General features: G+C 33.9%; 1 long non-coding RNA gene across 2 annotated transcripts; it reads left to right on the top strand.

Annotated features, from left to right (window-relative positions):
• Positions 1-37,239: 37,239 nt before the first annotated feature.
• Positions 37,240-41,182, top strand: LOC128222685 (uncharacterized). Of its 2 annotated transcripts, none has more exons than XR_008259205.1 (5): positions 37,240-37,308; positions 38,402-38,478; positions 38,812-38,893; positions 39,767-39,897; positions 40,975-41,182. It is a non-coding gene; the product is annotated as an uncharacterized LOC128222685 (long non-coding RNA). The 2 variants fall into 2 exon arrangements; XR_008259204.1 differs by having other exon boundaries at positions 37,243-37,315.
• The last annotated feature ends 30,907 nt before the right edge of the window (positions 41,183-72,089 follow it).

The following is a 72,089-nucleotide window of genomic DNA, read 5'->3' as shown; positions in this document are numbered from 1 at the left end:
GGGTCACTTATAGAAGGCTTAAACTAGGCCTTTAAGGTTAAGGTTTTGTTCAAGTTTGAGTAATGCAATTAATTAATAGTTATACCATCAACTCATTCCAATATCTGCATATCGGAAGAAAGAATTTAAAAACTACTTTTTCTAGCTTCCGTACTGATGCAAATCGAATACATGAACACTATCGACGCTATACTTCAAAATGAGTTAAATGTCTAAGGTGGACAGGACATACTTTCTTTTTGCTTCAATGAATTTTAACTGAATTTAAAAGAAATGTATGGTTGTCGTTTACGTGAAACGCTAGAAATGACATTTTTTTCTGGCTTAAAATTACGTTTTACAATTTTTAACTAATAAAGGCAAATAATTAGTATAGTATTACATTTAATAACGCAACTTGATCCGGATCCATCATGTCATCGTCTATATAATTTGTGTTGTGACCATAATTTGTTCGTGTATTGTGCAAACCTATACACAGCTAGAACACACCAACGGCAAACGACATATACAATAACTAACACAAAATATATACAACTTTAATTGATATGGGAATTTCAATAACCAAGTTTTTGGGGATAGGGCGGGGCTGAAAGTTTTGGTTTATGCAAATATATGCATTTATCAGAATATTAACACAAATGTAACATTGTTGGCAAATCCTTAAAGCAAAATGTATTGTGTGTATAAAATTAATGGTAAGGAAAATGAGAATAGTGTCCCATTATTGTACATAAATGACGTCTGTAATGGAGTTACGCATCGTCTTGGAAATAGATACAGCTTCTCTGAAGAGGGTTTCCTTTACCAGAGTTAACATTGAGCCCACAACGAAACGTTAATGTCTCGTTTTAGCTTCTTGATTTAAGTGTTGTGTCAAAATTTAAGGGTAAGAATTTTTTATAATCAACGATCGATGAAACAACATGTATTTACATGTAGGTTTTCCTTATAAAATTGAAGTGCTACGAAATATTGCAACACGGACACCATCATGTATGATGCAAAGCCACATTTTGGCTGTTTTTCACGCGTTGGAATATAAATCATCAGCAATGCACGTAACATATTTTACGTGCCAGCAAAGCTAAATACCCATTAAGGTTATAATAAGGAGCAGATTGGTATCATCACATTTTACGAAAAATGAATAAAACATGAATAAACTCGATATACATGCGAAACATACGCATGTAAATACTATTCAAAACGGCATTTAACAACTACAACACTCTTACCGGTTAGTCCAAACACTAGTAGAAATACGTCAACACATACACACATATAGTCGGCTAAAAACGCCGTTACACGCACAATTTCGGTAACTACATTTGGTTTCAAAATTAGAACCAAAACGGAAATTGATCAGAAGTTGCGATGCCTCTGTTGAAGACTATCATGAACCTGCCGAAAATGGCCGAATTTTATCTTAATCACTTCAGTGTTGGTTATATCAAATATATCTCTCCTAACTATGTGCAGCTGCAAACAAAACCCCAGGCTTCCAGGCGTACACCTCATTCATTCCAACAATATTACCTTAAGGTTTCATGACAAATAGTTTTTGAGTTTTGAATCTTACAAGTTCAAAAATGCAAATGATTGGTAATTGAAAGGCCATAACTGTCCACTAACTATTTGCACCTGCAAACAAAACCCCAGGTGAAAAACTTCATCATCTCAACAACATCTCCCTAAGGTTAAATGACTCTAGGTTAACTTGTTTTGGAGTTCGCATATTCATACGGACGGATTCAAGGACACACGGGCGGCGGACAGACGGACAAGGGCAAATCTATATTCTGGGTAGGCACACAAAAATGGACACAATAAATGGGAAGTTAACAAAAGGAAATGAAAATGAATCATCATGTTCAACCACAAACTATTAGAAGATTGGAAACGACATCGATACATTAAGACGAACTGCATTCTTAACATTCTTTTCCTCTGTGCGCCGTAGAGTTCCTTTTCAAATTTCCCTGTCGCGATGAGTTTATAGTTTATTAACCGACACCCAGTCCCAATAGACCCTCGCCTAAAATAAGCCGAACTATCCTTGTCAGTGCCACATATAATTGACGTCGAACGAATTGTGTGAAACGTCTCTAAACGTATAGACATAAATATATACTGTTATTTCCTTAATGGTAATAAAATACACAATAACAAAAAAATACATATTATTACGTGATCTGTTGCTGTTGTTGCTATTATGGAAGTACAAAACAGGTTGTGTTTGGCCAGTGGTATCATCTTTAAGGAAGTGCAGTTTAAAAAAGTTTAGTAATATTTAGTTATTATTAGTATATTTTCTAAGATATTTATTTCTTGGGCGATGGGATCATTTTTTCCATATAGGTGTATGACCCTCACAGTAGTATTCTCGTGGCGGTCACTATTCTATGTATAAGGTGGTCCTTTTTCTATGTATGTTGTTTTGTATTCTGGTTAAGGGGGCGTCAATTTCCTATATCAAATTACGCTTATTCATTATTGTATGGGGTCATTATATTTCATAACACCGGTCCATTGAATTGTTCATTTTTTAGTGTTGGCTAATTGTATTAGGAGTAGAAATACTTCGTTCTTTATGCATCATATATTTTTAGAATCACTACATCTTTGCCAAGTAGTGTAAATTTAATTGCTGAAATAGACACCCGTTTTAAATGAAATATTAAGATAAAACACGGTCAATGATGAATACAGATACCATTTTTTATGTATTTTGCGAACAATAAGTGAGATGATCGGATGTTAAGCGTTTTCGGCAGGTTGACATGTCTTAGCCAGCTGTTTCTAGCTCACAACACCAGTAAACATTAATACCAGACCAAGTTCTATTACAGGATTTCCGTCTGTTAATTATCATTTGCCAAAACTGATACGAAAATATTTCAGCCGATCTTTCAATATCATCATACAAACCTTCCGTATATTATATTTATATTATACATAATGAATTAGAATTTGTAGATTGGAAACTAATAAAAAAAGAAGCAATTAAGTACGCTTCATATCGGTATAAAATGAAATACAGTTAAATTATTGGATGATTTGCATAAATTGCCTAGAACCTCATCATCTTATGTTGCCATCCCTTGAAAACGGAAAGTCAACAATCAGGAAAATGACAGTTACGGTGATATTTATTTGAATAAGATGTTCAATCACAGGCTTTGATATCAGAAATTTGTTGGAAAACGTCACAGAGAAGTGATATTTGGCTGAATATGATTGATTTATGTTGCATAAATTGACAATTCCTTTAATCAGAATTCGGGAGAGACCAATTCTCCACAGAAAAATGGAAATTTGATCGAAAATGTTATTCTTTGCAATCGATACATTTTGCAAACATTTTTCAATCTGAAAATTATTCGCTTACGTTAATACGTTTCCGGGCTGAGAATCTCCACACAAGAATTTTCAGTTCTCATTTGTTTTTAAGATTTAAGCTTTGTGATATTTGCAGTTTTCAATTTGTAAACTTATTCGCTTAACTTATTAACTTGTAAAATAAATTCCAGGGGACCGTTTCTATAAAGGATTTTAGACGTAACATAATTATCTTAAGTCTGTTTCAAGGACACACATGGCAATACATCGATTCTTTTCTTTAACTTCGTTTTAAATGCTGGCTTAAGTTCAATTCACTGAATTATGTACCAATATGATTAAACTATGACATTAAGATTATTTCATTTACGATTGAAATCGAAATCTTTATGCACTATTCAATTGTAACCATGGACCTCCAGGCGAGTGAAATAGGCCATGTTTTTATCTTCATGGTGGCCCCGCAGTGCCGAGTGAATGCGCTGGTTTTATTTTCGTACCGACAAAAGCGGGGAATTAGCCTTACCTAGGGTGACCCCGGAGTACGCGGGCATTTGGCGGGAATTTAACAAGCATTTGTTTTCTACCTTGGATTGCCTGGACCTCAAGACAAAGTCCCCTCTATTTTTTTCGGACCTGGGGTCGTGGTTACAATTGACTATTGTATTATTGAAACCTCCTCGAGGTTTTGGGTGCAAATAGTTTTCGCCTTACAAATGCATGCATATACACTATACACAACATGTTTTAGACCATTCGAGAAACGATGGCTCCAATTGTTTAGATTTTCTTAATAGACACAGTTGTTTTTGTCTTTAAAGATATATAAAACCTGTGATTAAAGTTCATTAGAAAAAAGCAATGGATTTCTTCCTAAAAGATATACGAGGAGGAATAAAAATACTTGGACCTCCGTTACACAACTTTGAAATTATTTATGTTATGTATTCTTAATTGACACGAAACATTTCAAACTGTGTTTGTTATCAAATAAGACATACATGTGTTAAAAAGATATTGCATTTTTTTGTTGTTGTCGGATGCTTTCGGTTTTATTTTCTTCACAGCATTCTCTTTGCCTCTACATCAAGCTTAGGTTTCCCCACATTGCTGCTGAGCACTTGAACATCGATCATTTAGCAGCTTTAATTTAAGAAGTATCACAGACATGATAGGCAATTACTGAAAATGTACAAACGTCTAGGAAAAATATAAACTTTCCTTTTCTTTAGATATCGGCCAGTTTTTTCAGACGTCTGTTGCAAAGAATACATGTACGAAACGCCTACAGCAACCAATCTAACGAATGCATGGCCCTCAAGGGAAATTGTAATAGGAACTAAAGTAAATGTCACATATATACTTTAACAAATAGAAGTCAATAAGAGATTCCAGACCGACTATTTACTACTTCCTTCTATTTGGAAGGCAGTGGCGTAGCTATATATAGGCATTGCAGACCTGGGTCTACATCTTTTGAAAAATGATAAAAATCAAATAACCAAAAAACAATGAAAATGCAATAAAAACTAATAACTACCCAAACACTTTGAATAAAAGTTTGTTTAATTTTAACCCTGGCAGTTTTGTATTACTTGGTTTTATTGTAATCATTGCAAGTTTAATTGAGTGTGTGTAATGTGCATATAAAAGTCCCAAAAATCACATAGAATCATCGGGCCTACACGTTTTTTAGGCCCTAGCTACGCCCCTGGAAGGCTATGCATTTGTAATGCAATGTCCCTTTTTGTAATGGAGACATAATCTAAACTCAAAAAACACCGACACCAAATTATTCACTAAATATCATATGTCTATGTAATATAATACAGACGGCATGATTTCCGAAACGTATCTTGTGTGGTATAATAGGTTGAAGGTTATTCCAGATTAGTTGAAAGTTTACAAGATTAGGGGTGATTAACGTATTGTTTTAGGATGAAATATCAGGAAATTGCAGATAATTACAATATGTGTATAATAGTTTAATAAAAATACACATTGAGAATTGTTATATTATTCAAACAATGCATTTAATTGTAACTGGCTATATAGGTTGATGATACCACGGCAACAGCGTTTGGAACACGATATGTTTATCATGATAGAAAATTGATGTTTGTGAAATTCACAACATCAATATAGCTTCTAGAAGATGCAAATACGAACAACCTCCATATATAATAATGTTAACGGGATGTCTTAGATCAGTAGTTTTACCATTTTTTTGTTGATACCAAACACCAAATGAGTTTTTTGCGATTTGGAAAGCTGTTTTGCTCGAAATAACAAATGTACAGTTTGGCCAAGTTTCTGCATGTCGTCATCATTTCTGAATTTCTTCTTAACAATGATAAGGCAGATACAATGATAACGCAGATAGTCGTATGGCTGTTTAACATAAATGGTGTTTCAGTACACGTGCTGAATCACTGTTATTTTAAGTGAACTAGATTTCGAATGGAACGAACCGACGAAACTGCCTCCAGAGGCCTGAGGGGGTTTCGATAGTTTCAAAAACCAGTTTCGGTTTTCTTAAAACAAATGATAAAACTAGTTTGAAACTGTTATAACAAATACACAGTTCGTGAAACCGATATTTAACCCAATTTAGTTTAAAACCAACGAAATAGGCCCTAAATGGTATTTTCTGTGGTTATAAATTTTAACAAATCTATGCTTTAGATTTGAATATTTTATCAAAATAAAACTACTTGGAAACAGGTCCGGTAAAAAAAGGAAGTTTATACATAATTCGAAGAACATATCAAATGTTAAATAGTCAATGTAGTTTGTGAACAATTATGTGTAAAATTTTATTGAAAACCATGAAAGGTAGACAAAATGTTCAAAAGATGTATGTTTTCTCATTAAGGTTTAAACAATCTAATCTGTGTATTTGTGTGCAAGAAATAACCGCAATCATCGTGTGATAATGTCATTACGTACGACAAAATGTTCAAAAGCTGTATGTTTTCTGATGTAGGTTTAAACAATCTAATCTGTGTATTTATGTGCAAGAAATAACCGCAATCATCGTGTGATAATGTGATTACGCACGATATATCGTGCGAACTAAATGGACCTGTCAGACAGATAAACGTGTTTAAATTATTTTAGAAGACACGTTGCAAATGACCCATTTACATTTCAACTTAACTCTATTAGTCCTTTTTATAAATAAACAAAATATGGGTAACCGTTGTTAATTAGGCTGGAAAGAATAATAAAAATGTACAAAAATGTAAGTGTATAGTATAATAGGAAAGCTATGTGACAAGAGGTAAGCAATTCCATATAATAATTTTACCATTGGTTTAATGCCATTTTTGCTATTGGTGCTTCACACGTTTCACATAAACGTACAATCTCATTATGTGAATTCCTACCATATCAGCTGCATTAATGATCGTTATTACTACTAATTACTGAAGAAATTACCCAATAAATAAACCATTGAAGTTGCCAGTACATCAACATACAGCTGATTAACAACAAGTTTTAGACTTACTACCACACAAAGACAATACAACCGTTCATTGTATTTTTAAAACCAAATATTCTTGATCCTCTTAAAACAATATTTGCTCTCACATTACGTGCCAATTATACTAACAGAATCATGACGCCTCCCAAAAATAAAAACCTACCAAAGGTGGTGCAATTAATTTGTATAAGACAATTAACTTACTACTCACTATAGCAACTGGAATTTTACAATTAACTTTTATTATAAGGCAATAACACTACACTATTATACACGAAAACTTTCCAATTCCCTGTTATTTCGATCCAAACATAACTGTTGAATTGCATAGTGTTCCCGCTGGGATTCTTAACATAAGACATGTTTTGTACTATCCATGTCGACGGGTGAATGCGAAAAGGTTCTAAGTGACATTAAATAAAGAAGCAGATAGAACCTTTTCGCTTTCACCGCTCGATGTGAGGATTGATGTTTCGTTGAGACGTTTTGTAAATGTATATTGGGTGACCCAATATGTTAGGTTAATATCGAGTCGGCATTTGAATGCGTTGTCTGACTAGCCACTTGGCCGGTACCCTGCCAAGTTCCACAGGAGTATCACAGGCACTGGACAGAATATCGGGACAGTGCGTGCCGGACACCGGACGATAAACGGGTAAGTATTCGATATTATTTACAGAAATGTCGGCCGATCCCCGGCGGCGACACCGGGCCTCGTCATGGCAGTGTGCGGAGCATTTTAAATTGTGAGTTTTACCGCCCTATACAACAACAACCGCATACTTTTGTTAAAATACCTGTTCCAATAAAGCGATTTCAATATTTACAAAGTATAGCTCCAAGTCATCGTATCTAGGTCAGGCAACGCGTTTTGCAAGACCTGTAAGCGGTCATTCTCGGGTATATATTTTATAAATTTACTAGTAAATTATACTTGATGAATTCCTTACCAAGCGTTTCGTCCGAAAATATATACAAAGACAAGCTTGAGTATTCTTCCACTTGCATACAATATAGCAATATATGTTAATAACATTGATCCATCTCCTACATTGAGATGACACGATAATCATTGTTTTCCATTGTTTTTGTTATTTAATGTTCTATTTCACTCAACTCTTGTTATAACCATCTAACAGTATTCCCAAAGCAGTTGCAGGGGCCCATAGCGATTATAAATTATAATTTGGCAATGTTATGTTTTATTTTATTTTGCTATATATCTGTGTTAATTAAACCTAAGCCAGTATACCACATGAACACAAAGTTGAAGAAATAGAGCCTAATCAATGTGTTGCCATTTGTGATGTTGAAACAGATTTCAGTTTCTTGAGGTTACGACTAAAATCCTCTAAGAAACGGGTCCCGGGGGCATTGTAGGAGACGCTTCCCTAAAACAAGTTCGTACTTAATTGATTATCATTGCGTATATTGTAGATATGATTATAAAAGAAATAAAACAGAATATGACTCACAGATATATCTTAAGTGTGTGCGCAGATGAAAAGTGCTTGTTTGATATTCCCTTCCACTGATATGTTTCAAACAATTTGCTAATTAGATCTTGAATTGAGCGTGTTGCTTTGGGCGTGTTGACTTTGATTTAATTTCTTTTTCTGGAAAGCAGGTTCTGATCATATATACTTTCATTTGATTAAGATGAATCATTGTTTGAGCCGTGTCCTGGCAGTGATATGCCAATTCTTTAATTATTCTAGTCGTCTGCTTGTTTCATAATGTAATGGAAACTACAGAGACCAGCATTGCAACCAGAAACTTATTGTTACATGATGTAATGGATACCTGTTGATATCAGTATTAGATAGTATTTTATATCACGAGAGCGACAAAAAAAAAACTTATTTTTGAAAATACAGTTCTTTTATGATTACTAGTGAAATTAAGTACGATCTTCCCTTTTCAAGAGATTTTTATGCTTAATTTTGGACTTTACTGGTATTTTAATATATTTATTTAATACCCCCTTCTTTAAAAGAGTGCTTTCAACGCAACTACCTATAGGACGCCCCCTAAGTAAAGTTTTGACGGCTGATGACGAAAGTGTGAATTTTATTTCCACCCGCGGATAAATCGTTATCGAGTATATTTTTTTTCAAGTTAATTATTTACTATTGTTTCAGTGCAAACCTTTTATGACCCTTCATCAATGAACATTTATGAATGCATCTATGTTCCAAATGCTAACAGCTAATACAACGTAAGTATTTTTAAATTGAACAGGGCATGATTTCATGACAAAAATAAGACTGGTCATCATTTACTGAATGAAAACTCGGAAACGTCGAACGTGTAAATAAAACAAATGTGAATACACATTTGACTTTAAAAAGCATTCCAAGTTGTTGAGTTTGCTCTATGATACACGGGTATTCAGTCATAACTCACTGTCAGAGATGAGCATGATTTGCCTGAAGACGGTTCGTTTCCCCAGATAAAGAGTGAAGACCACGTCTGGTTGTTGACAAGCTTTTAGGCGGGTAAGGTTTAGAAAAATTCTCAAATAATTTTCGGGAGGTGCGTTCTACAAAAACAGACGGTTTATAACGATATATGATAGATGATATTACATCGAACTTATGTTCGAGCAGTTGTTTTCCTCGGTAATATGTTTCGTACGGAAGCAAATGTTCGAACATTCAGCTTCAAGTTCAAGAAAACGTTTAAAAAACGGAATAAGACCTCACCAAATTCATATCTTTTTTATCGGATTTCCCGCACCTATTTCTTCAGAAAGACAATTTTTAATTTTTTGTATCACTTGCGCCCGCACCATCTTAAACGAGCGCCCATTTGTTTAGTGGAATGTAGCCTTCTCCCTTACACGTTTCGGCGCCGCTGGAAACTCCAGTCGACAGCGTACGAGGTAGAGCGCCATAGGCGACGGCAGTCGACATTTTACGCTCTCTAACCTAAACCGTGTTTTTCGATTGTAAAAAATATCTAAAACACCGGCTTCATGAAAACAGATTTCAAAACGAGGCTCTTACCATTATTTTGGCAAAACCTGAATGATATCACAAATAACAACAAAGCACACCAATTTAGTATTCCAAATAAACTTTTAATAAATGAAAAAGATATTGAGGGTACAGTGGAAATATTGGAAGCCTTAAATTCTCACTTCACCAATATATCTAATATAATTAAGAGAAAACCATTTGCTAAGGAACATTTTTCTACTCTGCAGAAATATCTGGATGAAAAATTGCGACATCATCAATTTAATGTGGAAAATATTACAGCCCTTGATGTAAAGCACATCATTGATAAACTTGACATTTCAAAGTCCACTGGTCCTGATGGAATAGGACCAAACATTTTACGCTATTGTGGCGATTACATAACATCTACAATAGCTTCCATCATCAATAACAGTATAGAAAGCGGTATATTTCCTGACAAATTGAAAGAAGCTTCTGTTGTCCCGATACACAAATCAGGAAATAAATACGAACCGGGAAACTATCGCCCTATATCCATTCTCAATACTTTATCAAAGATATTTGAACGACATATTGCGTCTCAGTTGCAAATGTTTTTTAAGAGAACGGATATTATACACAAAAATCAGTGGGGTTTCCGTCCAAATCACTCATGTCAGACTGCATTAACCCATCTTATAGATACTTGGTTGAAGGGTATAGACAGTGGTGATTGTGTAGGGGCCATTTATCTCGATCTCCGAAAAGCATTTGACTTAGTCGACCATGAAATACCCTTACACAAACTTAAACTTTATCATTTCACAGAAAGGTCTATGAAGTTATTTAGGTCCTATCTGACTAACAGGATGCAATTTGTGAAAGGGAACAACATAAATTCAGAGAAAATGAAAACTATGTCGGGTGTCCCTCAAGGATCAATACTCGGTCCCTTACTTTTTCTAATATACATCAATAATATGCCTTTAATTTCTTCCAATTCATGTATTGACTTATATGCAGATGATTCCACGTTATACAAAATAGGTCCAAGTATATTGAGCATTCAGTCAGATCTACAAAAAAGTCTTAATAGTGTGAGCTGTTGGTGTGAGACAAATAATATGTCAATCCATCCATCAAAAACCAAATGTATGATTCTATGTACTAATTATAAGGCAAAACATGCATTGCAACTTGAACTATCAATAGATGGATTGTCAGTAGAAAACGTGAAATGTCAAAAGGTCCTCGGGGTGCATGTTGATCAGACATTGTCATGGCATACACATGTTAAGACTGTAGTGAATAAGCTTAATTCAAAATTGGCACTTTTAAGAAGAATAGCATATTATTTAACAGACGAGATGAAATCATTGTATTATAATGCATATATCATGTCAAACATGGAGTACTGTTGTAGTGTCTGGGGACTTACACATTCCTCAGATACCACAAAAATCACTAACATTCAGAAAAGAGCGATTAAGCTAATAATGAAGTCGGGAACTAGCCACTGTGGAAACATGTGCAAACAGTCTGGGTTGCTATCTTTTGAAGACAGGTGCTATTATCATCTCTCATTACTTGTTTTCAAAAGCATGAATTGTTTGACTCCTTCGTACTTCACAGAATTGTTAACATTTGCCAAAAATGAGCACTATAACTTGCGTTCTTCAGAAAATAAGGATCTTTTTGTTGTAAAACCTAGAACAAACTATATCAAAAATACATTTGCCTATAAAGCAATGAAAATTTGGAATAATCTTCCTACATACATTAAATGTCAAGATAAGCTACCAGCCTTTAAACATGCATTAAAAGGCTACTTATTGGCAAAATAATTTTATCACATGAACAAAAAATCTTGACACTTTATTTAAATCACATTATAATAAATAGTTCATTGTTTACATGAATTGTGTTAATGTACGTATATGACATTCTTGCAACAACTTGTAATGGATACTACCAAATATGTAAATATATTGATTGAATGTGGTTTTACTGAATATATCTACATTATTTACAGTATGAAATTATTGTAATTTATAATCATCATATTAAACTGAGTTGTGTTTGTCGAAGAAATGTATGATAGTGATAGTGTGATTGTATGTTTTGTATGTTGCTTAATATGTATAGTACATGTGTTTTTGTAATACTTTTTGTGTGAAGGCCATGCTGGAAATAAGTAGTATGTCTGTAATGATTGTACACTTAGTATGTAACCTTCGTTAAATAAAGTTGTTGTTATTATTATTATTATTATTATTATTTCACTAAAGTCTTCCTGATTCTTGAAAATACGTGAACAAATGACATATCTCCCGCCATTTTAAGGTTGCTAAAATTTTGGAGGATCGTGTTTGTTTAAATATGACTTTCGCTAAAAGGAAACGTATATATGCTTGGCAGTGCGGAATGTTATCGTATATGACAGTAAAAGCGATGAATTCAATTCGGACAGGTCTAAAGGGAATACGGATGACAGTTACATCATTATTTAACGCAACAAATTCTCTAAAATAGAGTAAAGGAAATTAATAGTATTTGCATAATTTCTCCTGCTTTAAATGAACGGATTTGTCGACAGAGAATGATTATTTTTTACTCGTAACAGAATGATCGGTTTAAGTTTTACTCAACATTTAGTTTGCAAAAGTTGATGCAAATTGCAATATTATCACTGGGGAATAGAACATATATTCCTGAATATAAAAATATAATCTCTATACAATTTGTTTTGTTTAAAAAAATGTAATTCGTTTTGTAGGATATAAGATAGAGAACGTCCGACTCAAACAATACAAAAATAGCTATGTGTGTTTAATGTGTTGACAACTCATCGCTTGAATCCCCTATTACTGCATACACATGCATATAGAAAACGATAAATAGCCATCTGAGTTAATGTTTCAAGCGTTAATGGTGAAGATGCCTGATTTGTCTTATATAATCAGGAAAAGAAATAAAATAGTATTGGTCTGAAAGCTTATTTCAATTTTCTCTCCCCCAATTCCATTTACGTCACCATTAATGTAAAAGCTGACACTGAAACATTTGCCTGAATGACACATATTCAGAAGTGGGCTGGTAAGAGATCAAACAGGTTTTGGACATGAATTCGATATTTCGAATTCACAGAATTTCTTTTAACTAGGATCGGCTGGATAGAAATTGCGTTTTGCTCTTATCTGAAAAGGAAGTTTCGACAATTCCTATTGTTTCAGAAAGCACTATGGTATGAGGAAAGCAGCTGGTATTCTTCCATCAACCAATATAAAGGTGAGCTCCACTCTTATTACTTATTTTCGATGTTTGCGTTTTTCACATCGCACAAATAAAAACATTTCTAGTTTCCAGTGATGTGCTGTAATATTAAAAACATTTATGAAAAAAAAAGAACTCAATTTTTAACAAAAAAGAAATGTTATAAATATTTTCAATAACATGTATGATATATGTATGTCTGGCTGTCTGCTTAAACAGTGTCGGTTTACGTTATCATGACTCATTTACACAAAGCATATCAGTGCAACTAGATCATGACTAATTACTACGCTATTACTCTATTACTGTACTACTGTAGTCATTCCAACGGTTCGCAAGATGTCAACATTTCGATCCACATCACCAGGGATTGCTTGACAATGTTTCAAATGTAATGTGTTTATGTCATGCGAGAAGGTAAAGCAAATTTTGCATCCAACATAATTTAAGGCCTTTGGGTATATTACTTTTATGAGGCGTATAGTAAATTTTCATTTGTGAAACAAACACAGCTTGTGTTTTGCATTTGTCATTAGTCCGTGTTATAAGATGGCACACATTTTATGAAACGTCTTGTTCTATACGATAAGTTATTAGTTTGTAATTAGGAGCAAAGTATAGAAATAGTTTGAACTATTTGTCAACCGTTTGAGGTGTGTTAAATAATGTGCAATACACCGACTGTAACGCCTAGGCCAGATAAACAGGTATCCACAGAGAGCAACAGTTACAATATATATGCAAAAAGCTACAGAAACATGCTCAGTAGCAAAAACTTTAAACATAAACCCGGTTTAGTGGCAATGGTCTAATAAAACATATGTAGAGTACAAAATGCAACGAAATTATGTTTGAAACCTTTTCAATCACAAATGCTTCAACATTTTCTAGCGTACAATTGTAACTGTGTATGACAAAATAAGTCAGAAAAAACCTCAACGTACGATTATGCCTGGATACAGCTAATGATGTATTGACCTTACCGATTTATGTCATATTTCATATTATTAATTATTATTTTAAGTGCGTTTTGAAAATACATTTTTTAATTGCAGTTACTTCCCTTGGTACTGGCTTTTGGTTTTGCCGTATGAAATGGGTGGGAATGAGAACTAGTCAGTTGACAGTTCAGTTTCGCAGTAATAAACATAAGTTTTCAGAGGAGTTCGTCCTCAAAAGGGTTTAATAATCAAAACATCAAGACATCAGAATTGTGTCCAATGGACACGAATGCCCCCTCTTGCATCACGTGACACAGGAAATGTTCATGCCAGTTCCAATTTATCTCCAACCAAAATAAAAATCTTTGCATATAATTTAATTCGGTCACTAATATTTTCAAACTAAAAAAATGCTAACAATTGTATAACCTGAATTTTTGACACGTTAATTACCACACACACACACACACACACACACACACACACACACATTCACTTTTTATTTTGTCACGGTAACATATCGTTACAAAGACATGTAATAACATATACAGGCAATTGGGTAAACAACATGACGGAAAATAACAATTGAGGCAATTTTACCACCGGGTACAGTGACAAATCGCTAACAGGCATGATTAAGGAAATCAATGTATTACAAAGTTGTACAGCTTAAAATTTGGCATGTATACTTACAGATCTGTAGTAAAAACAAGTCCCTTAAACTCGGGATATTTTATGAATGGAAATTCGCCTCGTTTCGTTGACTAACGGTACAAAAAGCACGTGCAGAAATTTATGAATGGTGCAAGTGGTCTTGGACTTGCTACAAATTTAATATGACATTATTTAGATTTAACTAGTTATGAATAATGGACTTTGTAGAGATAATGATCGCTGCGTGATTTGGAATATAAGCCTGGAGGTAAGAAGAAGTAATTAATAATTGTTAAAATTTCACGTGATTCATCAGATATCTGGCGAACTTTGACAGATTAACGAGAGTTTTTTTATTACTTGTACTTAGGAGCTCGCTATATTTTATCATATTTGGATGCTGCCAATAATATCGTGAAATGAAGCTTTTTCTTTGATCCTGGAAAATTGTGCACGTTAATATGTAATGGTAGCTGTCGCCAATGTCTGACTGACAGAGCGGACACTGCCTGTGCGCGTATTCTATTCCTTGCCATGCTAAAGTTTCAACTGGAAATTTAAAATTACATGATCTAAGTTTGTATAAATTTAAAGCATGATTTAGTCGAAAGATAGTTAAATGCTTCTCTTGTGTAATCGTTTGCTTAAAGCTATTATAAAATATTCCTTTATTGGACGATCTCATTTTTTTCGTGCCAAAATTGTAAGTACTGGTCTTTTAATATTTTCGTTATACTATAACTTGTGAACTTTACATTTACGTTTATTTGATTTTCGAACAAATTTGAATTACCAGTGGAGTCAAAATAAACTTTATATTATTAAGCCATTTAAAATTTAGGTTACTTTGTCGCATCGAGCGGTAAACAATTGATGCATATAAGTCCTCAAATAGTACTAGTTTGCTCCAATAAGCAAACATTCTATTTTGAATTGTAATTTTAAGCGGTTCTCTGCCAAGCTCGCCATATAATATATATGCAGGTGTACTTTTCCTTGAATTTGTTAATCCTTAAAAAAATCTAGATGAATTTTTTCATAAATTTCGGTATTCTCAAATCCTAGGATTTCACAAGAGTAAGTTAATATAGGAACAATATTATGATCAAATAGTTTAAGTTGAAGATCAATTGGTAAGTCAAGTTTATTAATTCTTCTGTATAGGAAATGAAGAGCCTTTTTTTCTTGTTGGGCTAAATGTTCTTTGGCTTTATTAAATTTCCCAGTTGGTCTAAATACCATTCCTAAATACTTATAGTTATCAACGATTTCTAGCTCTTCGTTGTTCAGTGTAAATCTATAACGTCTCCACGATCTTCTGTTCGCCCCAAATATCATGACCTTTGTTTTGTTTATGTTGACCTCGAGCTTCCAATGCTGACAATATTCGTTAAAATCACTAAGGCATTTCTGAAAATCGTTTTGTGATCTGGCCAGTATAATGTTATCATCGGCGTACAAAAGGACAAGAATTTTTAAATTGTTCGTTAAATCTTCTACTAAATACTCAATCGTTACTCCATCATTATTCCTAGTAACCCTAACCTAACCTTAATAAAACTGTCACTTCCATGAAATTGAAGGACCATAATTCTAAATGCTCATTTTCGCTAAACGAAGGACCATATCTCATACCCCAGGTTCTCAACGTATTCACTCCAACAGCATTACCTTAAGGTTTCATGACATATAACTTTTTTAGTTTTAAATGGCAAAGTTCGAAAAAGTCAATATTTGGTACTGCAAACAAAACAAAAACCCAGGTGCACAACGTCTTGATCTTAACAATATTTTGGAGTTTTAATGCCACAAGTTCACATATTCATACGGACGGAATCACGGACAAACACACGGCCTGACCGGCGGACAGACGTACAGGGGCAAATCATATTCTAACAAAACAAAAATTAGATAGAAACAAGAAAATTGGAAATAAAACAAAAGCATAGGAACATCATGATCAACCTCAAACTACTAAAATATTGGAAACGACATAGAAACAATTAGGGGAATCTGCATACTTTAACAAAAAGAACGATTTTCTTCTGTGCGCAGTAGAGTTCCATTCGAATGCTCTGATTTTACACCAATTCAATTGAGAAAAAGAAACAGAGTAAAATGTCACACATATCTCTGTCGTAATGAGTTTATAGCTAATTAACCGAAACTCTATCCCCTTTGACACGAGCCTGAAATTAGTCGGGCTATTCTTGTCAGCGCCACATAGAATTGAGATCGAACGATTTTTCTGAAACGTCTCGAAACATATAGACATAAACAGAAAATTTGTTCTTTAATATTTTTTTTTATTACGCTCAACACTATTATACATGTAAATAGAGGTAGACATTATATTATAATATAACATAATTATAATATAAAAATAAATAAATTAATGAACCAGGTTTTTGGAGTCAGATGTTAAAGCATAATTTATTTGAATTTTGAAGACATTAGATACACTTAACCGTAATAAGTTATAGCCGAACTATTCATCTTTAAAATATTAGGGTATATTGTCATGTGGGTTTCGCAATGTTTTAAACACAACAGATATGAATTTGCGTGTGAGTATTAGCTTTTCACAATCATTCTCACACATTATCCTTTGAAAAGATATTATATTGGCATCATTTCTATGAATAGCTGGTAAATATTTTCTTCTTTCATTTGCAAAGTGGGTGCATTTCAGAATGTAATGAAATTCATCGCCAATGTCATTTAAGTTACATAGTGTACATTTTCGGTCATTTCTTTGAATACCATGCCAGCGACCCGTCTCAACGGGCAAATAATAATTGCAAAGTCTGAAATTTATGAGCGGCTGGATAAACATTTCTGGAATTAAACCATAAAAATCTTCAAACTTATGATCCGTTTTGTAAATCCTATATTTGTAACATTTTGGAGACTCATTTACAGTACTATTCCAAGATTGCTTGTATTGATCATTTAGCGAATTTTCAACAAGATTAAACAAATATTCCTTTGTACCGTCAAAGCACTGGTTTTGCCATATTAAACAAAGGCCACATTCATCAAAAATATTCTTAACATTGTCTAGCCACATATAATGCCTATTTTTCTAATTGACTCATTATAAAGTAGTTTTACAATAACGGCGATAAATTGTAGTTATTGTGAGTAAGTTTATACCAAAATCCTATAATACGTTTCTTAATTAAATTACTGAGTGGGAATCTACCTAAGTCGCCATACAGCATAACATGAGGTGTGCCTTTCTTTACTTTTAAAATATGCTTCATACAATCAGTTTGAATTTTTTCAATTGTGCTAAGGTCTCCAAATCCCACCCTTCACAACCATATAACAAAATTGGTGAAACAGTATTATCAAACAATTTCAATTGGCAATTAATTGGTAACTGCAAACCTTTGACCTAACACTGTAATATTTCTATCCCTTCTTGCTCTTTCACCAAATACTAATATCTTCGTTTTAACTTCATTTATATCTAGCTTCCACATTTTACTATAGTTAACAAAGTTTTCCATTGACAATGATAATGAAAATAATAACAACAATAAATTAATTTTTTAAAAGAAATACGTGATATTGTTGCTGTTGTTGTAATTATGGAAGTACGGAACAAGTTGTGTTCGGCCGATGGTATCGTCTGTAAGGAAGTGCCGTTAAGAAGCGTTTAGTAATATTTAGTAATTATTGGTATTTTTCTAAGATTTATTCCTAGGGTGTTTTTTTCCAAATAGGGCGAACATTCTGTCGGGGATCACTACTCTACGTGACTGATGTATGTTTTCTATGTGTTCTTTTTCTATACTGGGGCGTCATATGTTTTATAGGGGGTGTTTTTTCATAACAGCGAATCATCAAATTGTACAATACTTTCTTAGAAATACTACGTCTGTAGTGTAAATTTTATTGCTAAAAAAGAGACCCATATGTGTTTGAAAATACAATTTTAAGATAAATCCCAGTACATGATGGATACATGTACCCATTTTTTTTATGTATTCCGCGAATAATAAGTGAGATAATCGGACATAACATGTAGTCGGCAGGTCAACTTGTCATAGCCAGCTGCTTCTAGCTCCGAGCATAACAATATGTTCCTGGAATTTAATCATTTTGAAACTTAAAATATCTTGTTCCAACGAAATCGCGATATTATAGCAATGAATAGCGTGCAGCTGTGTCATATGACCAGCATGTTTAGCATCATCAGCAAGATTGAAGCCGCCTTTGTCGTCGAAAGTTTTCAACTGATTTCTTAGCGTTGAGGCCAAATTTTACTAACGATGTTAGTATGAGTTAAAGACCGAGTTATTTGACTGTGTATAGATTATAAATGTTTTCCATGGCCGGTCATTTAAGATAGGTGCATCCCAACCCGTGCGTATGGTCTTTTGCGGAAACGATATTGAAACGATGTTTACTGATTTTTCGCTGAACACCCTGTATTCAAGGGTTTAAATGAACCTATCTTACACGAACGGCAATGGTAGATGTTTTTCCTCCAACCTAAGTTAAACAAAATATAGTTAAATTGTATTTTAACTTATTTTTTCGTGGCCAGCATGTCCAATATTTGGATCTACTTATCTTGGTCGTGAGAAATATTGTTATGTCTAGTATAATTTGCCCTTATAATCATAAATGAAAAACAAAAAACAAAAAAACAATGGGCACATTTTCAATTGTATTCAAAATCGAGCATAGTTCATTTCGGCAAAACAAAAAGATGGACTTTCTAATGATCTTAAACAAATAATCATGTTTTCCTTAAATAAAATGCCATGTTACAAGTATACCGCATATTTATTTATTGATATTTTGGTAATGTGTTTTAATACGCCTAAGCAATTAAATTTTGTAAGAAACTATATGTAAAATACATATCGATGAATCTAAAAATGTCTCACCCTCATGGTTTGACACAAGACTTAAATCGCGATGCTAAAACGAGATATTAACGTTTATTTGTGGGTAAAAAATTAACTCCAGTAATGGAAAGCTCTTTAGAGAAGCCATATCTATTTCCAAACCAATACGCAATTCCATTACAGACGGCATTTATGCGCACTAAAGTAAAAAGTATTCTCTTATCCTTACCATTAATTTAATACCCTCAATATATCCTGCTGGAAGGGTTTGCCGGCAATGCACATTTGTGTCAATATTTTGTTGAATACATACGGTATCTCTTATGATTGGTCTTAAATCCTCGCCCTCACCTCAACACCCTCTTTCATGTTCTACTCTAAAACAGTGTTTATTAATCTTTTTATTAATAAAGGTTGTATATATTTTGAGGCAATTATTGTATACTTCGTTTGACGTTAGTGTGTTCCATTTCTGGTTTGGACATAAAGACAAAGTGACCACAACACAAAAATATAGACGTGAACACGGAGTCATCATGTTGTGTTATTAAATGAAAATAACGCAATTGCAAAGACATCTGAAGTAAATTCTTGTGTCGATAACCAACTATTTGATCGTCTGCAAGAGATGGTAGTCAAGAATGTAGTGAAATGCCTTTCTTCCTCAAATCCATTGGCGCCTGCACTTATTCATTGCACGTCATGTATACGACGTTATATAATGCTTTTCTTCTAACTTATATATACGTACGATGTTAAATTAAAAATATCATAACATAAATATTTATTTTCTGAATATATGTAATAAAAATCATTTGAGAGAAACAGGTTGCCGCGACACCGATGAACAATAACACGAAATTCATGTGTTTCAAATATAAGACGACGCCATATACACATTCGATGAAAATTACAGTTCCTGCGATATCTTTTTTTTAATAAACAGTTTAATTACATGCCTTAATACCAGACATGTGTCGGCAAACGTTTCAAAGAATATTTTTTGGCTTCGTAGGATTGATTAATGTTGTATTAAGTTACACTTATTTTATTCAAAACTCCGGAGAAATATTTCTCTTAACATTATATCCTCAAATTAGGGAATGGAAATTTGTTTAAAAGGTTAATAATTATGTTGTCCTGGATTCAAACAAACTGATCAAAATATCGCTCGTAGACCTAATGAAGCATTATTCAGTTTGCATTTTGCTGAACTAAGGAGTTATTCTTAACATTGTTTATGCTGTATTCTAGGCCGGAGGCCATTATTCACAATTACTTTGAGTTACGTTGAGTTGAATTGACATGTATAAATCTTACGCTAATTTGAACAAACGCTTTCTTGCCCTTTTATTTTAGCTTAACGTAAATACCTTTTTTACTTAAAAAAAACTTTTAACTTTTAATCGTGAATTTTTCGTTCAGTTATCCTCACATTTTCTCCAAAATACTGATCGTTTTTATTTAATTTAAAAGTATATGTTTCGCTTTTAACCCCAACATCGCAGCTGCGAATTTCAACACTAATCGTTGAGCAGCTTCTAGAAATTGTCATCGACACATTAGACAATAGCAAAATGGTACACATGTCTACCAAAAGTGTCGATTTTGTCCTTTGGCGGGGATGTAATGAGATTTTTGCTCAAACAATATTCTCATAGGGCAATCATTAAGGACATAATGACAATCTTGTGACACTTACAAATGTCTAGATAATAGCTGGTCTTCTCCAAAACTCATTTTCTGAATAATAAATATACCTGAAATTTGGAATGCAATTAACGGCGTAATAACCTTTGTATCAAGTGTCTGTCACATATAAATATTTTGTATGTAAAAACTGCGTACAGCATAAAAATGTTAAGAATAATGTTATAATAGTGCCACCCTACTTTCTTGACTGTTTTATCTATTTTCAAACGCAGCCATTATTTGTGAAACAAAGGTTGCTACCTGTTTAATCGTACACGTCTTGTAGTTATTCATTAGAGGATACAATGAAATTCTGACATCTCTGACCACGATACCTATTAAAAAAAAGATTTGTCCTAATATCCTGTTATTTAGGAATATCAAAAAAAAATATGGAATTCATTTTCAATGTCTAGCACATTTAAGTGTGTGAAACAATGCAAACAAATTCGGTCTTCCCGTTGGGCATTGTACATGGCTGGTAACTCCTTAGTCAAGCGGAACGTAAACTAAATAATACTTACTTGGGTCTACGATCGAGCACTCCAGGATTTTTTGACTTAACACATCTGCAAACATAGAAACGCGGAATATGTCTGAATTCATAATTAAATGATCAACTGACACCCTTATTTAAAATAAATACATAAAGATGTTTAACAAACATCCACTTTGACTGATAAACCATTAACTACTTACTGAATAATGCATCTATGGAAAATATTTATTACTAATAACAAGATTGTAACCGTGTATTTAATAGCAGAAAGCGCAACAATATTAAATGATTGGTAAATGCTAAAATATTAACTGTTACAAAAGTCTGATTACGTAGAAATATCATATTTTATGCTCATTTCTTTCATATGAACCATTGTTTTCGACATTTATTCATCCCTTTTGGAATATCAAAACAATACTATTAATTGTGGTAAATATTATTTCGGAGAAAATGAGCATCTTAAAGATTGTTCTTCTCTCAAAGTAGTTCATTCATACATTTAAATAATCATGCTTTGATCAGTTTGTTTGAATCCAAGAAAACCTATACATTATTTGTAATAGTAAGCGACTGCTTTCCGGTTTTGAAAAAGTCTGCCAAAATGTATCAATTGCAATCAATAACCTTTTAGATCAAATTTCCATTCCCTGTTTTGAGAAACTTATGTTAAGGGAAATATTTCTCCGGAGTTTTGATTAAAATAATTGTCACTTAATACAACATAAATCAATCATTCGATGCCAAAAATCATGTTCTGAGACGTTTTCCGACACATATCTGGTATAAAGGCATGTGATCGAACTTCTTATTTAAATAGATATCGCAGGAACTGTCAATTCCACTGAATGTTTATATGACGTAGTCTAATAATTGAAACATATGAATTTCGGTTTGCTCATCTTCATTTCGACATCCTCTTTTACACAACATAATTTTAATTTATTTAATAAGACCATGATTATTATTGATACATTCAAAATATAAATATTTATGTAATGGGCTTTTTTATTTTAACATCGTACGAATGTATTGGTTAGAAGAAAGGCGTTACATTACGTCGTAAACATAACGTGCAATGAATAATTGCAGGGACCAATATATTTTGAGGAATGAAAGTATGTGACTGCGTTCCTCCAAGTGTTGCCATTGCCTTAAACTCTTGCAGACGATCAAATATTTGGTTATTGTCAGCAGGTGTTTCTTCAGATGTCTTTGCAATTGCGTTATTTGCGTTTAATAATGCGACGTGATAAGTAACTCCGTATTCACGGCGCCATCGTCTATTTGTTTTGTGTTGGTGTAACTTTGTCTTTATAACCGAACTTACGTTCGTGCATGGTGCAAAACCAGAAAAAGAGCAATACGGCAAAAATGAAGTATACAATAACTGCCACAAAATATATACAACCACTTATAGATAGGGATTTTTTTTGGGGGGGGGGCATGAAAGAGGGTGGGATGAGGGCAAGGATTTAAGCATACGCGAAACCGCATGTATTTAACAGAATATTAACGCAAATGTAACATTGTCGGGGATTCCTTCAACCACAGTGTATTGTTTGTATTGAATTAATGGTAAGGATAAGATAATACTGTCCGTTTATTGCACGTAAATGCCTTCTGTAATGGAGTTGCGTATAGGCTTGGAAATAGATATGGCTTCTCTAAAGAGCGTTTCCATTTCCAGAGTTAACATTTAGCACACAACGAAACGTTTTAGCCTCTTGATTTAAGTGTTGTCTCAAACTTTGATGGTGAGACATTTTTAGAGTCAACGATAGATGAAACAACATAAGTGTTGGAAATTATTTTTTAACATGTTTTTCTTTCTTATTCAAAGAAGACATGAGCATTTTTTGTATATTATTAGACATTTCATCTGTTATTTGGCTGAGAAGACACATGGTTGATTTTGAATGCAATTTAAAACTAGCATGTCCCTTACTTTTATCAATCATGTTATATCAGACTAAAGTGTGAGACATTTTTTATTCATCAGTAGGTCAATGAACATGTATCTTACTTGTGCATTTTGCTTACAAAATTTATAAAACACACATAGAAAACATAAACACTAGATCACGTAGGGTCATACTCCTATATGGAAAAAATTATCACCCAAGGAATAAATATCTTAGAAAATATACCAATAAATATTTACTAAACTCTTTTTAACTGCACTTCCTTAAAGATAATACCACTGACCAAATACAACTTGTTTTGTAACTACAGCAAAAAAAGCAACAACAACACATAAAACTATGTCATTTATTGTTGCTGTTTTTTTCATTATCATAAAGGAGTAAAAGTATATATCTATGTATTTACGTATCGAAACGTTTTCAAAAATTCGCTCAACTTCAAACATATGTCGTTCTGACAAGAATATTTTGACTTATTTCAGGCTAGTGTATATTGGGATAGAGTTTCGCTTAATTAACTACTAACTCATCGCGACAGAGAAATGTATGACATTTCAGTATGTTAGTTGTTCTTGATTTAATTGATGCGAATCAGGCTCCAATTTCTTGAAACTTCTTAAGTCCCTGATAACAGGATTAAGCTAAACTCGCTATTTTTGTTGTTCTATAATATGCGTTATATTTATTTCTTTAAGATTTTTTATAAATTGTATAAGAAATATCTGTATGCTTATTAGAAGAAACCATTTTTCATTTATCAAAATTCATTATTAGTATGTATTTTGGCTAATTGAAATAAGCGACTTAAGCCTGTTAAGCTTAAGAAGTTTCGAGAAATTGGGGCCCGGGCATTAGAAAGGAGCTCAGCGGCGCACAAAATATTTTGTGTAAAGAATGCAGTCCCTCCTAATTTGTCTTTGTCGTTTCCAATCTTTTAGGAGTTTGTGGTTGAACATGGTGATTCATCTTATTTGTATCTATCGAATCCAATTTGTTGTGCCTCTTTTTATTGGGAGAATATACATTTATCCTTGTCCATCTGTCTGTGCTTCCGTCTATTATTCTGTCCGTATGAAGATACGAACTTGTGGCATTCAAAACTCCAAAACAATTTGACATAGAGACTTTAATCCTAAGAAAGTTGTTGTTGAGATCAGGACTTTGTGCACCTGGGGTTTCGTTTGCAGCTACACATACTTAGAAGACAGTTATAGCCCTTTTATAGCATTTTCGAACTTGTGACATTCAAAACTCAAAAACTATAAGTCATGAAACCTTAATGTAATAGTGTTGGAGTGAATTAGTTGTGAGCCTGGAGTTTTGTTTGCAGCTGCACATAATAATGAAAGAGATATGATACTTCATTTAGTGAAATATTGGCATTTTGAATTATGATCCGTATAGTTCATGGTAGAGACAGTTCTATGAACATGCCAATGATTCAGAAAAAAAACAGGTTACAGAATTGTTAACTTTGTTTTTGCAAATATGAGTTAGAAATAAATTAGAACTGGTGTGAGTATTTCTTGTGTCATTTGAGGCAGGTGGGGTCATTCGTGTCCAATGGACACAATTCTAGTTTCTTGGTTTGTTGATGATAAATCCTTTTGGGGGACAAACTCTTATGAAAACCCATGTTTGTTACTGAATTTCGCTTACGCCACAGTTGAAATGTCAAGTGTCGGTTAACACCCATTTCATAGTTTAATAGGGCAAAACCGATGGCCAAGTCCTAGGGAAGAAACTACAGCGCGTATAGAAACGCAAAATGCTCAGTTTATTAGTACATTTCGTAACATACAGAACAGAGTCTTGGTTACGACAAAACTACCGGCCAATGATAATGTTTTATACTGAAAAGCGCCTTGTATTCAACTCAAAAATTGTCTCTTTACAGCAATACTACTACTACTACTACTACTACTGCTACTACTACTACTACTACTACTACTACTACTACTACTACTACTGCTACTATTACTACAACTACTACTACTACTACTACTACTACTACTACTTCTACTACTACTACTACTACTAATAATAATAATAATGACTGTAATAAGTAGTTGTCAAAATAAGGTTCAGTTGTACTTTTTAATTTGTGTAGATAGCTTTAATTCTTTGTCGTAAATAAGCACATATAGCATGATAATATTTGTCGGGCATTGTCATTTCAGAACGTAAGGATTCTGAAAACAGGTAATGACCATTGTAGATAATATAATTGCATTTTTTTTCAAAACACATTTAAAATATATGAAATATGAAATAAATCAGTAAGTTCAATATTTCATTAATAGGAAACTATGTAACGGCATAATCCTACGAAGCGGGATTTCATTTCCAGACATATTTCGTCATACACAGTTACCATTGTCTGTTAGAAAATATTGAAGCATTTGAGATTGAAAAGGCTTGAAACATTCTTTATCTCGCTTTACCTACTCTGCTTATTAAACAGGTAACAGTTTGCATGATTTACTCCTCATAACAAACTAATACCTTTTTAATTTTTAAGGACAAAACGTTTCTTTAAATGTCTGCCCAGGAATGATCATGCTGAGTGTATATGTATGTGTATTGAGTTTATTGGCATGTCGTATGCTAATGCAAACCGACAATGCTAAAATAGAAGTTACATGAAAACCCCCAATATTCCTTTGTTATATGTATCATACATGTAGTGGAAGATAAGTATTATATTGCAATCTTATTTCTTTTTCTTAGAATTAAGTTCTATTTTCATAAATGTTTTAATTTTTATTACGGCATACTACTAGAAACTAAAAATGTATGTATTTGTGCGATGACAAAAAGGCATGCAAATAACGAAAATATTTTTTAAGATTGAAGCTCACCTTTATATTGGTTGATGGAAGATTACCAGCTGCTTTCGTCGTACCATTGTGCTTTCTGAAACAACAGGTTTTTCACATAAGATAAGAGCAAAACGTAATTTCTACCCAGCCGATCCTACTGAGAAATTCGGTGAATTCGAGATGTCTAATTCGTGTCTAAAACCTGTTCGTTTCTCTAACCAGCCCACGATTAAGCATGTGTCACTCAGGCAAATGTTTCAACAAGTGTCAGCTTTTACATTAAGGATGCAGTAAATGCAATCGGGGGAAAGAAAATTGGAATAAGCTTTCAGACCAATATTTTTTTATTTCTATTTCTGATTATATAAGGCGACTTCACCACTAACGTTTGGACAATTTTAACTCAGATGGCTATTTATGGTTCTCTATATACATGTGTATATGCATTAATAGGGGATTCCAGCGATGAATTGTCAACAAAATAACCACACATAGCTATTTTTGTCCTGTTCGAGTCTGACTTTCCCTATTTTCTTTTCCCTTCCAAAACTTACATTGTGTTTAAAATCAAAACAAATTATAAAGAGATTAGATTTGCATATTCAGGCAGATTACTTCTCTCCAATGATAACATTGCATTTTGCATCAACTTATGTAAACTAAATGTTGAGTATACTTTAACCGTTTATTCTGTTCTAAGTAAGAAATAACCGTTCTCTGGTGAAACTTCCATTCAGTTTAAGCAGGAGAAAATATGCAAATTCCATTGATTTAGTGATTTCAGTGAGGATGACGCGTCAAATAATGAGATAACGCAAGGTGATAACGTCATTAAAACATATCCTGATCGACCATAAAGCGTCTGTTTGCTATTTCTTGACGCCCACACAACGGCTATAAGTTAATAAGATTAAGATATCTTGTACGACACGTGGGACCGCTATATTGATCACCGTTCTTATTTGGTTACCACGTAATTACTCGATTACAAGCCTCCTGTTAATACAGCCCCACCAAAAAGTGGAAACGATCCGTTTACTATGGAAAGAGTATATGACCCAAAGTAGATCCAAGATATATAATGGCAGTGAGGATTGACAGTTTGTTCTGTCTTAGTCTTAATATGAACATTCATTTTCGAATTTCAGAGGTCCAGCGAATAACAATATTTTCCTACTTACTTTTATGTGAATAGAAAAGTTCCTCACGGTTTGTATTAATTCAGTATAAACTATGAACACAACTAATTATGGCATTAAGAATGATGCTATTTCTTTTTAATAATACAAAAACAAACCTTTTTTACCCTGTACATAATATTTTGCGTAACTTTATGTGTTTTTTCTTTACAATGATAAAAAAAACCTAAATGAAATCTGAAAACAGTGAATTATTTGAATCTAGAAAAAAATATTAAATCTAGAATGCTTAGACCAAGTTGAGATTGAGATCTTGGATGTCAACGCAGTGCATAGACCTATACACTATATGGATATGCACGATATACCGTGACAGTACGTACATTGGCGTTATATTCTATACCAGTATATACTGTGCACTATATTCTATTCATTTTCAGAGGTGTTGAGTGCTTCAACACCCCTGTTCTCTATGCAATGTATACAGCCAGAGATTTTGAAGATTTACTTCAACTCCTCTGTTATAGTCTATATACATTGTGGAAGCGTGCACTATACTCTATTCATTGTCAAGAGGTGTTGAAGCAGTGCTTCAACACCCCTGTTCTCTATACAATGTATACAGCCAGAGATTTTGAAGATTTACTTCAACTCCTCTGTTATAGTCTATATACATTGTGGAAGCGTGCACTATACTCTATTCATTGTCAAGAGGTGTTGAAGCAGTGCTTCAACACCCCTGTTCTCTATACAATGTATACAGCCAGAGATTTTGAAGATTTACTTCAACTCCTCTGTTATAGTCTATATACATTGTGGAAGTGTGCACTATACTCTATTCATTGTCAAGAGGTGATGAAGCGGTGCTTCAACACCCCTGTTCTCTATACAATGTATACAGCCAGAGATTATGAAGATTTACTTCAACTCCTCTGTTATAGTCTATATACATTGTGGAAGCGTGCACTATATTCATTCTCAGAGGTGTTGAAGCAGTGCTTCAACACCCCTGTTCTCTATGCAATGTATACAGCCAGAGATTATGAAGATTTACTTCAACTCCTCTGTTATAGTCTATATACATTGTGGTAGCGTGTGCTATACTCTATTCATTCTCAGAGGTGTTGAAACTTTACTTCAACTCCTCTGTTATAGTCTATATACATTGTGGTAGCGTGGACTATTCTCTATCTGTAGATATGAACCCCTGTTATAGTCTATATACATGGTGGTGACGTGCACTATTCTCTATTTGAATAGAGAGGTGTTGAAGCAGAGTTTCAACACCTCATCACCTCTATTTATTCTTTGTCCAGTGAAAAATGGGAGAAAAATGCTTAGATTTTTTTTTGTTGGTTTTGTGTTATATCAGACACCACATTTAATATACTATAAGTATAATACAATCACATTGTACAAAATATAATTTTTGGGCAAAATGTTTTAAAAGTTAAATGAAAATGAGAATTTCTGGACTTAGCATCAACTCTGCCAAATTTTGCAATAAAATTACCAAAATAACTTTTTAAAACAGATATTATATAACATTATAAGATACTTGAAATATACAAACTATGCATTTTGTAAAATATGATTTTTAGGTAAATTTGTTAGAAAAAAAATGAAAATTTCTGCATTTTGCCAATTACTTAGTCAAATTATGCAATAAAATTACCAGAATTACTGTTTTTAAATATATTTTATATTACAGTATAATAGACCTTAAGTAAAGAAACTACATACTTATGTGAAATGTGCTTTTGGGGCACAATGTTTGACAAATGAAATGAATTTTTTTGAAATTTGGTCACCTAGGCATCAATGAATTTTAAGTTTTTATATTGCAGATATTTACCAGTCGCGCAAAATGCACAATTGCAAACAACATGCAAAAGCACTTTGAAACCAATATAATGAGACAGGCGCTTTGGTTTGTCAAGCCTTGCCTTGCAAACATCTACATAAGCCTAAAAATGTCTGTCTGAGATACCAGGCGTGAAGCTGCATATAACACTAGTATGCGGATGAATCCACATGATTCTGATAAAAACATAAAAAAAATCAGCCAAAGTTGCAGTATGCGTACTTGACTACATGATCCTTTAAATGTCATTTTTATTTTCCAGTACAAACTAAAGCACCTCAGAACGCCCAGAATGCACCATGTTTTTCAAAATATTCTGAGGGGGCATGCCCCGAGACCCACCTAGCAATTATGAATCCACATATAAAGGGCTAGCTAATCCCCTTACTTCTGTATGCAAAACAAGACTACATGCTCATCTTTTCTTTATCTATTCTGCCTGTTAATTTGCTTGTAAGCTTATGTTAGTCAACAATATAATAACATTAGCTGGGCCAAAATACAAAAGTCTCTTCTTATGTTGAGAAAAATTCGAAAAATTCCGTTACTGTTTAATTTCCGTTAATGTTTATTGTTCTTTTGCAAAGAGGTATGCAATTATGATTGCCGGGTTTATATGAAAATACGATATCAGGAATGGTCTGAAACAGCCCTAAAACACACAAAAGCCTTAAATGAAACAAAGATATTATATATTAAAGAGAATTGGAGTACTGTCTATAAAACATACACCTTAGAACACAATCTATGAACAGTTTTTGCCAATGTCTCTTATAAAAAAAGCTACAACAAAAATATCGCTGGAAGTGATGGTACTTCCCATATGCCCGTTTTCTTTGAAAAAGCAGAACTTGTAATTCAATGTGCTAGTAGAAGTTAAATTGTTGTTGCATTATTATACACAGTTGGAAATACCATTTTTAATAATTGTTTTCATTGTTAATGCTGCACTCTCACAGATATATGAATTTTTATTATTTTTAACTTGGAATGAAAAACTTTTGTGCACATGTCTGATAACAGTTATATGAGACTGCATACAAAATCACAGTTTTTCCTATTACCATTTAAAACTCTATGTTTAATGGTTAGTAATGCTTGAGAAGAAATGAAAATTTTGGCAGTTTTTCAGACAATTGAATTCTGTTTCATTGAGAGTTATCTTATATAACTGGATTGAAGGCATTCATGCAAAAGTCAGACTATTTTAATTATTTTTTTCAAAGCAAATGTGAAAACTCTTAATCAGTGACAGTGCAGCTTTAACATCCTTTTAGATTTAATCACTATGATTTCAAAATTATCAGACAAACATGATACTAGATGTATACTGTCTTGTTTGGAATTCTTGCCCTTATTCAGTATTGGCTCAATTATAGCAGTATTTATTTGAACTGCCTCTAGGTTAAAGTGTGATAAAATTCATAAGATGTCAAATACATAATTATATAAGATTCACAATTCTTTGAAGGAATGAACTCCTGCTTACATGTCATATGACAAATTATGGACAAATACAGAACCTAATCCTAATAGTTTTTCTCCAGAATTATCAAAGGGGTCACTCTTAACAAAGATCTAGTATAAACTTAATAATAATTTCTTTAGTTTAACAATGTTATAAAATCTTGAAAGGCCATAGGCAGGTAGTTCTGACGTTCATACCCTTCAAAACCTTTGACAAGAGGCATGTCTATCAAATATAATTATGAATTACTGGTGTAAATGGGTAGTGGGTAATGCACATGTCAATTGTGACCACCACCACCCCCGTCCGGGGGTATACTGGATGTGAATGCGGTGGTTTTGTCTTACCTATGGTATGTTGGATATGGGGGAATTTGGCAGGGATTTTAGTTCAGGATCAGTTCAGGGGATTTAACCTGGGGTAGACTGGACCAAAAGTCAAAAGTCCCCGGACCTGGGGCCGGGATGTGGTTACAATTGACTGGTGCATTATGCTATTCATTTTGTTGCCCACTCCTTTGTTTTTCTTTGATAATCCATTGCACACAACTATAGATCAGGATCTCAAATACTATATATGTTGAAAATTGACAACTTTTGACATCAATGTTTTAGTTATAGTTATGAATAATGAGCGTTCATTCATTGCTTTTTTATCAAATCACAATCATAAGTGTTAGCAAAGCACACCACTTTGTGCAGTAATGTTTAATGCTGTGGCTCCTCTTATCAACCAAGCACTTGGGCTGTTGGTGGATAACCATTTCCCTAGTTTCCTCCCAGTCTGGTCACCTGTTTGAAAATTAAAACATTGATAATATGTAATAATGACAAAACTTGAAAGTATCCAGAATTGTACACTATGTTTATACATTTGCTGAATTAAATGAATAAGCTAAGGAAATGTACATTCAAAACAAAAGGGCCAGCATGGCCATTAATTGATCACCTGATTAAAATGACCATGAACAAGTCAGTCAGGTAACAACTGGTTATGAAAGGTGTTGCTATTTGCTTAGCAGGTTAGTGGTTGCTGTGTTATTTGATGGTTGATAAGGACTCCTCAAAGAAGGCTGCTCTTTGTTAACAGAAATGAGAAGTATGGTAAGCTGGTTGTTCCCATGGTCAATGGATGTTACGGTAATGAACCAGAATGTTGCTATGGTAGTAAATGATTACTAAGGAAGTAATTGGTTGCTATGGATGTTGGCTGTTGCTCAGGAAAAAAGTGGTTGCTAAATAAGGCATTGGTGCCTATAAAGGTAGTTAATGGATGCGTTGGAAGGAATTGGATGCTAAGGAAGTCATTGGTTGAATGGGAATTCAATTGTTGCTATGGATGAAGGTAGTTGCTAAGGCAATCATTGGTTGATAAAGAAGCCAAGGATTGTTTAGGAAGTCATCATTTTTTATGGAAGTCATTGGCTGCTGTAAATGAAGTATTTGATAAGGATATCCTTGGTTGCTTATAAAGTGGTTGTTAAGGAAGACATTGTGAGTTTGGATTGTAGTCACTAAGTCAGACAAGTGGGTTCCTTAAGGGTACTACGAGGTCTACGATTTCCTCAACAAGGCAAAACCTTGCTTAACATCCTGCCAAAAGGTGATTATTATATTGTTGTAACAACTTGTTTCATAATCTTTGAAACTAAATACCTTTTAGTTTAGACATCAGTTTCTAAGGAATTCATACATTACTGCAGAAGTCATTGCCTGATTTGAATGTGTATCAATTTTTGTTCTAGAAGTCTATCAGTAACAGCGGAACTCTGGTTGGGACAACTTTGACCCCAAGGACGAAACTTGAACAACATTCATAAAAAAACACTTAACAACAATCAGTGATTTTTTTATGAATTCTTTTTACTGCCTGTACAATGTACCTCGCAAATTCGGTAAAAAGTCAACTTTGGGAAAAATACAAAATCAGGCCAAAATTGCTTATATAATGGTAAATATACATTTTTTAACTTTTTTATGCATACCTTATGCTGTGAAAGAGTAAGACTTGTCAAGATTTTGTTTATATTTCAAGAAATTCATTGCTATTTGAATCCGGAATGTAATGTATTTTTTTTTAATTTTGGGGAAAATGGAGTTTTTCACAATAAAAAAATCACTGACAATGAACTACAAACTCCAACATATAAACACCACATACACAAAAACAAATTGATTACATATATAAATTACTGAATATTCACATGGTCTTATGATATTATTGATGAATATTATAATGTTATTTTTAGATACCAGTTACGGGTAGTAGTAATGAAGAATACCAGATTACAAAATCAAAGTGGAAATTGGAACTATTAGAGAATCACTTTATTTGTGGGTAGGTCACTTTAATATTCATTGAGGTGAAAAGAAATTACCATATGATGTATTGCATATGTTTAACCGCTGTTGCACAATCATCATTTCCAAGTGACTGTCTTCATGTCCAGTACTAGCTTACAAAATCCCTTTCTAGGTAGTCAAAGACTTCATCTGATGCATCTTAAAAAGGAAGAATACAACACAATCATGAACACAATAAATGCAAATAATGTTGGGTATGCTTTAAACATGATTCAAATGCAAAACATCTTGGCAATTATTTCTAGAGCAATCTAAATGTCCTACATGAGATTTATTCTCTTATGAAAAAGTGATGTTTATGTACAAGCCAAATATACTAGAAATGTGTCAAGTGGACATTAAGTCTTGTGTTGCTTGGTGAATTGCATATACTGTGAATGAACATAATTAACAAAAAAACAGGGATTTCTCATAATATGACAAAGTTTTTTTTTACCAAGTTTGGTAAAGATTATTGAGCCATACAATGTTCTCATCTGGACTGCATCGTCTTTTATTCTGGGCAGCATAATATGGAAATCCAGGCCATGTATACATCTGGGTTTTATCTGTAATGGACCACATTTTCCAAAATGTATGTAGGCAAATGAGTTACATGGAAATAAAAACTATCTATACATAATAATAAGTGATTTGTATACATGTGTTTACCTTGGTATTATTTACCCATAGATATATTATATGACATAATATTGGGTTAATACAAAAAAATAAAATAATATATAATTAGGTTAATGATAAATCAAGCAAATTTAAACTAACACAAACAATTATATGTATATATTTACATTATTTCGCAGTAAAATATAATAGAAATTTATAAACATTGGCATAATGCTTAAATCAGGTATCTATTTCAAGGCAGTTGTCATTAAATCATAAAATTTAAAGCTGCACTCTCACAGATATACCATTTTTACAACTTTTTTATTTTTTGTCTTTGAAAGAGCAAATTTTTGCATAAATATCTACAAACCAATGATATATGATTGCTGCCAAAAAATCAGATCGTAGATTTCCATATTTCCGTTCGAAAATTAATGTTTTATGGCTTAAACCGTTACTAATGGTTTAAGAAAAATGCATAAAACATTACTTTTTAAACTTAAATATAAAAATCTGCTATCTAATTTTTTGTCAGCTGTCTTAAATAACTGGTTTCCATGGATTTTCGCAAAAATTGCCTCATTCCAAGACAAAAAAATTGTCAAAACGTTCAATCTGTGAGAGTGCACCTTTAAGGTCAAAACAACTAGAAAATGGAACTTTAAACAATAAACTTAAAAACCATGACTTATGGTACAAGTATTTCCACATCGGAGCGGCTGGTTCTTACACACTGACAGTGACACACAATACACTCCACTCTTCTCCATTAACCCTTTATATATATATTACTGTCGAAACTCGTTGGCTTGATATCTCATGGCTCGATATCCTCGTTGGCTTGAACCAGATTAAAAGAACTGATTTTGTTTAACTCTTTGTTCATATAAAATTTGATCGGATGGCTCGATATATTGTCTCAGGGTCGATATTTCTCCACGCTCGAAGTCATTTTCGCGGTTCCAAGTAAGAATTTCACAATTTTGTTTGCTTGGGTCGATGTCATTTTCGCGGGTTCAGGTAAGAACCTCACACCTTGATTTGTTTTGTTGGCTTCATTTAGCACACGGCGCTAATCGATAAAAATTAATTCAATTTATTATAATTATTATCAAATTTGAATGACTTAACAGTTTGAATAAACATGCCATCACTTTATCTAAGTTCTTTCCCTAATTGTTACACATGTATAAATTTCAATGCATCCTGATATAACTAATAAGCTATGTTTTTGTTACCCACTGTTTAAAATTACTTGTTTGTTGTTTTCGCATAATTTTTATAATTAATAAAAACAATCAAATAATATTTTCTAAGTATCGAATAAGTGATGTTACGAACTTTACGACGTGTAACTATGTCCAATTAATACTCTTCTCTTGCGGAGATAGCATAGCCAATAACAAACGAGGTAAACAAGACTTTTTGTAACGAATAATAAAAAAATAACATTCTGTAAGCAATCCCGCTTGGCTCGATATTCTCGAGGCTCGAAGTATTTTGGCTGGTCCCTAGAATATTGAGCCATCGAGTTTCGACTGTAGTTTAAAGCTGACGGAGGCACTCCTGCCATGTACCGCTGCCACCATTTAAGTAAACCTGGGAGGAGAAGTGCCCCAGTATGGAGCTTGAACCAACAACAACTGCTGGAACACTATCATGGCTCTGTAACCAACTGAGCTAACTGAACGGCTGGTTCACATCGACACGATCTACATCTACAATAACTTTACAATGTACATGAATACATAAATAACTAAAGTATGAATGCAATGTATTCATGTACATTGTAAAGTTGATGTCTACTGTTCTACTTTAAAAGACACAAGCATGTACCCCAAAATTAGTTTTGACAGGCATGACTCACTAATGCCAGTTGTGAGCTTGTTCCTAGCTTTGATCAAGATATTTCTGTCTGAAAATGACATTGAATACACTCTAAAGCCTAAAAGGCTGTAAAATATGCATTCAACATCTTGATAAGCAACTATCTTAAATAAATTAAAATATTAGGATACAGAATGATGTGAAAGAGACTTTAAAAATATCGCTGCATTGTTGGATGTTGGTGCTGTCATCTGATGAACTGTCAGCGGCAATGATTGAGGCAAGCATCAAGTATATTTAAATAAACATTGCACTTTAACTGTTAAAGAGCAATGTTTATTTAACAACATCTTTGGATATCATAACAATTAGTATTGAAAGTAGAGCTCTAGTACCAAAATATCAAAATATTGAACTTTGCAAGTGCCCCATTTAGGCTCATTAAATGCGCATCAAGTGCCTTTTTTGACCAAGCACCCTGCCCTTTTCAAATCCTGGCTGGAGCACTGTAACAGATTAAATGTTTTGACAACTGTTTTATTTTTTGTCTTTATACAAGCCAATTAATGCATAAGTGCAAGAAAAACAGTGACACAAGACCGCTTAAAAAAACATTGGATTGCATATATATTTAAGTTAAAGCTTCACTCTCACAGATATACCATTTTTACAACTTTTTTATTTTTTGTCTTGGAAAGAGCAAATTTTTGTATAAATATCTGCAAACCAATGATATAGGATTGCTTACGAAAAACCAGATCATAGATTTTCATATTTCCGTTTGAAAATTAATGTTTTATGGCTAAAACCGTTAATAAACGTTTTAGAAAAATGAACAAAACATCAATTTTTGAACTGGTATATATAAAAATCTGCGATCTATATTTGTCAGCAGTCTTATATAACTGCTTTCCATGGATTTTCGCCAAAATTAGTACATTCCAAGACGAAACATAAAAAAGTTGCCAAAATGTTCAATCTGTGAGAGTGCAGCTTTAAGAAAATGATGTTTTATGCATTTTTCTTCCAACTGTTAGTAGCACTTTTAGCCATAAAACAATTTTTTTAACGGAATATGTAAATCTGCTATCTGATCTTTTGTCAGCAGGCTTATATCACTTATTTGCATATATTTACACAGAAACTGGCTCATTCAAACTCCAAGATAAAAATAAAAAATAACAAAGTTGTCAAAATACATGTATATGTGAGAGTGCAGCTTTAATGAGTACTTCGCTATATCAATAAAATATACTCGTTAAATTGTCAATTGTTTACGTATCTACATAAATTCAATTACCTTTTGAACTAGAAAGTGTTATATTTTCAAAGAAAATAGCCATTTACCTCTGTTCAGTGTCGGTCAAATTCGATGTTTTGAATCACTCTAGCGCGTGCTAAATACTAAATGACGCAATGTTTTGGACTGGTCTTCATTTTCTTCGATACAGGCACAACCGAGCGTAAATATTAAGCGAGAAAGTCTAGTGGAACGATGCAGAGTTCATTGGGTTTGTTTACAAGCATCCGGTTAAGAAGACGACAAATAAGAATGGTATTAAGTTGGTAGAATGGAACTCCTTCCTGATTCCTGCACATGTAAGTTGTAAGTATTGACTATATCGGGATACCATACAGGACACTCAAGTGTTATTTTATATTTTCTTAGTTATCATGCAAATGAAAATAATCACTATCATTTAAAAGTTATTCAGGGATAGTTGCAAATGGTTTGTTTACATTAATTAGTTTTATGAATTTAATTGAATACACAAATTTTTATTAGAGCTTTGCACCAAATTAAATTCAGTTCATTTTACGGGAGTAACCCACACTAGCGGATCCAGAAAGGGGGTGGGATCCCCCCCCCCCCAAAAAAAAAAAATATTCTGTAAAGAATCTCAGGACAATTATTCAAAAAATCTTTTGATCTTTGATATCATAATGGTAAAAAAAATTACCAAAATGCAAAATGTCAAAAAAAAAATCAAGTCAGAGAATGGGTTGGAGCCGGTGTCGCCAAAATTGCAGTCCAGTGTTGTATCCACTGTACTATGAAGGCTTATCCTAAACAGTTGGAATATTTAATCTTTATACCTAACTTGTAATATATTGGCAAATTTTTTTTATTGTAAATTATGTGGTACTTCAGTTAGTAAGTTTTAATGCATTGTACACATAGATACCAAGTTTATGTCAGTTTTCGTCAATTTTCTTTTTTTCCGCTATTTCATTAAACAGATTACAGCCCTTTTTAAACAAGTCTTTGGGAGGAACTGTTGGGGATTGTTATTAAAGCTGCATTTTCACAGATTTACCATTCTGACAACTTTTTTTTTCATCATGGAATGAATCATGCAATGTTAGTGCATAAATTATGTCCGCGAACCATGATTTAAAACTGCTGAAAAAATATCAGATAGCTGTTTTTCATATGTACGTTCATAATTGTTGTTCTGTGACTTAAATTTGAACACTTTCAGAAAAATGAAATAATAAGCAGATTTCTCAATACATGACATCTGTTTTATTGTTAGCAATTAAAGGCATTGATTCTCTGAGATAATAATAATGTTAAAACAGTCAACCTGTGAAAGTGCAGCTTTAAGACTCATTTTTCCTAAGATCAGCCAAGTTAGTATTATAGCTAATTTAAGCTTAAAAGTTAAGGTGAATTTTATATTTATTTCAGACCAGATACTCTTGAGGGACCAATTTAAGGGCAAACAGACAAACGTTTTGATGCAAAGAAAGCATTGGATTTGAAAGGTAGATTTTTAACACATATTTACATGTACTCAATGTCATTTACTAGTATAACATAATGTATTCAAGTATAAGATATTTCAAGTATTTGGTCAGGTTGTTAGGTTTAATTGAAACTGTTAAGCAAATAAATGAAAGTCCATGCAATTTTGCATGCACATGTTTGTTGCATGCAGATTTTACTCAGATGGCATAGGGTACAGTTACTCTTGTAACTTGCTTAAAATAAATGCAAATAATTCTGCATGTGTCTGAAGTCATGTTTTATTTTTCTCTACAAATTGTTTTAAAAAATGCAATTGTTTGATTTCCTTTCTTATGTGTTATGCATTGCAGTTCCCATGGAGAAGAAAAATGGAGAGATTCTAAAAGTATGAAGATACTCCTGTGTATAATGAGGAAATCTTGTCAGTGAATGGTAAGTTCTCTTTGGATTAATTCTATGTATAACAATATAAATATGAGGTAAGCCAAGAAATGAGAATTAACATAATTATTCTGTTCAAACATACATTGACATATTAACCCTTTGCATGCTGGGTAAACTGTCGTCTGCTCAAAAATGTTGTCTGGTTTATTCTAAATTTCTTTCAATTTACTTAAAACTTTGGGGATATATTGACTGAGTGGCAAACAGCTTGGAACCTGACCAGGCGCCGAGTTACTCGGCGTCTGGTCTGGTTCCGAGCTGTTTGCAAAGCCTTTAAAATCGCCATCAGCAGCTTAAGGGTTAAATATAAAGACATATGTATGATTTGTCTCTGCTATTATACTCTATACCCTATGGTTAGGGTTCATTTGGACAAGTCTTCTTTTATCCATAATTCCAAATGCTTCTGAGATTTCTAACACATATTAAATATGTTGAGGAGAATTGCTATGCAAAAAACATTTTTGTTTATGGTATTTTAGAGTTATTGGTCTTTGATTATTTTTCTTTCACTTTTCTATGTTTTTGAGGTATTAACTTCAAACTTTTTTTTTTCTTCTCTTCATAACTTTTTTTCATTTTTTACTTTAATTTAACAAAACACTATTCTGTTTTTGGTATATTAAGGATTATTTTCTTATGTTTATTTTGTGCTTGGCAGTTTTAAAATTATTGCCTAATTGGTTACTGTATGCTTAAAAGCAAACATCACTCTCAGTGAAACCTCTTATTACAATAGGTGATAGCTGTAGTTTTTCATGGAAACAAGTGTTTGACAGTATGAGTCATTTTTTAGTAGCAATATATTATGTACATTTAAGGTATAAGTTCTCTTTTGCTAATTGTTCAGTTGTTTTTCAGTTGTTGCAATTGTGGACCAGGCCAGAGTTGTACTAAACCAACTAAGACACAATGAGATACAGGAATGACACAATGAGAAACAGGAAACAGGAAAGTGATGACTGATCGCCACCTGTTACAAATTCATCTAGGTACAGTTTTTATTCCAGATTTGATACAACTGTAAACTGTTTTATGCATGCTATGATTATGTTCATCATGTTTGTTTAAGACCGTGATGATGAGGACTAATCTATTGATTATCCCTTGCCAAAAGGCAAAGTGGATACAGTAATTGTGCACGTGTGTGTGCGTGTGCACGGAATGTAATCTTGAGCATAAATCCCCCAGGTATTAACTTCAAACTTCATATACAGATAGATCCCTATTGAGAAGAAGTGCAGTGTTAAGGGACCATAACTCTGTTTACAGTTCTTTTTGTAATAACCCTTTGTTATATTTCATACTGAGTTTTTGTCTGCAGCAGAACTTGAAAAGTCTTTGAGGTGTTGATCTCAAACTTCAAATATGTACAGATAGATCTCATTTAGCAAAAGTGCAGTGCACAGAAACCATAACTCAAGATTTTTTTGTAGTAGTTGCCCTTTGTTAGTTTTCAATGTTATCCTTTGTTGTAATGCACAGTTGTGATCATGCTCAAATATGCTCATTCACATTAAAATTAATTGTCCAGGTTCAAATCCTGTAATAGAAACAATTATTTTCTTTCTGTGTTTAGCAAAGTTTATATGAACTATCTATCAATGTAAAATAAACTAAGATTTGTGTGTTTTTATCATTTCTTATTTATTTGTATATTTTTTGTTACATATTTTTATGTGCATATATATAAAATCTATATCACAAAGAGTGTGGCTAATTTTTAATATTAAGATATAATATGTATAAGAACTATCATATTTCAAAATCAACCATAGAGCTTTTGCAAGATAGATAATAACTTAATGTATCTGATGAACAATAATGTGATTTTGGGATGCCAGCAATAACTTTTCAAGGTGAAAATATGTTCTTGTCATTGATTTTACATATAAGTAATCAGTATGCAAAGCCCTTTCAAATGATACTTATATGGGGTAACTATCAAATTTTAACATTGAAGCCAATGGCACAAATTAATGAAAAGCTCCTTAATAGTTCAATATTTGAAGCCAACAATGGAACTGTGTTTATGTACATGTATTGCTTAATGTTCCTTTTTCTTTCAGAAAACTCCCCACATCCAACAAGAGACAGTCTGACTTCAAAATCTTCATTGAAAGCAACTTAATGGACAAGACATCCGTCACATAAAGATTCACTAAAATTGGAATGATATACCAATTTTAACTTTTAACAGACAAATACATTATAGATTTGAAAATAGATTACCCTTAAATAAGTTGGATGATTAACATTTACCTCAACACAGTACAAAGTGCTCATGTTGAACTATTTTGATTGATCATAGTCTGTCCTTCATTTTTATTAACAGTTTCATACAGTGTTAACACTTTAGTATGGGGACTCATTTTAGCTCAACTTTTCGAAGAATATGGAGAGCTATACTACTCACCCAAGCGTCGGCGTCACCCCTTGGTTAAGGGTTTGCGTGCAAGCACACATAGGTAAATATCTCAGCAACTACTTGAGGTATTGCATTGAGACTTTATACAATGGTACTCAACCATCCAACCTACTTAATTAACCAAGTTTGATAACTACTTTGCATTTAATGCCAATAATAGGCCTTTAATATTTGACTTAGAAACTCTGGTTAAGGTTTTGCATGCAAGCACACATAGGTTAATATCTCAGCAACTACTTGAGGTATTGCATTGAGACTTGATACAATGGTACTCAACCATCCAACCTACTTATTTAAACAAGTAAGATAACTCTAGTTTGCATTTAATGTAAATAATAGGCCTTTATTATTTGACTTAGAAATTCTGGTTAAGGTTTTGCATGCAAGCACACATAGGTTAATATCTCAGCAACTGCTTGAGGTATTGCATTGAGACTTGATACAATGGTACTCAACCATCCAACCTACTTATTTAAACAAGTAAGATAACTCTAGTTTGCATTTAATGTAAATAATTGGCCTTTATTATTTGACTTAGAAATTCTGGTTAAGGTTTTGCATGCAAGCACACATAGGTTAATATCTCAGAAACTGCTTGAGGTATTGCATTGAGACTTGATACAATGGTACTCAACCATCCAACCTACTTAATTTTCCAAGTTATATAACTATAGTTTGCATTTAATGCAAATACTTGCCTTTATTATTTCACTCAGAAATTCTGGTTAAGGTTTTGCATGTAAGCACACATAGGTTAATATCTCAGCAACTACTGTATGAATTGCATTGAGACTTTATACAACCACCCAACCTAATTGAATAATCAAGTTAGATAAAAATTCTGGTTAAAATTTTGCATGTAACCACATTTATGTTAATATCTCCGCACATCATGTATTGCATTGAAATCTAATCTAACAGTGATCCATGCATGTTTCGCCAAAACTTTTCAGTCCTTACACTGAAAAGCAGCGGAATAGTCGAGAGCGCTGTCTCTGTGACAGCTCTTGTCTCTTTGGTCTTTATTCATACTGGCCAGAATATGTTTACCAAAAAAATCTTAGTAGAGATTGATAACTGTTCAGGTTGGACAAAAAGCATGTAGGTTGTTTGTTCTAATAATATAAACTGTAAATGCTTCAGAAACTATATATATAATTTTTCATGATATTTGTCAGTATTAATTCTCGTCAACATTTAAATAATATTAGGTGAAACTTGTTTAATGGTCAAAATGTGTTTGATTAGAGTGGCCTCAAGTTCCACTTTATATGAATGAAATTTGGTCAAGTTTTAGAAAAAACTATGTTCTAGTTTTATAGGCCATATTCTCTTCCCAAGCTTTCCTTAAAGAATGAATATAGGTAATATGAAGCAGGAGTCACTAAGTCAAGTATTAAAAACCTTAAAAATTGCTATTCATAGAGGTATTGTTTCCTCATCATAAATCACAACTTAGCCAGCAAGACTTTTCAACAAATAAGGCATAACATGTAAAAAGTTAATAATTAGGCACATATTTTAGTGAATAAAATCTTGTGAACATATTATTGAAACAAATAATGTGTCTGGTTCTGAGGTGAGCAATAAAGCACATTGCTTAGAAACAATTGAGCTAGCTCATTATTAAAAGTTTGCTTTAAACTTGAATTAAATGAATGCAAATCATATATTATTATTTTTAATCTATATTTTTTTTAGTTACCTTGTTCTGTTGTTAATTTCCATACTGACTTGGTCAATTATGGCTAATTGTCTAATTATATTTTTACTTCTAACCTAAATGTTTCATTGTACTTTTGAGTGTTCTGTTAACTATATTGCACATTACCCTATATGACAGTATAAATTCAATAAAACCATGGTTATTGAGTTCCATACATATTGGAGCACATGGTAAGCCTCTAGAAATGTCACTTCTTAAACCTAGATTCTTGATCTGTTCGCCACATTGTTTTGTTATTTTTTTGTTTATAAAAACAAATGATTGTTTAATGTCAAGGAAACCTTTTTAAAGTTAAAATGTAGATGTACATAGATAACTGTCAAATATTATTTACTATTTAATAACTGTCTAAAGGCAAAATTTCCATTCATTTTTATATTTGATTTGGGTCCCTAGGGTCATGGTCACTGTAACTAAAAATAGAAAAATGCTTGGTACTGAATAACTTCAGTTTTAATACATTTAAAACTGAATCTCACAATAAAGGCTGAAGTTCTTGTTGCATTGCAGCATTTCTAGTTAACTTTTTAATTTGACTCTTTTTATTGCTTTCGACAGACACATATTACATCATTATTGTATTCATTTTTAAGACAAAGCCTCATTTAATTGAGCGTGCTGTCCAAAGACAGCTCTTGTTGACATAATTATAAGACACCTTATGTTATGGTTTATATGAACAATAGCTGTTTCTGTGTATGTTTTAGAAGAAACTTCCATTTCTTATCATATTGATGGACATAGATATACATACATGTACGGGATTATTGACATCAGATTCTTAAGATTAAATTTACTAATGTTCTGTTCATGTTCAAAATAGATACAGTTATGGTAAATGCATAGTCTTGTTTGTTTATAACATAGACAACCATGTCTTTTGGTTGTCCTGGTCTCCTGTCCTGTTATGTGAATTGGGTTTTATGGACATCTTCGATATTGTAGGTCCAATTCTAGTGTCTAGCTGGAAAAGTATTTAGCCTAGGGAGACCTTAGTTTGGGTTATCATGTTGGATATGTCTAAATGTTGGCATGTCGGGAAATGACAATTTTAGGCTATGATTTTAGGCTATGACAATTTAAAAATGTAGACGTTGCTGGGCAAGGCTCCACACCCAAGTGACTGTCGCATTATATTCTTGAAAAAATGCCTTGGGTTTTGGTTTGTTATGAATTTTGCGAGTCTGGCAAATATCTGCATTATAAAATTCATCGACATACAGGTGACAGAGAAAAAGGTCAATTTTCAATGATTTCAAAAGATTTATTAACTAGAAGGGGATCATCATAAATGAATACAGAGAACAAGGTTAATTTATTTGACAGAGGATTGATGCAGAGCTTCAAAAATTAAGGAGACAATTTCAGAAAAATGCACATAAATGATTTTTGTTTATTTGTGTTGTTTGATAACTGCTGTGTGTCGATTTTTATTTAATTTCATTTTACCCCCCAAATCACACTTCACACAATACATGGTTTCTACACTTTAGGTTTGTTATACTGTATTATAGTATCTATTGAATACAGTAAAATTTCTGGTCATTGTATTGCAAAATTTGTGCTAATAATTTGCAATTTCAGAAATTCTCATTTTTATTGAATTTTTCAAACATTTTCCCCAAAATTCACATTTCACAAAATTACATAGTTTCTTTACTTTTGATAATATTTATTTAAATATTTTGTAATATTTATGAAATACAGTAATTCTGGTCATTCTATTGCAATATTTGAAAAAGTTATTGGCAAATTCCAGAAATTCTCATTTCCATTTAATTTTTCATACATTTTACCCCGAAAATCATATTTTAAAAAAAACTGTGTTTCTATATAATATATAATAATGTTAAATGATATATATTAGCTGCAGTAGTTCTGGTGTTTTTATTGCAAAATAAGGCAGAGTTATTGGCAAAATTCATAAATTGTCATTTTCATTTAATTTTTCCAACATTTTACCCCAAAAATCATTTTTTGCGCCATATAATTGTTCTATGATTTAAGTATATTAAATATGTTGCCTGATATGACATAAATTCATCAAAATTATTTTTGTGCAGTTTTCTCCTTTTTTTGTTCAAAAATCTCCGTTTGTATACATTGAATAGAGAACAGAGGTGTTGAAGCACTGCTTCAACACCTCTGAGAATGAGTATAGTATAGTGCACACTACCACAATGTATATAGACTATAACACAGGTTCAAATTTACAGATAGAGAATAGTGCACGCCACCACAATGTATATAGACTATAACAGAGGAATTGATGTAAAGTTTCAAAATCTCTGGTTGATACATTGCATAGAGAACAGGGGTGTTGAAGCACTGCTTCAACACCTCTGAAAATGAATAGAGTATAGTGCACGTTACCACAATGTATATAGACTATAACAGAGAAGTTGAAGTAAATCTTCAAAATCTCTGGCTGTATACATTGCATAGAGAACAGAGGTGTTGAAGCACTGCTTCAACACCTCTAAGAATGAATAGAGTATAGTGTACGCTTCCACAATGTATATAGACTATAACAGAGGAGTTGAAGTAAATCTTCATAATCTCTGGCTGTATACATTGCATAGAGAACAGGGGTGTTGAAGCACTGCTTCAACACCTCTTGACAATGAATAGAGTATAGTGCACGCTTCCACAATGTATATAGACTATAACAGAGGAGTTGAAGTAAATCTTCAAAATCTCTGGCTGTATACATTGTATAGAGAACAGGGGTGTTGAAGCACTGCTTCAACACCTCTGAGAATGAATAGAATATATACCGTGCACAGTATATACTGGTATAGAATATAACACCAGTGTATGTACTGTCACGGTGTATCGTGCATATCCATATAGTGTATAGAGTCTATGCACTGTGTTGATATAAGATCTCAATCTCAACTTGGTCTAAGCATTCTAGATTTAATATTTTTTTCTAGATTCAAATAATTCACTGTTTGAATAAAACACATCGTTGAAAATTTTCCAATTAGCCCCAATTTCTACAAACATCTTAAATCTCCTATAACTACGCTGACTATTTTGCTTTGGTATATTTTTTAATTATTTCAATTTAAAGAGTTTTCATTCTATCACAGAATGTATTTTTTTAAGAAAAGCATGGCAAACTACTTTTTGTTACGTAAATGAAAATATTAGCAACTTCTGGTCTAAACGAAGTAAGGATGTTTACAGATATGTCCTTTGCCGATGTTCATATTATACTAAAACGTATTTTCAAAGTGAAGTTTATAATTATACGTTTGTGCTCAATATGTACGAACTGCTTAGGGAGTGATCTAACGTTCAATGTTTTGAATATGGATGCATCAAAATGTTTCCAAATCGCCATATTATCGTCGGAGACATCATGTTATGTCGTGTTATTGTGCATTATGCACTATTTCTCCTCGGGCCGAAATAAAACTCACACTTTCATCATCAGATGTCAAAACTTTACTTATGCGGTGTCCCCACATGTAGCGGCGTTGAAAGCATTCTATTAAAGTAGGGAGTATGAAAAAATAATCAAAACGCCAATAAACTCGAAAATTAACCATACATGAAACAAAAAACCTGTTGATTTCAAAGTAACATCGCATTTAATTTCACTAGTGATCATAGAAGAACTATATTTTCAAATATATCTTTTTCTTTGTCGCTCTCGTGAAATAAAATACATTTTTATACTGAAATCAACAAGTATCCATCATATGATGTAACAATAAGTTTCTGGTTGTAATGTTGGTCTCTGTAGTTTTCATTACATATTGAATTAAGCAGACGACAACAATAATTTACGAATTGGTATATCACTGTCCGGATACGACTATTCGTCTTAATGAAATTAAGTAAATATTATCAGAACCTCCTTTCCAGAAGTATGTAAATCCAATCAATGCAAACATCGTCAAAGTAACACACACAATTCGAGATCTACTTAGCTAATTGTGTAAACACATCGATGACAGGAAATATCAAACAAGCACACTTCATCTACGCGCACACATAAGATATATCTGTGAGTCATATTCTATTCTATTTCCAATTTAATCATATCTGCAATATACGCTGTGATTATTAATTAAGTACGAACTTGTTTTAGAAAAGCGTCTCCTACATTACCCCCTGGGGCCCGTTTCTTAGAGAATTTTGGTCGTAACTTCAATAATCTTAAATCTGTTTCAACATCACAAATGGCAAATTATTGATTGGGCTTTATTTCTTCAACTTTGTGTTCATGTGAAATCTGGCTTAATTCAAGATTAATTTACACAGATATATAGCAGAATAAATAAAACTTTAACACTAAGATAATGCCATTTATAAGATCGTTATGGAAACGGGCCTCTACAGAAGTTTTGAGAATACTGTAAGATTGTTGTGACAACAGTTGAGTAAAAAAGAAACATTTTAAGAATAGCAAATTGGATACATTGTTATAACTAATGTTTCATCTAAATTTAGAAGGAGGATCAATGTTACGGAAATATAATGTTCCATTGTTCGCGAGAGGAAGAATGCGAAAGCTTGTATTCCTATATTTTTGGACAAACGCTTGATAAGGCAAATGATTTAAAAAAAATCGTCAGGTATTTTGATCTAGTTTTCAAATATTTACTCGCGAATGACCGCCTGCAGGCCTTACAAGACTATTAGCTGTTAGGAGCTATATCTTGTAAAAGTTTATCATTATATTGGAACAGGCAATTTAACAAAAGTTTGCGGCTGATACTTGTTCCTTTCGTTTCCATTACCTTCTGAAACAAAGCTACGAGTGAATTGTTCCGTTAGTTTCAGTTATGTATTTAATATATTCCGGTGTATGAAATTTAGTCACAATTAAAGCAGAGGCTATGCGGCGGTATCGATCAGCGTGTAGAGGTCGGAGAAAAATCGCGCAATAGGGCGGTTAAAGTCACAATTTTAAAATGTCCAGCAGAGTGCCATGACAAGGCCCGGGGTTGCCAACGGAGATCGGCCGAAATTGCTTGAATGAGTCGAATTTGTGACCCCCTCATCAGCTGGTATACGGCTGGCACTAGTCCGATGTCCTGTCTTTGTCCCTGCGATATTCGGTACCTGGCTGGGAACCGGCAAAGTGACTAGTCAGACAACGCATTCAAACACCGAATCAAATGATACCTAATGCGTTGGGTCTCCCAGAGAACTTTAACAAAATGTCTGAACAAACATTTATCCATTAATGTAAACACACAGCATTTCTTATGTTCAGAATCCCTGTGGAACACTATGCAACTGAACAGTTATGTGAAAATCGAAATTAAAGGGTGTTTGAAGGTTAACGTTTAAGACATTGTAGTGTTATAATTTACGTTCTTTTTAACAGAAAATAAAAGTTAATTGTGAAAATATTTATTATGCACGTTATTCTATACAAATTAATTGCACCTCATTTGTTACGTGTTTGTTTTTAAAAGGCGTCATGATTCTGTTATGTACATTGCCATTGTTTACGGGGGATAAAAAACATTTGGTTTACAAAACAAAATTATTTGATTAATTGTCTCTGAGCGGTAATTACCCGAACACTTGTTGTCAATCAAGAGAGTATTGTCATGTTTTTCAAGGGTTTGTTTAGTGGGTAATTTCTTCAGTAGTTAGTAGTAATAACGATTAGTAATGCGGCTGATGTGGTAGTCATACATAAAATGAGATTGCACGTTGAGGTGAAACGTGTGAAGCACCAATTTCAAATAATGGCATTCAACCAATGGTGTAATAGTTAAATGGAATTACTTCCTCATGTCACATATTTTTCTATGATTTTCAAGTTCTCAACATACCTTCTCATGATGTTTTTTTTGTAATATATATGCTTATTGAGAACTCATAGTTTGTTTATGTACAAAAGGGAATATTAGAGTTAAGTTGAAATGTAAATGGGCCATTAGCAATGTCTCTCCTAAAGTAATTAAAACACGTTTATCTGTCTGACAGGTAGATTATGTTCTTACGGTATATCGCGCGTAATCACATTTTCACACGATAATTGCTGTTATTTCTTGCATACAAAATCACAGATTAGATTTTTAAACCGAAGATAGAAAACAAAATCCCATTTTGTCTACTTTGCATGGTTTCAATGCAACTTTACACATAATTGTTCATAATCTACATTGGAGTGAAAGTGACAATTTTAACATTTGGTATTTTCTAAGAATTATGCATAAACGATAGGCAATCAGTTACTTTTCATGCTGGACCCGTTCTCCAGTATTTTCATGTTGATACAATAAACACAATTATAGCGTAGATTTGTGTTAATTTAGAACCACAGATAAGACCGATTAGTTGTCAACTTATATCAAATACATTGTTTTGTAATATTCTGGTAACAGTTGACATGCTAAAAAAAGATTCCATATCAATATATTCATTAAAGATATCATTGCTGTTAAAAAGGCTGTCTTGTAAAATTACTTCCCTGGGGCGGTATTCGTAAAACATATTCCATGTTTACCTAACTTAAGTAATTCTCTTAACTTAATGATCTCTCTAAGCATATGATATACTTTCTTTGTAATATCTGAAATAACTTTGCAAATATCAAAATTGTGAAAACAATGACTATCCTTTTCGTGATAAACTTGTGTTTTAAATGTTGCTTCAGTTGTATTAGGAACCAGTGTAACCCGTTTCAATACTTAAATGTACTATTTAAATGATAAAACAATTCCCAATGTGTATCTTATTAAATTAAACAATAGTTAACATCTTGTAATTACCTACAATTTCCTACAATTTCATCATAAAACAACACGTTAACTACTCCTAATCATGTATATATTTCAACTAATCCGGAATAACCTTTAAACTATTATATCACACAAGATACTGTTGGGAAATCATGCCGTCTTTATTATATAACATAAAATAAAAATTAATTGGGTGTCGGTGTCTTTTGAGTGACGATTAAGTGCTCTCTATTACAAAAAGGACATTGAATTACAATTGTATTGCCGTACAAATTGCACAAAGAAGGAAGTAGTAAATAGTCTGTCTGGAATCTTTAATTGACTACCAATTGTGAAAGTATATATGTGACATTTATCTTTTTTCCTATCAAAATTTCCCTTGATGGCCATGCATAAGTCATATTGGTTACTGTTTCGTGTTAGTATTCGGTTCAACAGACGTCTAAAAAACTGGCCGGAATCCTGCGTTCCAAAAGGAGCTATCTGATAACCTGCGTTATCTGCGCAGTGACGTATCAATAATAAGCTGTAATACAGTACATCCTTCTTTGAAGTATACCTCCTTCTGTCGACTGTACTGTAAGGTATACTTCCATCAGTCGATTGAAATATGAGGTGTAACTCCTTTCTTTTGATTGAAATTAAGGTGTACTTTCTTCTGTCGATTGTACTCTGAGGTGTACTTCTTTTGCTGATTTTACTGTAAGATGTTCGTCCTTCTTTCGATTGTACTGTAAGATGTTCCTCCTTCTGGTTATTGTACTGTAAGATATTCCTCCTTCTGGTGATTGTACTGTAAGATGTTCATTCTTCTGGTAATTGTATTGTAAGATGTTCCTCCTTCTGCTGATTGTACTGTAAGATATACATACTTCTGGTGATTCTACTGTAAGATGTTCCTCCTTCTGCTGATTGTACTGTAAAATGTTCCCCCTTCTGCTGATTTTACTGAAAGATGTTCCTCCTTCTGCTGATTGTGCTGTAATATGTTCCTCCTTCTGCTAATTGTACTGTAAGATGTTCCTCCTTCTGCTGATTATACTGTAAGATGTTCCTCCTTCTGCTGATTGTACTGTAAGATGTTCCTCCTTCTGCTGATTGTACTGTTAGATGATCCCCCTTCTGGTGATTGTACTGTTAGATGTTCATCCTTATGCTGATTGTACTGTAAGATGTTCTTCCTTCTGCTGATTTTACTGAAAGATGTTCCTCATTCTGCTGATTGTGCTGTAAGATGTTCCTCCTTCTTCTGATTTTACTGTTAGATGATCCTCCTTCTGCTGATTGTCCTGTAAGATGGTCCTCCTTCTGCTGATTGTACTGTATGATGTTCCTCCTTATGCTGATTGTACTGTAAGATGTACCTCCTTCTGTCGACTGTACTGTGATGTGCTTCTCCTTCTGTTGATTTAACTGTAAAGTGCTCCTCGTTCTGTCGAACGTACTATGATGTGTACCTTCTTCTGTCAAACGTACTCTGATGTGCCCCTCCTCCTAATGATTGTACTGGTAGGTGTTCCTCCTTCTATTGATTGTACTGTGAGTTGTACCTCCTTCTGTCGATTGTACTGTGATGTGTACTTCGTTCTGTCGATTGTAATGTGAGGTGTACTTCGTTCTGTTGATTGCACTGTGAGGTGTACTTCGTTCTATAGATTGAAATGTGAGGTGTACTTCGTTCTGTTGATTGTACTGTGAGGTGTACCTCGTTCTGTTGATTGTACTGTGATGTGTTCTTCGCTCTGTCGATTGTAATGTGAGGTGTACCTCCTTCTGTCGATTGTACTGTGATGTGTACCTCCCTCTGTTGATTGTACTGTGATGTGTACTTCGTTCTGTCGATTGCAATGTGGGGTGTACTTCGTTTTGTTGATTGTAATGTGGGGTGTACTTCGTTCTGTTGATTGTACTGTGATGTGTATTTTTCATCTGTTGATTGTACTGTGATGTGTACTTCGTTCTGTTGATTGTACTGTGATGTGTACTTTGTTCTGTTTATTGTACTGTGATGTGTACTTCGTTCTATCGATTGTACTGTAAGGTGTACTTCGTTCTGTTGATTGTACTGTGATGTGTACTTCGTTCTGTCGATTGCAATATGGGGTGTACTTCGTTTTGTTGATTGTAATGTGGGGTGTACTTCGTTCTGTTGATTGTTCTGTGATGTGTACTTCGTTCTGTTGATTGTACTGTGATGTGTACTTCGTTCTGTTGATTGTACTGTGATGCGTACTTTGTTCTGTTTATTGTACTGTGATGTGTACTTCGTTCTATCGATTGTACTGTAAGGTGTACTTCGTTCTGTTGATTGTAATGTGATGTGTACTTTGTTCTGTTGATTGTACTGTGATGTGTACTTCGTTCTATCGATTGTACTGTAAGGTGCACTTCGTTCTGTTGATTGTACTGTAATGTGTACTTCTTTTTGTCGATTGTACTGTGATGTGTACTTCGTTCTGTTGATTGTACTGTGATGTGTACTTCGTTCTGTCGATTGAACTGTGATGTGTACTTCGTTCTGTCGATTGTAATGTGATGTGTACTTCGTTCTGTCGATTGTACTGTGAAGTGTACTTCGTTTTGTCGATTGAACTGTGATGTGTACTTCGTTCCGTTGATTTTAATGTGATGTGTACTTCGTTCTGTCGATTGTAATGTGGTGTGTTCTTCGTTCTGTTGATTGTACTGTAATGTGTACTTCGTTCTGTCGATTGTACTGTGATGTGTACTTCGTTTTGTCGATTGTACTGTGATGTGTACTTCGTTCTGTCGATTGTAATGTGATGTGTACTTCGTTCTGTCGATTGTAATGTGATGTGTTCTTCGTTCTGTTGATTGTACTGTAATGTGTTCTTCGTTCTGTTGATTGTAATGTGCGGTGTACCTCCTTCTGTTGATTGTACTGTGATGTGTTCTTCGTTCTGTTGATTGTAATGTGAGGTGTACCTCCTTCTGTCGATTGTACTGTGATGTGAACCTCCCTCTGTTGATTGTACTGTGATGTGTACTTTGTTCTGTTGATGTAATGTGGGGTGTACTTCGTTTTGTTGATTGCAATGTGAGGTGTACTTCGTTCTGTTGATTGTACTGTGATGTGTACTTCATTCTGTTGATTGTACTGTGATGTGTACTTCGTTCTGTTGATTGTACTGTGATGTGTACTTCGTTCTGTTGATTGTACTGTGATGTGTACTTCGTTCTGTTGATTGTACTGTGATGTGTATTTCGTTCTGTTGATTGTACTGCGATGTGTACTTCGTTCTGTTGATTGTACTGTGATGTGTACTTCGTTCTGTTGATTGTACTGTGAGGTGTACTTCGTTCTGTTGATTGTACTGTGATGTGTACTTCGTTCTGTTGATTGTACTGTGATGTGTACTTCGTTCTGTTGATTGTACTGTGAGGTATACTTCGTTCTTTTTATTGTACTGTGATGTGTACTTCGTTCTATCGATTGTACTGTAAGGTGTACTTCGTTCTGTTGATTGTACTGTAATGTTTACTTCGTTTTGTCGACTGTACTGTGATGTGTACTTCGTTCTGTTGATTGTACTGTGAGGTGTACTTCGTTCTTTTTATTGTACTGTGATGTGTACTTCGTTCTATCGATTGTACTGTGAGGTGTACTTCGTTCTGTTGACTGTACTGTGATGTGTACTTCGTTCTGTTGATTGTACTGCGATGTGTACTTCGTACTGTTGATTGTACTGTGAGGTGTACTTCGTTCTGTTGATTGTACTGTGATGTGTACTTCATTCTGTCGATTGTACTGTGAGGTGTACTTCGTTCTGTTGATTGTACTGTGAGGTGTACTTCGTTCTGTTGATTGTACTGTGAGGTGTACTTCGTTCTGTTGATTGAACTGTGATGTGTACTTCGTTCTATCGATTGTACTGTAAGGTGTACTTCGTTCTGTTGATTGTACTGTGAGGTGTACTTCGTTCTGTCGATTGTACTGTGATGTGTACTTCGTTCTGTTGATTGTACTGTAATGTGTACTTCGTTTTGTTGACTGTACTGTGATGTGTACTTCGTTCTGTTGATTGTACTCTGAGGTGTACTTCGTTCTTTTTATTGTACTGTGATTTGTACTTCGTTCTATCGATTGTACTGTAAGGTGTACTTCGTTCTGTTGATTGTACTGTGATGTGTACTTCGTTTTGTCGACTGTTCTGTGATGTGTACTTCGTTCTGTTGATTGTACTGCGATGTGTACTTCGTTCTGTTGATTGTTCTGTGATGTGTACTTCGTTCTGTTGATTGTACTGTGATATGTACTTCGTTTTGTCGACTGTACTGTGATGTTTACTCGTTCTGTTGATTGTACTGTGGGGTATACTTCGTTTTGTTTATTGTACTGGGATGTGTACTTCGTTTTGTCGACTGTTCTGTGATGTGTACTTCGTTCTGTTGATTGCACTGCGATGTGTACCTCGTTTTGTCGATTGTACTGTGATGTGAACTTCGTTCTGTTGATTGTACTGTGAGGTGTACTTCGTTATGTCGATTTTACTGTGATGTGTACTTCGTTTTGTCGATTGTAATGGATGTGTACTTCGTTCTGTCGATTGTTCTGTGATGTGTACTTCGTTTTGTCGATTGTACTGTGATTTGTACTTCGTTCTGTTGATTGTACTGTGATGTGTAGTTCGTTCTATCGATTGTACTGTGAGGTGTACTTCGTGTTGTTGATTGTACTGTGAGGTGTACTTCGTTCCGTTGATTGTACTGTGATGTGTAGTTCGTTCTATCGATTGTACTGTGATGTGTACTTCGTTTTGTTGATTGTACTGTGAGGTGTACTTCGTTTTGTTGATTGTACTGTGAGGTGTACTTTGTTCTGTTGATTGTACTGTTAGGTTTACCCCTTTCTTTTGATTTAAGTGTGTGTTTCTGTCGATTTTACTGCGCGGTGTACTTCTGTCGAATCTTTGTCGAAGAAAACACACATATTAAAGTTATTAGACTATATGAGGTTAAATATTTAACCCACTGTCAAAATGCTTATGCGCCATAAAATATTTTTTGCCAACTTTGAGCGCATTTTAAAATCAGATAATGGATGTTTTATGAGAACGGCTATAACCTTGAAAATTGTAAATGTCACATTGATTTGAAATCGTATACGAAATAAATGTCCCATGAGAATATGCTTGGGGCAGAAATCTCATTACATTTCCGCAAAAGAAAGAGAATGTAAGTTTTTTTTTCTAGACGTTTGTACATTTTCTGTAATTGCCTATCATGTCTGTGATACTGTGATAAATTAAAGCTGCTAAATGATCGATGTTCAAGTGCTCAGCAGCAATGTAGGGAAACCTAAGCTTGATGGAAAGGCAAAGAAAATCCTGGGAAGAAAATAAAACCGACATCCGAATAAAAAATGCAAGAAAAAATAGTTTAGCACATTCAAGTCTCATTTGATAACAGACTCTTACAGGTTAATTTGTTATGAGCCAGTAATAAAATCATTACCTAAGTAAAGTTGTAAAGGAGGTCCACGTATTTTTATCCATCCTCTTATGTAACGTAGTCCATGGCGTTTTTAAATGAACATTACACACAGGTATTATATATCTTTAAAGACGAAAACAACCGTGTCTTTTAAGAAAATATAAACAACTGAAACAATCGGGCGAAAACAATTTACACCCAAACCTGGGAGCCGTTTCTGTAAAGATCTCGATTTCAGGCGTACATTGAAGTAAGATTAGTGTCATAGTTTAATCATATTGCTACATATTCCTATTTATACATATATTGCTACATATTACACTTTAGCTAGCATTTAAAATGAAGTTCAAGAAAAAAAATCGATGTATCGCCATTTGTGACGTTTTAACAGATTTAAGATAAATACGTTATGACTACAATCCTTTTCTGAACGGTCCGCTGGAAATTATTTAACAAGTTAAAGGGGCTGTACTCTGTATGATGAAATAGCGAAAAAAGAGAAAATTGTCGAAAACTGACATTAACTTATTATCGATGTGTACAATGCATTGAAACTTACTAACTGAGGTACCACATATTTTACAATTAATTTATTTTGCGCAGTTTTTTGGTATTTTTCCATTAAAAAAGATTACTAGGTATGTCTACCTAGTAGATCATTGTTTATGCGTGATTGGTTAGTCGATGTTATCACGTGATATTACCAAGCTGGGTATATTGCTGAAATATTCCCACTGTAAAAAGTAAGCCTTCGTAACATGGTGGCTACAACACTGGACTGCAATTTTGGCGACCCCATTTCGAACCCGGTCTCCGACTCGATTTTCATTTTCATTTTGGTATTCAATTTACAATTATGATATCAAAGAGTAAAATATTTTATTAAATAATTGTCCTGAGATTCGTTACAGAAAAAAACCTTTTTTGGTGTACAGTCCCTTTAATAACTTTAGAGACTTAAAATAAGTTAACATGAAAACTGCAAATAGTACAGGGTTCAACTATTAAAACAAATGGAGATTCTCAGCCGGAAACGTATTGACGTAAGCGAATAACTTTCAGATTTAAAAATGTTTGAAAAATGTATCGATTGACATAAATAACATTTTTGATCAAATTTCCTTTTTTTCTGGGGAGAATTGGTTTTTCCCGAATTCTGATTAAAGGAATTGTCAATTTATGCAACATAAATCAATCATATTCAGCAAAATATAATTTCGCTGTGACGTTTTCCAACAAATTTCTGATATCAAAGCCTGTGATTGAACGTTTTATTCAAATAAATATCACCGTAACTGTCACTTTCCTGATTGTTGACTTTGCGTATCAAGTGTTAGCAACATTGGATGATGAGAATCTTGGCAATTTATGCAAATCATCCAATAATTTAACTATATTTCATTTTATACCGAAATGAAGCAACTATTTTTTTTCACTATTTTTTTTATAACTTTCCAATCTAAGAATCCTAATTCACCATGCGTGATGTTTGAATATGATATACGGAAGGGTTGTATTATGATATGAAAAGATCAGCTGAAGTATATTCATATCAGTTTTGGAAAATGATAAATAACAGACGGAAATCCTGTTATTCAATTGGGTCTGGTATTCATTTTACCGGGACTGTGGTACGTTGCCATGGGGAAATTACTCATGGGTGGCGTTAATATTTAAGGCGTTTGTATCAACCCTCTGTGAATCCCGGTTATAATAAAAACTGGCAATATCAGGTTCCGTCGACAATTACAACGCCATGGACAACCTCGTTTCGGAACATAAGGCTGTAGTAATCACAGAGAATGTCACTGCCGCAAACAATGCTTTACCTAAAGAGAAGGCCGCTGGACTGGGTGAGACGGCATAACAACATTTGATTTATGGCAAGATTGCATGATTGCCTATTTGAAATGCTGCGTTGTGCATATATACCAAAAGCGATGAAAAGGGGATTTATTATTACATTGTGTAAGAGAATTAAAAAACGCATATGAAACCTCGATAAAATTGTCATCAGTTCTACAAAAACTATTTGCAAACATTATATTACAACGATTAAAGCACGTTATCATAAAATGTATAGATTTCCCAACAAGGTGGCTTTCCATTGGCTCTTGGATTCTTAATGACCTCATTTACCTAAAGAGGAATCGTATATGTTGCAAGGTCGTTGGGCTCCAAACTGAACGCTAGTTGTTAGGATACCCGAAAGGCGCTTGACTTCGTTTGGCAAGATGGGTTCTTGTTTTGATTATTATTTGAGTGACAATTTGACACTACAATAGTACTAGCTGATAAAGATGTTTACGAACATGACAAGTTGTGTAACTTTCACAGTAAATATTCATCATGGTTCTAAGTTTTACAAGGAACACACCAAGGAGGAAGACTTCACTCGTTCTGTATACCTTCTTTATAAGTATATTACTTTTGGAATGATGATATTATTCATGAGAATTAAACATATACACACCTTGGTATAAATGTGATGCATTCTTATCCGTGAAGAACAGTGTTGAAGACGCGTGTAGGAATCTTTGCGGCAAAAGTTTACGCAGCCAATATCTAAAACAACTCATATTGTATTATTGAGGGTTGATACTGATAGCCTCTACGTTTTTACATTTAAAATATTTACATGTGAGCGGCACGTGATGTAAAGTATACTTCTACAAAAAAAGGTAATTACGCTGTAAAATGCTTCTTTTCCGAATTAAGGAATATTTGTAATTTAAAAAAAGGGTTTGGAGTATACCAGCTATTTTCTAGGCATTTGTAAGTGTCACAATATTGTCGTTATGTCCTAAACAAGTGTCCTATGAGAATATGGTCAGAGCAGGTATCGTATTACATCTTATTCCATCCTCGCAGAAGAAGGACACTTCTGACACTTTAAGACATGTGTATACTTATTGTAAATGACTAACGTTGAACTGTGAAACTGCGATGTAGGTAAGACCGAAAACATACTGTACAGAAAAGGGAAACGAATTTATGTTTGGGAAAATATGTAAACAAGTTAACGAATATTTCACGATTAAAGAAGTAAAGCTCGCTGTTAAATAAAAAATGGTATTTACGTATAGCTATAAACATGTAATTCAGTTCGTAATGGATTTTGGATACATACATTTTGGTCGGATAAGATATACATGTATACATACAATGTTCTTTACTTCAAGAGCAATATAGCATCTGTTCAAATAAACCCTTATATACTATATATATTTTATATCTATAATACACCTTTTATACATGTATATGCTGATCACTCCTGATAATAGCATTTATATTTTAATCAATTTGTTTTAATCCAGGAAACATATACTTAAAAGCGAATGTTTTCGAATAACAACATCGTTGCCAAAATGTATCGATTGAATTTATTAACCTTTTAAACTTTTAGTCTTATTCCCTTTTTGAGGAGCTAATGTATAGAGAATTATGTATCCGGGGGTTATATTTAAAGATTGTCATTTTATACAGCGTAAATAAATCATACCATGCAAAAATCATATTTATTATTATTTATTTGACAAAACCATTTACAGTTTCATTTTAATTATCATACGTGTATATAATCGTTAGAAGAAGAAAGCGCAATGATTTAAACATGACTTGCAATGGCTGATCGTTATTTTTTTTAGGTGCATGCATTTGCCAAAAGGTTTCTGAGGAAAAAGTTATTTCACAGCATTCCTGCATCAGTAGGTTCATCCCAACCCTTGTACATTGAGTTCTGCGAAAACCTTGTTTCTGAAAAACACAATTCTCATGGGTTGCGATGCTCTTATTTTACACGAGCGTCACGGAAGACACTTATTATCTATTAACAGTCATATGACTCGGGCTCAAACTCAGAGACAGTACGTATTGGCGCTTGCGCTAAGATATAAGAACCCTCGGCGACAAAGGCGGCTTCACTATTGCTGCTCTTGTTAAGCATGCTGGTCGTCTGACACAGCTGCACGCTATTTATTGCTATAGTTACGAGATTTCGTGGGAACAAGATTTTTTAGTATTAAAATAATTAAATTTCAGGAAGATAATGTTTTACTCGGAACTAGAAGCAGTTGGCTATGACAGATCGACTTGCCGAATACACCTAATATCCGATCAGCTCACTTACCGATCGCGGAATACATTAAAGCAATCGATCGGTACAGGTATATATCATTCACCTTGATTTATCTTTATAATTCATTTTTCAAACGGTATGGTTGTCTATTTCAGCAATAAGGTCACTAAAGAATGAAGTATTTTTACTCATATTACAATCAAACAATAAATGAATATGAAATTTGAGGAAATATGACCACCACGAAGCAATGACTGAGGATTACTTTCAATGTATAATAATGACGCCCGCACCAGTATAGAATAAAACAAAAACACACACAGAAAACATACATACGTATTGATCCCTGCTGGAATGTTGACCCGAGGGTCATTATTCTATTTGGAAAAAATAACCACTATAGGAATAAATATGTTTGAAAATTTACCAATAATTACTAAAAATTACTAAAATATTTAAACTCCACTTTTTTAAGATGATACCACCGGCCAAACACACCTTGATTTTGTATTTTCATAATAACAACAGCAACAACAATACAAAACATGTACAAATATGACATTTATTATAGCTGTGCATTTCATTATCATTAACGAATAAAAGTATCTATTTATGCCTATACCTTATGTTCGTGAAGTTGGTAGCCCAGCAGCCCAGCAGCGTGAAGTCAGCAGCCCAGCAGACTGGCAGCCTAGCAGCGTGAAGTCAGCAGCCCAGCAGACTGACAGCCTAGCAGCGTGAAGTCAGCAGCCCAGCAGCCCAGCAGCGTGAAGTCAGCAGCCCAGCATACTGGCAGCCCAGCAGCGTGAAGTCACCAGCCCAGCAGACTGACAGCCCAGCAGCGTGAAGTCAGCAGCCCAGCAGACTGAGAGCCTAGCAGCGTGAAGTCAGCAGCCCAGCAGCATAGCAGCGCGAGTTAGCAGTCTGGAAGCCTGACGGCGTGAAGTCAACAGCTGAGCAGCTGAGCAGATTAGCAGCTATGCTAAGACGAACTCGTGTGAAGTTTCCAGTCGGTTTTCAGTTTTCAAAGACAAAAAAAAACATAAAAATGAAAAAAATCTTCACAATAGTTGGTTTGCAAAACAAACCTTAAAATGAAGCAAAAATACTAAATTGAATAAGTTAAAAACATTAACACTATTCCCTTTTTGTGAACTAAAGAAATCGACTTTTCGATTTCACGCTTCTGACAGCCCCGGGCAGACCCATGTGTTTTATTGTATTTTTACGCGGGCTGTATACATGGCTTCTAGCATATGAAACGTTCGAATGATAACAAGTTTAATGACTTGACAACACGGAAAATTTTCAAAGCCGAAAAAAAAATGAAAAAAATCATTCACAATAATTCGTTTGCAAAATACGCTTTAAATGACGCAAACTACTTAAATAAATACTTTTTCAACATTTACACTATTCTTTGAGTGTGAACTAAAAACATCATTTTACTCCACTTTTCTATTTTAGTTTTCTGGCAGCCCCCAGCAGCCCCGGGCAGCCCCAGGCAGCCCTGGGCAGTTTATGGTATTTTTACCTGGGCTGCATACATGGCTTCTAGTATATGAAACGTTCGAATGATAACAAGTTTAATGACTTAACAACACGGAAAATTCAAAATTCATGTTTTCAAAGCCGAAAAAAATGAAAAAAAATCATTTACAATAGTTCGTTTGCAAAATATCCTATAAATGACGCAAAATACTAAAATGAATACATTTTCAACATTCACACTATTCTTTTTGTGTGAACTAAAAACATCACTTAACTCCATTTTTCTATTTTAGTTTTTTGGCAGCCCCGAGCAGACCCGGGCAGCCCCGGGCAGCCCCGGGCAGCCCCAGGCAGCCCTGGGCGTTTTATGGTATTTTACTCGGGCTAGATACATGGCTTCTAGTATATGAAACGTTCGAAGTTTCCCGTCGTTTTTTGCAAAAAAAAGCGCGTCTTCAAATTCAAAAACCTTCATTTTGCCATTTAAGCTGTAGATTCCCCTTACCACACCGCGCATCAAAGCCTTGTATGCTGAATATTGTCTTTTCTTACAACACGGAAAATCCAGAAAATCAGGTTTTCAAAGCCGAAAAATTGAAGACAAAAACATTCATAAACGTTCGTTTGCAAAACACCCCTTTAATTGACGCAAAAATACTCAAATGAATCATTTAAAAACAATTACACTACTCTTTTTGTGGAACTAAAAACATCACTTTACTCCACTTTTCGACTTTAGTTTTCTGGCAGCCCCCAGCAGCCCCCAGCAGCTCCGGGCAGCCTGAAGCGTATAACGATATTTTTACACGGGCTAGATACAAGGCTCTAACTATGTGTAACGTTCGGATAATTCAAAGTTTATTGACTTTAAAGCAAAGATAATATGTAAAATGTTACAGAACACTAATTATCGTAATCTTGATAAAATTTCACTCGATTTTTATTGCTCTCCTAAGACGAAATCGTGCGAAGTTTCCCGTCGTTTTTGTAAGAAAAAAGCGCGTCTTCAAATTCAAAACACTTCATTTTGCCATTTAAGCTGTAATTTAGTTTCCCCTTACCACACTACGCATCAGAGCGTTATATGCTGAATATTGTCTTTTCCAACAACAAGGAAAATTAAGAAATTCATGTTTTCAAAGCCGAAAAAATGAAAAAAAAATCACAAAAGATCGTTTGCAAAGCACTCTTTAAATGACGCAAACATACTCAAATGAATACTTTTTCAACATTTACACTATTTTTTGTGTGAATTAAAAACATCACTTTACTCCACTTTTCGACTTTAGTTTTCTGGCAGCCCCCAGCAGCCCCGGGCAGCCTGAAGCGTATAACGATATTTTTACACGGGCTGGATACAAGGCTTTAACTATGTGTAACGTTCGGATGATTCCAAGTTTAATGACTTTAAAGCAAAGATAAGATGTAAAATGTTAAAGAACACTAATTATTTAACGTAATCTTGCTACAATTTCACTCGATTTTTATCGCTCTGCTAAGACGAAATCGTGCGAAGTTTCCCGTCGTTTTGGTAAAAAAAAGCGCGTCTTCAAATTCAAAACACTTCATTTTGCCATTTAAGCTGTAATTTAGTTTCCCCTTACCACACTATGCATCAGAGCGTTATATGCTGAATATTGTCTTTTCTAACAACACGGAAAATTCAGAATTTCATGTTTTCAAAGCCGAAAAAAAACGAAAAAAAAATCATTCACAACAGTTCGTTTGCAAAGCACTCTTTAAATGACGCAAACATACTCAAATGGATACTTTTTCAACATTTACACTATTTTTTGTGTGAACTAAAAGCATCACTTTACTCCACTTTTCGACTTTAGTTTTCTAGCAGCCTGGGACAGCCCAGGGCAGCCTCAAGCGTATAACGATATTTTTACACTGGCTGGATACAAGGCTTTAACTATGTGTAACGTTCGGATGATTCCAAGTTTAACGATTTTAAAGCAAAGATAAGATGTAAAATGTTAAAGAACACTAATTATTTAACGTAATCTTGCAACAATTTCACTCGATTTTTATCGCTCTGCTAAGACGAAATCGTGCGAAGTTTCCCGTCGTTTTGGTTAAAAAAAAGCGCGTCTTCAAATTCAAAACACTTCATTTTGCCATTTAAGCTGTAATTTAGTTTCCCCTTACCACACTACGCATCAGAGCGTTATATGCTGAATATTGTCTTTTCTAACAACACGGAAAATTCAGAATTTCATGTTTTTAAAGCCGAAAAAAAAATCATTCACAACAGTTCGTTTGCAAAGCACTCTTTAAATGACGCAAACATACTCAAATGAATACTTTTTCAACATTTACACTTTTTTTTGTGTGAACTAAAATCATCACTTTACTCCACTTTTCGACTTTAGTTTTCTAGCAGCCTGGGACAGCCCAGGGCAGCCTCAAGCGTATAACGATATTTTTACACTGGCTGGATACAAGGCTTTAACTATGTGTAACGTTCGGATGATTCCAAGTTTAATGACTTTAAAGCAAAGATAAGACGTAAAATGTTAAAGAACACTAATTATTTAACGTAATCTTGCTACAATTTCACTCGATTTTTATCGCTCTGCTAAGACGAAATCGTGCGAAGTTTCCCGTCGTTTTGGTAAAAAAAAAAGCGCGTCTTCAAATTCAAAACACTTCATTTTGCCATTTAAGCTGTAATTTAGTTTCCCCTTACCACACTACGCATCAGAGCGTTATATGCTGAATATTGTCTTTTCTAACAACACGGAAAATTCAGAATTTCATGTTTTTAAAGCCGAAAAAAAAAAAAAAATCATTCACAACAGTTCGTTTGCAAAGCACTCTTTAAATGACGCAAACATACTCAAATGAATACTTTTTCAACATTTACACTATTTTTTGTGTGAACTAAAATCATCACTTTACTCCACTTTTCGACTTTAGTTTTCTAGCAGCCTGGGACAGCCCAGGGCAGCCTCAAGCGTATAACGATATTTTTACACGGGCTGTATACAAGGCTTTAACTATGTGTAACGTTCGGATGATTCCAAGTTTAATGACTTTAAAGCAAAGATAAGACGTAAAATGTTAAAGAACACTAATTATTTAACGTAATCTTGCTACAATTTCACTCGATTTTTATCGCTCTGCTAAGACGAAATCGTGCGAAGTTTCCCGTCGTTTTGGTTAAAAAAAAGCGCGTCTTCAAATTCAAAACACTTCATTTTGCCATTTAAGCTGTAATTTAGTTTCCCCTTACCACACTACGCATCAGAGCGTTATATGCTGAATATTGTCTTTTCTAACAACACGGAAAATTCAGAATTTCATGTTTTTAAAGCCGAAAAAAACAAAATCATTCACAACAGTTCGTTTGCAAAGCACTCTTTAAATGACGCAAACATACTCAAATGAATACTATTTCAACATTTACACTTTTTTTTGTGTGAACTAAAATCATCACTTTACTCCACTTTTCGACTTTAGTTTTCTAGCAGCCTGGGACAGCCCAGGGCAGCCTCAAGCGTATAATGGTATTTTTACACGGGCTGGATACAAGGCTTTAACTATGTGTAACGTTCGGATGATTCCAAGTTTAATGACTTTAAAGCAAAGATAAGACGTAAAATGTTAAAGAACACTTATTATTTAACGTAATCTTGCTACAATTTCACTCGATTTTTATCGCTCTGCTAAGACGAAATCGTGCGAAGTTTCCCGTCGTTTTGGTTAAAAAAAAGCGCGTCTTCAAATTCAAAACACTTCATTTTGCCATTTAAGCTGTAATTTAGTTTCCCCTTACCACACTACGCATCAGAGCGTTATATGCTGAATATTGTCTTTTCTAACAACACGGAAAATTCAGAATTTCATGGTTTTAAAGCCGACAAAAAAAAAATCATTCACAACAGTTCGTTTGCAAAGCACTCTTTAAATGACGCAAACATACTCAAATGAATACTTTTTCAACATTTACACTATTTTTTTGTGTGAACTAAAAGCATCACTTTACTCAACTTTTCGACTTTAGTTTTCTAGCAGCCTGGGACAGCCCAGGGCAGCCTCAAGCGTATAACGATATTTTTACACTGGCTGGATACAAGGCTTTAACTATGTGTAACGTTCGGATGATTCCAAGTTTAATGACTTTAAAGCAAAGATAAGATGTAAAATGTTAAAGAACACTAATTATTTAACGTAATCTTGCTACAATTTCACTCGATTTTTATCGCTCTGCTAAGACGAAATCGTGCGAAGTTTCCCGTCGTTTTGGTTAAAAAAGCGCATATTCAAATTCAAAACACTTCATTTTACCATTTAAGCTGTAATTTAGTTTCCCCTTACCACACTTAGCATCAGAGCGTTATATGCTGAATTGAGAATTTCATGTTTTTAAAGCCGAAAAAAAAAATTAAAAAAAAATCATTCACAACAGTTCGTTTGCAAAGCATTCTTTAAATGGCGCAAACATACTCAAATGAATACTTTTTCAACATTTACACTATTTTTTGTTTGAACTAAAAACATCACTTTACTCCACTTTTCGACTTTAGTTTTCTAGCAGCCTGGGACAGCCCAGGGCAGCCTCAAGCGTATAACGATATTTTTACACGGGCTGGATACAAGGCTTTAACTATGTGTAACGTTCGGATGATTCCAAGTTTAATGATTTTAAAGCAAAGATAAGATGTAAAATGTTACAAAACACTAATTATTTAACGTAATCTTGCTACAATTTCACTCGATTTTTATCGCTCTGCTAAGACGAAATCGTGCGAAGTTTCCCGTCGTTTTGGTAAAAAAAGCGCGTCTTCAAATTCAAAACACTTCATTATGCCATTTAAGCTGTAATTTAGTTTCCCCTTACCACACTACGCATCAGAGCGTTATATGCTGAATATTGTCTTTTCTAACAGCACGGAAAATTCAGAAATTCATGTTTTCAAAGCCGAAAATAATCATACTAGTAGTTGGAGTCATAACTGAAGCTGTAAAAGTGGCAACAACAACAGTATCAACAGCGGCGTCAGTTGTTTTAGGGGATGCAAAGTCATCACAATATCGGTGGTGATGATAATTGTGGTGGTGGTGGCGTCGTTGGTGATTTTGCGATGTTGATGACAGTGGCAATAGCAGAAACAGTAGTGGTAGTATGGACAGCAAAAACTGAAGCATTACCAGCTGTATTACTAAGATTTGAAGCGCACATACCAAATGACCAAACATGCTCACCTAATATATCTATTTAAACTTCAATAGAACATAGTCGGTTCTGTTCGGGGTTATATACTTTTTTTACAGACACGATCGTGGGAAGTCATTTAGTATTTTTAGAGGTTGTGGGGAGGGGGGGGGGCAATATAATACACAAAACTAGTCACTCAAGGATGATGATTTTATGTCGGCCAAAATATGTTATTACACAGATCAAGGTATGAAGAAAATGCAAGATGCATCTGTTATACGAAAATGAATTCACAGTGCCCTAGAATGTGTTCATGATGATGTAAACACAATTGAAGTAGATTTGACATTCGAAGTTCAATTTCACCAATATGATATATTTTCAAGTTTCGATTGTATTTTACATGGTGTTTACGTACACAGTACAACTCCGTTGGCTCTAACTCGTTTGGCCCGAATTCCTCGTTGGCCCGAAAATGTTTCATTATGCTGAAAGCAACCATTCCCGCTTGGCTCGAATTTTCCGAGGCTCGAGGTATTTTTGCCGGTCCGTATGAGTTCGAGGCAATCGGGTTCGACAGTACTAACGAGTTTTATAAAAAAAAATACAGTGATCAACGGCAAAGCTTTAAAAATGAATAATTAAGAGTTTTCGTATCTATTATAAAATGCGAAATCAATCAAGCTTCTAAACATTCGAAACATTTAATTTTGCCATCTAAGCGGTAGATTAGTTTCACCTTTCCATATCACGCATCAAAGCGTTATATGATGGATTTAGTTTTCTCTTTCATCACGAAAAATCCTGTATTTCATGTTCTCAAAGCCGAAAAAACATAGAAAATTAAAATAATTTTTCACAATAGTTCGTTTGCAAAACATACCTTTAAGATGGAACGCGACTATGAACGAATGTTCGAGTTAATATCTGAAAATTGGTATACAAATAGAAAAGCATATGCCCAGTTGAGGACTAATATTACTTTTTCAATATTCAGAACAGTTTTGAAACTAACAATGTTCAAAATATACCACTGACATAAAATGATGAGACGTCTGTCATATTTTTGCGTTCCAGCTACAATTACAGATATTTTTTTATCAATTCTTCGTTTACCGCTATGAAATTTCAACCTCAAGTGAGTGTTGTAAAAACGTTCACGAACATAATATTTTTTCTTTCTCTTGTTTTACGTTTTTTATTTAAATACATCTATAACGACGTGTTTCGCTGAAAAAAAAACGCGCCTTACTTTATTTTTTGAAATTTTCGTTTAATTTTTGATTTTTTAAGTACATGTATTCAATTTTTAATTACAAATGGCTTGATATCAAGAAAAGTGTACCTTACCGACTTTTTGCGCAGTATCAAATAATCTAACACCTCTACCTGGTTCTTATTCAATACGTATTGCATTAAAACGTTTAACATGACGTTAAACGTAATATTATTAATGCTAAGAAGAGCTTAGTTTTAAATAAACCACTGATCAATTGAAGATAACAGGAATTGTTTTTGTTAATTTATAATTCAACATGTTTTTCTTCTGTTAAACTCCAAATAGTAAACATAATCAAATTATTTAACACTGATTATAAATGAACTATAGTTAAATTGTTACTAAAAGCACAATTTGTTAAGGGTGGTTATAGCTTACATTCAAACAAACACACATAACGCAGGTACAATAAAAGCACGCACGCAAGTACGCGTAAAAACTCACCCCACAAACCCGCCCACACTCATGCACGCGTGCACACGCAGGCAGGTATGCGGACACGATCGCTCGCACACACACACACGCACGCACGCACGCACGCGCGCGCGCGAGCGAACGCGGGCGCGCGCGCGAACATACGCATGCACACGCATATATACAAACACACACACACGCACGCGCTCACACACACACACGCGCATTGACGTCACGTTTAGCTCATGTACGGGTTCAATAAGCTCAGTAAGCTTTAATAACAGTTAAAACAATGATACTTACACGCACAATATATATATTTGCGGGCTTCAAAGACTGTACATACTATTTTCGTTTATAAACTTTTTTTGTACCATTTAACTTCAGGATCATAATTTTTACCATTTGGAACATATATTTTATCGTATCGTGTGTGTGTGCGTGTGTGTGTGTGTGCGTGTGTGTGTGCGTGTGTGCGTGGGTGCGTGTGTGCGATTGTGTGTGTGTGGGGGGGGGGGGGGGGGTTGCGTGCGTGCGTGCGTGCGTGGGTGGGTGCGTGCGTGCGTGTGTGCGTGTATGCGCGTGTGTGTGCGCGCGCTCGCGCGCGAGCGTGTCCGCATACTTGCCTGCGTTCGCACGCGTCCTTGAATGTAGGATGGTTTGTGGGGTGAGTTTTTACGCATTCTTTCGTGCGTGCTTTTATTGTACCTGCGTTATGTGCGTGTGTTTGTATGTGAGTTATAACCACCCTAAATGAGCTTATATAACCTATTTAACTTACTATAGTTCATTTATAATCAGTGCTATAATGATTTGATAATTTTTATTATTCGGAGTTTAACAGAAAAAAAACATGTTGAATTATGAATTAAACAGAAATAAACAATTGCTGGTAAATAGTATTGATCAGTGGTTTGTTCAAAACTAAGCTCTTATTAACAATAATAATATTACGTATAACGTCATGTTAAACGTTTTAATACAATACGTATTGAATAAGAAACAGGTATAGGTGTTAGATTATTTGATACTGCGCAAAAAACGAAGTCGGTAAGGTACACTTTTCTGGATATCAGGTGATTTGTAACATTTAAAAATGTTTATATTTATTGTAATCTTAGGTCATAATTTATTTATTCTTTTTTGTTAAATCTTTTAAAAAAATACCTTAAATGTATATCTTAACAAACAAAATGCTTTATTTTATACACAAGAATGATACACATTTAAAATATAAATACATCGCAAAATAACGTCACTAGTATACACTTATAGATTCCATGTACTCACAATGATATTTCCTACTTTTACGAATATTATTTAAATCAAAAATTTACATTAAACGATCGATATATTTGGAGGATTCATTCATTTTGCGTTTCCTTAAAAGTCAAAATTTTTTGCATCCTATTTTCCTTTTGTCGGAACTCTAGAGTAACATCGATTGATAACAACGGGTTACTTATAAGCCCCGCCCATATTGGACGCTGATTGGTCAGTCTTATTTGAAGCGGCTAGTCTGACAGGCAGTCTGCGTCATGTCAGTTCATTATTGTTAGAGATTGTTAGAGATCATGGAGGAAAGCGCCGGGCAACTGATAAGCCCCGCCTTATCTTGGTGATGATTATGCAATCGATTATCGGTCAGCTGGTTTGACTGGCATTTGCTTCATGTACGGTAGAAACCAATCGCAGAAGATAAAATATTTACGCAATTTGATATTGAGAATTTTAGATAGGTTTTATTTTATTCTATTCCTGCCGATTGAGATTTGATTTGAAGCGATAATTTGGACAAATTAAGTTTCTTCTATGACATCAGAACATATTGTTTTGTAATACATGTGTGGCTTATTATAAATATTATGTATGGGTTATATTCAGGATGATTGAAGCTTTTATGTGTAAAACATAGATTGTTGCAGTTTAGTTTTGTGAGTTTACCGATACTGAAACAGTTCCCATATTCCCGTTCACACATTTCAGAATTTAAAAAAAAAGCTTAAAAGCTGCACTTCTTTATCATGCCATGAAATACCAGCCATTTTTCCAGTTTTCATTTCTACGTGAGAGTCAACTTTAGCTACACATTAACCACTAATTGACCGAGAATCAAAGGTCAAATTCTCATGTTATTTTGTCGAGGTTTGCTGCGGTTTTGTTCAAGATTTGGAAGAATGTATTTAATTTAGCCAAGAAAGATATTAAGAAGTATTAAGTGTTATACGTAATTATTGACAAGTTAAAATTAATATAAACTTATACATAAACTATCTTGTTGGTCTTTAATAACAGCTGCACTCTCACAGTTATACCATTTCTGTGAGAGTGCAGCTTTAATGAGTAACATTCAACTGTTTTAAACAGGTGGCAGCTGTTAATCAAAATGGTACGCTTATGAAAACCGTTTTATTTGTAATGTAAATGTAACCTGTAATGCCTTATATAAATCTAGTTGTATTTATCAATCTAATGTATTTAGGGGTTTTACTTAGCGTATAGATATTAATTTTACAAAGGAAGCTTGATTGACTTCGCATTTTATAATAGATACGAAATCTCTTAATTATTCATTTTTAAAGGTTTGCCGTTGATCACTGTATTTTTTTATAAAACTCGTTAGTACTGTCGAAACCGATTGCCTCGAACTCATACGGACCGGCAAAAATACCTCGAGCCTCGGAAAATTCGAGCCAAGCGGGAATGGTTGCTTTCAGTATAATGAAACATTTTCGGGCCAACGAGGAATTCGGGCCAAACGAGTTAGAGCCAACGGAGTTGTACTGTATACGTAAACACCATGTAAAATACAATTGAAACTTGAAAATATATCATATTGGTGAAATTGAACTTCGAATGTCAAATCTACTTCAATTGTGTTTACATCATCATGAACACATTCTAGGGCACTGTGAATTCATTTTCGTATAACAGATGCATCTTGCATTTTCTTCATACCTTGATCTGTGTAATAACATATTTTGGCCGACATAAAATCATCATCCTTGAGTGACTAGTTTTGTGTATTATATTGCCCCCCCCCCCCCCTCCCCACAACCTCTAAAAATACTAAATGACTTCCCACGATCGTGTCTGTAAAAAAAGTATATAACCCCGAACAGAACCGACTATGTTCTATTGAAGTTTAAATAGATATATTAGGTGAGCATGTTTGGTCATTTGGTATGTGCGCTTCAAATCTTAGTAATACAGCTGGTAATGCTTCAGTTTTTGCTGTCCATACTACCACTACTGTTTCTGCTATTGCCACTGTCATCAACATCGCAAAATCACCAGCGACGCCACCACCACCGCAATTATCATCACCACCGATATTGTGATGACTTTGCATCCCCTAAAACAACTGACGCTGCTGTTGATACTGTTGTTGTTGCCACTTTTACAGCTTCAGTTATGACTCCAACTACTAGTATGATTATTTTCGGCTTTGAAAACATGAATTTCTGAATTTTCCGTGCTGTTAGAAAAGACAATAGTCAGCATATAACGCTCTGATGCGTAATGTGGTAAGGGGAAACTAAATTACAGCTTAAATGGCATAATGAAGTGTTTTGAATTTGAAGACGCGCTTTTTTTACCAAAACGACGGGAAACTTCGCACGATTTCGTCTTAGTAGAGCGATAAAAATCGAGTGAAATTGTAGCAAGATTACGTTAAATAATTAGTGTTCTGTAACATTTTACATCTTATCTTTGCTTTAAAGTCATTAAACTTGGAATCATCCGAACGTTACACATAGTTAAAGCCTTGTATCCAGCCCGTGTAAAAATATCGTTATACGCTTGAGGCTGCCCTGGGCTGTCCCAGGCTGCTAGGAAACTAAAGTCGAAAAGTGGAGTAAAGTGATGATTTTAGTTCACACAAAAAAATAGTGTAAATGTTGAAAAAGTATCCATTTGAGTATGTTTGCGTCATTTAAAGAGTGCTTTGCAAACGAACTGTTGTGAATGATTTTTATTTTTTTTCGGCTTTAAAAACATGAAATTCTGAATTTTCCGTGTTGTTAGAAAAGACAATATTCAGCATATAACGCTCTGATGCGTAGTGTGGTAAGGGGAAACTAAATTACAGCTTAAATGGCAAAATGAAGTGTTTTGAATTTGAAGACGCGCTTTTTTTTAACCAAAACGACGGGAAACTTCGCACGATTTCGTCTTAGCAGAGCGATAAAAATCGAGTGAAATTGTAGCAAGATTACGTTAAATAATTAGTGTTCTTTAACATTTTACGTCTTATCTTTGCTTTAAAGTCATTAAACTTGGAATCATCCGAACGTTACACATAGTTAAAGCCTTGTATCCAGCCCGTGTAAAAATATCGTTATACGCTTGAGGCTGCCCTGGGCTGTCCCAGGCTGCTAGAAAACTGAAGTCGAAAAGTGGAGTAAAGTGATGATTTTAGTTCACACA

The sequence above is a fragment of the Mya arenaria genome, chromosome 17 (genome assembly GCF_026914265.1).
Source record: "Mya arenaria isolate MELC-2E11 chromosome 17, ASM2691426v1".
NCBI lineage: Eukaryota > Metazoa > Mollusca > Bivalvia > Myida > Myidae > Mya > Mya arenaria.
This window is presented reverse-complemented; position numbering and strand designations above follow the sequence as displayed.